Source organism: Camellia sinensis, chromosome 7 (assembly GCF_055761805.1).
Source record: "Camellia sinensis isolate YWXY chromosome 7, ASM5576180v1, whole genome shotgun sequence".
NCBI lineage: Eukaryota > Viridiplantae > Streptophyta > Magnoliopsida > Ericales > Theaceae > Camellia > Camellia sinensis.
This window is the reverse complement of record NC_138967.1, coordinates 200014450-200086538: the sequence shown is the minus strand read 5'-3', so window position 1 is coordinate 200086538 and position 72089 is coordinate 200014450. Positions and strand designations below refer to the sequence as shown.

At 37.3% G+C, this 72089-nt stretch overlaps 2 protein-coding genes across 6 annotated transcripts; one reads left to right on the top strand and one right to left on the bottom strand.

The window, feature by feature from the left end:
• The first annotated feature begins 41719 nt into the window (after positions 1 to 41719).
• On the top strand, positions 41720 to 47992 carry LOC114286067 (ALA-interacting subunit 1). 2 transcript variants are annotated; one of them, XM_082880378.1, is made up of 9 exons: positions 42073 to 42304; positions 42700 to 42748; positions 44763 to 44821; positions 44929 to 45003; positions 45097 to 45210; positions 45790 to 45860; positions 46712 to 47006; positions 47195 to 47484; positions 47689 to 47992. In XM_082880378.1, the coding sequence occupies exons 4-9, from the start codon at positions 44944 to 44946 to the stop codon at positions 47741 to 47743; spliced, it is 885 nt and encodes a 294-aa protein (XP_082736504.1). In that variant the 5' UTR covers positions 42073 to 42304; positions 42700 to 42748; positions 44763 to 44821; positions 44929 to 44943; the 3' UTR covers positions 47744 to 47992. The 2 variants fall into 2 exon arrangements, with proteins under 2 accessions (XP_082736503.1, XP_082736504.1); XM_082880377.1 differs by lacking the exon at positions 42700 to 42748 and having other exon boundaries at positions 41720 to 42304.
• Positions 47993 to 49787: 1795 nt separating this feature from the next.
• Positions 49788 to 61567, bottom strand: LOC114286087 (S-adenosyl-L-methionine-dependent methyltransferases superfamily protein). Of its 4 annotated transcripts, none has more exons than XM_082880374.1 (8): positions 61348 to 61567; positions 59916 to 60141; positions 56422 to 56556; positions 53127 to 53349; positions 52346 to 52532; positions 51239 to 51423; positions 50301 to 50438; positions 49788 to 50219 (listed from the first exon to the last, which is right to left on the bottom strand). In XM_082880374.1, exons 1-8 carry the CDS (start codon positions 61466 to 61468, stop codon positions 50091 to 50093), a joined length of 1344 nt encoding a protein of 447 aa, XP_082736500.1. In that variant the 5' UTR covers positions 61469 to 61567; the 3' UTR covers positions 49788 to 50090. The 4 variants fall into 4 exon arrangements, with proteins under 4 accessions (XP_082736500.1, XP_082736499.1, XP_082736501.1 ...); XM_082880373.1 differs by having other exon boundaries at positions 61231 to 61507; XM_082880375.1 differs by lacking the exon at positions 56422 to 56556 and having other exon boundaries at positions 61231 to 61510.
• Positions 61568 to 72089: the final 10522 nt, after the last annotated feature.

Sequence of the window (72089 nt, the reverse complement as noted above, 5' to 3'; positions counted from 1 at the left end):
CTGTTTCCGCCTATATATATTTCAATTGGCTTATATTACAAAGGTCCAACAGTTTTGAAATTTTTTTGGCAACGGCTCCTTTTTCCAAGATATGTGAAAAAGTTGTTCCTTGAAAGCAACGGACAGATCCGATTTTTTTTAATTGATCTGAATGTGTTTGAATTTCTAACAACATCTGTTGGCACCTGTTGCACTTGTTCGAGCTAAGGATTTTTGCCTATATATACTGCGTTGATTCCAGCAGTCTAGTATGGGAAAATCAATCAGAAATTCTTCCATTTTGCTGTCCAAATTTTTCTATCTGCATTATTCTTTATATTAGATTTAGAATAAATTAAAGAGAGTATAAGAACACAAGGTTCTAGTTCGCCGTACAAATTTATTTTGGAGTGCTACTATAAATTGTGAAGATTATTGTATCCTGAGAGATAGATGCCACTCATCCGTAAGCACCGTAGCGGGGCGAATCTGTCTTAAGGACAGAGTGTCACACACTTGACTTTGTCTTAATTTTAATTTGGTTCGATTAATAAATCCGGTATGTTATTTATTTATTTTGTTTGAATTTATTTCTAATTATTTTATTTACACAGAAGTTTGTTCCAACAATCTTAAGACAGATTCAAATTATTCTGTTTACAGAATTTTTCGTTTGTTTCCTTTTCTCTTTCTTCTTTCAAGAAAATTATTTTCTGTGGATTTACAAAATAATATTCTGGTTGGAAAAATAAATAGTGATTATATGCTATTTGACAGATAGTAGTAATATACTGTCTATTTTCTTTGACAACTAGTAGTAATATACTGGTGTCATTAACAATTCAGAATATATTTTTGTGGAATTTTTTCAGAAATTAATTTTGATTTTTAGAAATTATTTTTTGAGTGTTCATTAATTAAAATTCTGTTTCAGTATTTTAATTATTGAGGTGTTACAGAAATTAATTTTCGGTGTGGAATTAATTTGGTTGAATAAAATTTTATTTTATTTCCAAATTAATTGAAAAATAATTTTTTTTTCTTATTTCTTTTATTTTACAGAATTTAATTTTTCTGTGTGAAATTAATTTAGTTAAATAAAATTTTATTTTATTTCCAAATTAATTAAAAAATAAAAGTTATTTTCTTATTTCTTTTATTTTACAGAATTTAATTTTCTGTGTGGAATTAATTTGATTGCATAAAATTTTATTTTATTTCCAAATTAATTGAAAAATAAAAGTTACATTATTGTTTCTTTTATTTTTACAGAATTTAATTCTGCGAATTTGGTTTTAATTTTCTGTGTAGTGTAAATTCTAATTATAATTTTGTTTTATAAATTAGAATTGATGGCTACTGAAACAAATGTCCAAACAAGTACTACTGTGGTGGCTGCAATTGCACCAACCCCCTCTCCTGTGGTGACAGTACCAATAAATCATGGAGAGAAGCCAGAGAAGTTCTCAAGAACTGACTTTAAAAGATGGCAACAGAAAATGTTGTTCTATCTTACAACTCTGAATCTGGCTCGTTTCCTCCGTGAAGATACTCCTATCTTGAAAAATGATGAAACCGACCGGCAAATGGTTGCTGCGGGTGATGCTTGGAAACATGCTAATTTTCTTTGTCAGAATTACATCTTGAACGGACTTGACAACACATTATACAACGTCTACAGTCCAATCAAGACAGCAAAAGAATTTTGGGAATCGTTGGAGAAAAAGTACAAAACGGAAGATGCCGGCTCAAAGAAATTTGTGGTTGGCAGATTCCTGGATTTTGTAATGGTTGATTCAAAAACTGTGATCAGCCAAGCTCAAGATTTCCAACTCATTCTGCATGACATTCACGCAGAAGGCATGTCTCTCAGTGAATCCTTCCAAGTTGCAGCCTTAATTGAAAAATTACCAAAAGGCTGGAAGGAATTCAAGAACTACCTCAAACACAAGCATAAAGAAATTTCTATGGACGAATTAATTGTACGTTTAAGGATTGAGGAGGACAACCGCAATTCTGAAAAGTGAGCTGGTAAGCATCTTATGGAGTCTAAGGCAAATGTGGTGGAACATGCTTCAAAAACCAAGAAACGAAAGTCTTCTGAAGAAAGTTCATCACAAGGCTCTAAAGGGGGGGATAATAAAAGTACAAGTTTAATGGCAAATGTTACATCTGTGACAAAGAGGGACATCGGGCCAAAGATTGCCGTAACAAAGGCTAAAGCAAAAGGAGAACAAGCAAGAAGCCTGCTCAAGCCCATATGACCGAAGTGGACAATATTTCCAATGGTGTCAATGACATCAATCTTTCTGCAGTTGTTTCCGAGGCAAATCTTGTCGAAAATCCTAAAGAATGGTGGGTGGACACTGGTGCTACTTGTCATATTTGTGCCGACAAAAAAATGTTCACATCTTATTCTACAGTGGACAATGGTGAACAACTTTTTATGGGCAACTCCTCAACTTTCAAAGTTGAAGGACAAGGAAAGATTGTTCTCAAGATGACGTCAGGAAAGGAACTCACTCTCAACAATGTACTACATGTACCAGACATACGCAAGAATCTTGTTTTCAGATCTTTGTTGAGTAAAAATGAGTTTACGCTAGTATTTGAGAGTGGTAAATTTGTACTTACTAAGAATGAGATGTATGTAGGAAAATGATACATGTCTGATGGCTTTTTCAAGTTAAATGTAATGACCGTTGTACCATCAGTTATTAATAATACTACATCTTCTTCTTACTTGCTTGAGTCTTCAAGTTTATAGCATGGTAGACTAGGACATGTTAATTATGGATCTTTGCGTAGATTAATTAATATGGAATTTTTACCTAAATTTGACATTGATTCAAATCATAAATGTGAAATTTGTGTTGAGGCAAAATTATCTAAAACTCCTTTTCATTCAATTGAAATAAGTACGGAACCACTTGAATTAATTCATAGGGACATTTGTGATTTTAAATCAATTAAAACTAGAGGTGGGAAAAAGTATTTTATCACTTTTATAGATGACTGTACTAGATATAGTTATGTTTATTTAATTCGAATCAAGGATGAAGCTTTGCAAACTTTCATTCAATATAAGAATGAAGTTGAAAATCAACTTGGTAAGAAAATCAAGAAACTTAGAAGCGATAAAGGTGGTGAATATGAATCACCTTTTGGTGAGTTTTGTAAAGAATATGGAATAATTTATCAAACCACCGCTCCTTACTCACCTCAGCAAAATGGAATTGCTAAAAGGAAAAATAGAATTTTAAAATAAATGATGAATGCCATGTTAATAAGTTCTGGATTACCTTAGAACTTGTGGGAGGAAGCAATACTTTCTACAAATTATATACTTAATAAAGTACCCCGAAAGAAAGTGAATCAAACACCTTATGAATTGTGGCATGAAAGAGTACGATCCTACAAATACTTAAAAGTGTAGGGGTGTTTGGCTAAAGTGGCTATTCCTAGTCCTAAAAAGACTAAGATAGGTCCGAAGACCATTGATTGCATTTTCATTGGTTATGCCAAGAATAGTAGTGCATATCGGTTTTTGATTCATAAATCAGAACATTCCGAAATACATGTAAATATTATTATTGAATCTCGGAATGCATCTTTCTTTGAACATGTATTTCCAAATAAGACTGGGCAAGAGACTAGTAACAATAAAAGATCTCATGATGTTATTACTAGTCATGATCAAGAACAAGAGCAAGAGTTGGAGGAAGAGGAACCTAGGCGTAGTAAACGTGCTAGAACCTCAAATTTTTTTGGTCCAGATTTTCTAACATATTTGTTAGAAAATGAGCATTTAGCTTTTAAAGAGGCTATGTCCAGTCTTGAAGCTCCTTTATGGAAAGAAGCTGTCAACAGTGAAGTTGAATCCATTTTGCAAAATCACACTTGGCAATTGGTGGATTTGCCACCAGGTTGTAAACCTCTTGGGTACAAGTGGATTTTCAAAAGAAAATTGAAAGCGGATGAATCAATTGACAAATACAAGGCAAGACTTGTGGTCAAAGGATTTAGACAAAAAGAATGCCTTGATTACTTTGACACATACTCACCGGTTACTAGAATAACATCCATTAGACTGCTAATTGTCATTGCATCTCTATATAATCTATAAATTCATTAAATGAATGTTAAAACCATTTTCTTAAATGGTGAGTTAGAGGAAGAAATTTACATGGAACAACCAGAAGGGTTTTCTGTTATAAGGAAAGAAAAGAATGTGTGTAAATTGGTTAAATCATTATATGGTTTAAAACAAGCGCCAAAGCAATGGCATGAGAAATTTGACAAGACAATGATGTCAAATGGATTTAAAATTAATGAGTGTGACAAATGTGTTTATATTAAAAATACAGACAAAGGTTATGTCATTGTATGTCTTTATGTAGATGATATGCTCATCATAGGTAGTAATAATGATATGATTAAAACTGCCAATAAAATGTTGAATAAACATTTTGACATGAAGGACATGGGCATTGCTGATGTAATTCTTGGTATGAAAATTACCAAAACATCAGAAGGATATGCTTTGTCACAATCTCATTACATTGAGAAAATACTTGACAAATTTAGTAAAGATGATGATCATCTTGCTAGAACACCTGTAGATGTTAATTTGTATCTTTCTAAAAATGTACAGGAAAGTATTTCTCAATTAGAGTATGCCCAAATTATTGGAAGCTTAATATACTTGATGAACTGCACTCGCCAAGATATAGTTTATGCAGTAAGTAAATTAAGTAGATATACGAGTAACCCATGAGTAGAACACTGGAAAGCAATTATAAGGGTTCTAAGGAATCTCCGATTTACTCGTAATATTGGGCTGAATTATACTAGATATCCAGCAGTACTTGAGGATACTGTGATGTAAATTGGATATCGGATACTAGAGACTCAAAGTCCACTAGTGGGTATGTCTTTACTCTTGGTGGGGCGGCTGTATCTTGGAAATCTTCCAAACAAACTTGTATTGCTAGGTCTACTATGGAATCTTAATTCATAGCTTTAGACAAAACAGGGGAAGAGGCAGAATGGCTTCGCCACTTCCTTGAAGATATTCCAATATAGCCAAAATCGGTGCCTGCTATATGCATACATTGCGATAGTCAATCAGCTATAGGTAGAGCACAGAGTCATATGTATAACGGTAAGTCACGACACATTCGTCGTCTATATAGCACCATGAGACAACTACTCTCTAATGGAATTATTTCCATAAAATATGTTAAGTCTAAAGACAACATAGCGGATCCACTAACCAAAGGGTTAGCAAGAGAGTTAGTTGAAAATTCATCTAGGGGAATGGGACTTAAGCCTATTAAATAAGAGTTACCACAACGACAACCCAACCTAGTTGATTGGAGATCCCAAGATCTAGGTTCAAAGGGACAACCGAGTTGTGAATGACTCAGAAGGATCATTGGGGAGTCTAACTCCTACCCATTTCTATGATGAAATAGTGATGTCTGCAGCGTTTTAGGTTAAGTAATACTTTTAATGATTCTTATATCTAGGTATACCTAGTGGAGTATTGCAAGATACTCCTCATAAGAATCACCTATGTGAGTGTGAATTGGGCCGGTTTTATGAGATTTGTAAAGGGCTACAATTCTCTAGAGCACTTATGAAAGACCGGGTTGTTTAGGGCCAAAATGAACACAATAGTAAGAACTAAACTGTGTCTGGGAATATACTGTGTGAGTTCTATTGTCTTGGTTTACACAAACGGCTGAATAGTTCAAGACATCATGTTCACTGGTTAGCTAGTAAATCCGATAGTGTCTCACAAGGGAAGGTTCAAAGCCAAAAGCTACCTATCCTTTGCAGAATATTTTCAATTTCTGTACTCTCTATAATTAGATCTTATTGTTGCATTTTCTCTCCGTCAAATTCCATTCATTTGGGGGATTGTTGGAAAAACGGTTTAATATAGGCATATTTTGGGCTGTCTTTGAGCGCAAAATTTGAGTAAGCCCCAAACGTCTTTTGGGGTGGGTCCGAAGAGGTGAAGTGTTTATTGCCGCGTGGCAAGTCACACGGTGAAGACGGAACGTCAAAACCATTTATGAGTGAATGGGAAGTTGACGTCGTTTTTGGGTCTAACATTAATTTTTTAAATAAAATTCATTTGAATTTTTTCAATAAAAATTACTGTGGGAATTTAATTTAATTCTAAATTCAAATTTTGGGTTCCTAAGTGATTTCCTAAAATTTGTAATTATGAGAATTTAATTTAATTCTAAATTCAAATATTAGGTTCCTATGTGGTTTCTTAAAATTTGTACCTTTTCATTTTTTTTATTAAACTATTCAAATAGTTTAATATATATATATATATATATTCAATTAGTTTAATACATATATATATATATATATATATATTTCAATTGGCTTATATTACAAAGGTCCAACAGTTTTGAAATTTGTTTGGCAATGGCTCCTTTTTCCAAGATATGTGAAAAAGCTGTTTCTTGAAAGCAACAGACAGATTCGTTTTTTTTTAACTAATCTAAATCTGTTTGAATTTCTAACAACATCTGTTGGCACCTGTTGCACCTGTTCGAGCTAAGGGATTTTGCCTGTATATACTGCGTTGATTCCAGCAGTTTAGTATGGGAAAATCAGTCAGAAATTCTTCTATTTTGCTGTCCAAATTTTTTTATCTGCATTATTCTTCATATTAGATTTAGAATAAATTAAAGAGAGTATAAGAACACAAGGTTCTAGTTCGCCGTACAAATTTGTTTTTGAGTGTTACTACAGATTGTGAAGATCATTGTATCCTGGGAGATAGACGCCACTCAACCGTAAGCACCGTAGCGGGGCGAATCCGTCTTAAGGACAGAGTGTCACACACTCGACTTGGTCTTAATTTTAATTTGGTTCGATAAATAAATCTGGTATGTTATTTATTTATTTTGTTTGAATTTATTTCTAATTATTTTATTTACACAAAAGTTTGTTCCAACAGTGTGTGCATACTAGGGCTGAGCAAGGAATCCGTGAAATCCGTAATCCGATCCAGTCCAGTCCAATCTGATAGGTTTGGATTGGTCTTTTGAATCCGCGGTTCGGTTTCGGTTTGAAGAATTAAAAATCCGTAGTCTACGGATTGGTTCCGGATTGAACCCCACGGTTCCGGATTGGAACCGATCCGGACCGTATACAAATAGTCTATATTTTTATTATACATCCTCCCCCATAGTATCTTCTCTTATTTTATATAAAATCTAAACTCAAACCTAAAATCGCATAATATCTTATTTTATTACTTTTGTTTGTATTTTTTTATGGTTGCTTAAATTCAATAACAGTATGTCACTATTATAGAAAAACATATTGTTATTATGGAACTGATATAGCGCTATGTTTATATTTTTATGAAATTAAAGTGTTATATATATACATATTTGTTATTTAATGATGTGAATCCGTTGTCCTAAACCGATCCAATCCGTATTTAAATGGATTGGTTCCATGATTTAAACGGATTGGATTGGTTCCAATTTTTTAGGAACCATAGATAACGGATTGGTTCTAATTTTACCTCAATCCAATCCAATCTGACCCATGCTCACCCCTACTGCATACCTATGGGCGTGATATTACAAATTACAATTTTTTTTATGAATCTAAATTTTAACAGCTGCAAGAGGTTTTGATCTATATAGTAATTATTTGGAAAAATAAATATATGTTGAATTATGTAATTATTGTGGTGTTTCGAAAATTAAAATTATGAGTCATTTTTTTTTTTTGGTCTAACACAGACTCAAGTGTTCACTTACTGTAATAGAATAGATATAGATAGATAAAATACAAATATGAGTTAATTACTTAAAAATTTTATTTACAAATGTTATGATAGTTCAGGTCCTATTTAAGAGTTTTTGAACCAATAAATCCTATTTAGTAAAATTAGAAATATTATTAGTTTTTTTAATTTTAAAACTAAGAACATTATCAATTTTGTATAGTAATATTTCATATAATTATTTCACTTACTGATAAAAAAACAGAGCATGAGATTAAATATTTTTGTCCTTCTATTTTTTGGTTTAATTCAACTATCCAACAAAATCTAGAATATTATCAATTTTTTTTTTTTAGTTTTAAAACTGATAACATTATCAATTTTTTCATTTTTAAAGTTTTTTTCCCCAGCTTTACACATTAATGTTCCAACATCATGCTCTTTTATAGACCCAAAATTTTCAATTTTGCATAAAAAACAAAAATAATTCAATTTTTTCAAAAAAACACATTAATTTTTTTCACATAATTTTTTTTTTTAATTCTTTCAATTTGAAAGTTGATGTTTTAAAGTTTTAAAAATCAAAATAAATATCAAACCATTATGTTCCTTTATAAATAATCATAAATAATAAGCAATTATTATTGAAGGATAATTTCGACTATTAAAAATTTAATGGGACTTGAAAATCTAAAAAATCTTGAGTTTTTTTTTTTAATATTCTATATAAAAAAATTGACCTACTTTTCAAACTATTTGAGAAACTAACCTGTTTTTTGCATCGCATTTTGAAAGTGCAATTTTAAATTGAAAATTACATTTTCAACATACAATTTCAACTTGAAATCACATATTGAAAATACAATATATCTTAGAGAAGTTCATGTCATCATAAAATTGTATTTTTAATATGTGATTTTAAGTTGAATATTTATATTAGAAAAAATCTAAAAATTTCTTAATTAAGACTTAATGAATTATAAATTCATAAATTAAAACTTATATGTAAATACTTCATAAAAATATTGAAAGCGTAGTTTAAGTATTATAGAGCCTCCGTTTGGGAAGTGGGTTGGCTTTTTGGCTTTTTGGCTTTTTTGGCTATTTTAGCCTGGGCTTAAAAGCTTGGTTTGGGAAGGGCTTTTTGGCTTTTTGGCTTTTTTGAGTTTTTTTGTGAGAGAAGAATGTAATGATTATGGGTTGGATGTGATGTTTTGTTTGTTATGGCTAAAATAGCCTATTTTGTCTTTTGTGGCTAAAATAGCCAAAAAAACCCAAGAACCAACTTGCCAAACAGAGGCAGAATAATGTTGAGAGATTCAAGATGACGATTATAAAATAAATGTGCTTTTATAAATTATTCACATTTCATTCCATTTACTTATTCAAACAAATGATAGTCAGAATAAATTCATTTATTTAATATTCTTCCAAAATAATCAAATTAAAACAATATGTAAGAGCAACTCTGATGAGAATATAGGACTTGTCTTATTTTATTTTTTACATTTTAGACATTTAAAAATTAAATATTCAAGCTAATGACGTGAGGAATGTTGAAATCGTGGGCAAGAGTTTAATTGGTAATTATTATATGTTTTGGAAAGTTAGTTAAAATTTATTTATTTATTTTTGGACCTTTTTAAATTTTTTTATGTGAAAAATGGTGTGATCTAAAACGAGTTAAAAACTAACTTTTGACTTTTTAAATGTTTCCAAATGGTCCCTATAATGTTGATTAAAGATAGTCATGGCTGGTTGGTTAGTGTCTAAATAAATGATATTTTTTGTAAATTATTTTTAGTAGTTTATTTTAGGAAAATGGACCAGTAAATCCTATTTTGTGGACTTGTAATCCATAAGGTCCTAAATGTTTTTATTGGTGACTGCGTGATCTCTTAATTTGTTTGTTGACTGTTTTGCCACTGCTAGTATTATTGGTTGACAGTTGCCATGGGTTTGTATGGGGGAAGGTTAATGGGTGTTTGTGTATCACATTGATCGGAAACGCGTACTAATACCTTTTTTAATTTAGTAGGTTTGTAACACACGTAGAATGAGACGTGGGTTACGTCATAAACGTTGTCACGCTGAACTGGTTTCGAATTTGTCACAACTCGACTCATTTTTAAGATTGCCATTGCCATGGGTTTTGAAATTCAAATACCTATCACTGAATCACACAAACGTGATTTGTGGGATTGTATTCGAAATAATTTTCAGATCAATTTGGTGTGGGTGTGTTGAGGTGATTCATGTGGTGTGAGAAACCTATCAACTTGGAAAATGAACCTCTTTCATCTAAAGAACCCAACCCGGTGGAATGTTCTCACGTATTGGCAATCATCTCCATTTTTGAAAGACAAATCAGTGGGTCATGTCACGTGAACCTTATCATTTGTTATGATTATCTCCTTTTCTAATTTGAATTTCAAATATTCATGATTCCAAAACCCACGTTATAGATTAAGGGAATATTTCACGTAGTGTTGGTGTGAATCAAAATCTCTGTGTTATTCAGTTTCGTTGAGTTCGTGGTTGTGAAGAACCCTTTCGAACAGTGGGTTTTGCACTATGAACCCCGCTGATTAGATTTGAGGTGCATTGTCGTCGGCTGCAAAGTCTTAATCAGTGTTTGGAAAATGTAACTTGTTAATTGTTGGGTTTACGTTATAGATGGAATAAGTGGTGTGATTCTGAAACCCACGTTATAGATGGAGTGAGTGGATTCACGTTATAGTTGTTTATTTTTGGGTTTGCGTAAGTTGTTCATTGTTGGATTCACGCAGTGTTGGCACGATTCCAAAACCCACGTTATAAATGGAGTGAGTGGGGTTGACGTCAATTACAACACTGTTGTACTGCCACATAGAAAAATGGACTCAGGATGAAATCCCTACTTGGAAAACTATATAAACGAATTTTCACCACTGCCACCCACACAAATCTTGGGATTACACATACCCAAAATAAAAATAGTGTCACGACCCCATTCCGCCCCTAGTAGAATGGTGCCATGATGGCCAGTAATCCGAGATTACCAAATACCAACTTACAAAGTCACACACAATCAGAGTATACATACGGGGCTCACATGTGCAGAAGCAATTAATTTAAATCTAAATAGTCTACAAGAGCTGTGTATAGATCAAATGAAATGTCATACATAACGTGGTTCTACAACTTGAGTACAAATAAAACAAATACATATTACATCTTGATCAAAAGGTTTCTCAAGCCGACATATACAAACGAACTACAATGACTAAGCCAAGAAGCATAATCTTCAAGATGCTACAAAATATGAATCCAAACAACTTGCAAATAATCATCTAGGCGTCACCGCCTTCTTACTCGTCACCTATATATACATATGGAGAGGGTGAGTTTGGATACTCAGTGAATGATATAATTAATAAAGGTTTGAATGAATAATATCCGAGATCTTTATCAAAATAATACATATAATAATTTGTACAAATCAAGGGATGAGCCAAGTTCATCTATCAAATCTTTCAAAACTTCAAGGGATGCTTACTAACATCAATATAATACAAGGGATGACATTCCTGACAAAACAAGGGAATAATCGACCCGGAATCGATTAGACAAACACACCCGCACAAGGTCGTCGGTGGTTAGGGAGATATCTCAAACAAGGGTGCTAGTTGCATTATAGTCCCCTAGCACTAAGGACTTTCCAAGAATGTCATCAAAACAAGATAATACTTGATACAAAAACTAGGGATAATCATTTATACACGAACAAATACTTTTCCAAAGCAAAACAAGCAAGGCTTTATCAAAACTTTATAACATAGCTTTATTAAAAATACCACTCACTTAGCTTTTCGGGTGTTGGGATTACAAGTAAGGATCCAAGGCCTACAAGTACATAATAAATCCCATTGAATGCATTTCAAGACGACAAGAAGAGATGCTCAAAGATGTATATGAAATGCATTCCTAAAACAAGCTTTACATGAGTGCAAATGATTTCGGCATTCCCTCAAAGCTAAGTCAAGCCAGAGCAAAACAGACTGGGGGTTAAAACACTGTCTTTTCATCTTGGGAAAACATGCTGGGTACCAACCAGGTCTTGGCTGAGGTCCTACACCTCTTGGCCGAGGTGTGGTCCCGATGACCACATTTAGGGAAATGGAGTCTGGAAATTATGGGTTTCTTTTTAAAGAACATGAAGAACATGAACATGAAGGACATGAATGCTAAAATCTTAACTTCTTTATTCAAAATCTGAGATTTCATGAGATGAGTTCGAAAACATGGAGCATCTAACCGGCATGGTGCAGGACTTGGCATAGTCCTCATCTCACCAGACGGCCTGGTTGTAGAGCAAGCAATCAACCTTGGCTTCCCAGCATCAAACAACGAAGCGGAGTATGAAGCGCTTCTCGCAGGACTCAAATCGGCATACTACATGAAGGCCACCGAACTAATGGTATACAGCGACTCACAGCTGGTGGTAAACCAAATTTCTGGCGACTACGAAGCAAAGGATGATAGGATGGCCAAGTACCAAGAATTGGTCAGAACAAAGATCAAAAAGTTTGATGTAGTAAGGATAGAACAAATTGGCAAGGAGGAAAACAGCAGAGCGGACGAACTAGCAGGCTTTGCCTCAATGGCAGATGCATCCATCCCTCATCCACTACTCATCGACTACTTACCTAGACCAAGCATTGAAGACCCCGAAGCAGAAGAAGTATGCTGCGCAGAACTAGACCCCTCTTGGATGGATCCCATCATCCTGTTCTTAAAAGACGGCATCTTACTAGAAGAGAAAAAAGAAGCCAACAGAATAAGAGCGAAGTCGCAGCGATTTTGGTTGTCCCTATCCTTGGCATTATACAAGAAGTCATTCTCAGGATCTTACCTGAAGTGTGTTCATCCCAGCAAAGTGGAAGCATTCTTGTTCGAAATACACGAAGGGGTGTGCGGAAGCCATCAAAGCGGAAGATCACTGGCTTACAGGGCCATTTCGCAAGGATATTTGTGGCTATACATGCAGGCAGACTCAGAGAAGTATGTGAAGAAATGTGAGAAATGCCAAAAATTCGCACACCAAATACATCAACCAGCAAGAGAACTCCTACCATTAACTAGCCCATGGCCTTTCGCAATGTGGGGCTTGGACATAGTGGGACCACTTCCAACAGCACCCGGCAACAGGAAGTTCTTTCTCGCAGCAACAGACTACTTCACAAAATGGGTGGAAGCAGAAGCATTGGCATCAATCAAGGAAAGAGATGTAAAGAAATTCGTCTGGCAGAACATCATCACTCGGTTTGGCATACCAAAAGCCCTAATTTTAGACAATGGCACTCAGTTCGACGGCAGAATCTTCAGAAGCTTTTGTGAAGAGTACAAGATAGAGTTCTACAATTCTACACCGGCATATCCTCACGCAAATAGTCAAGCAGAAGCGTCAAATAAAATTGTCTTGGATGGATTGAAGAAAAGGTTAGAGAAGGCAAAAGACAAGTGGGCGGACGAACTTCCTTATGTTTTATGGGCTTACCGCACCACACCTCAACGATCAACAGGAGAGACACCATTCTCCTTAGCCTATGGAATGGAAGCAGTAATCCCACTGGAAGTTGGCCTCCCCACAATTCGAAGCGAAAATTTTGATCCAGACTTGAATGGAGAAGCCATAGCATTGGAACTCGACCTTGCGGAAGAAAGAAGAGACAAAGCACTGGTTCATATTGCCTCATACCAACAAGAGTTATCCAAAAAATACAACAAGACAGTATATCCAAGACAATTCAAGATCGGCGATTGGGTACTGCGCAAAGTGATGGAAAACACCTTGATACAATGAGATGGCAAGTTAGGGCCAAACTGGGAAGGTCCTTACAAAGTGGTTGGGTTAGCAGGCAAAGGGGCATACCACCTAGAAGACAAGGACGACAAAGCAATCCCTAGGCCATGGAACACGGCCAATCTCAAGTTATTTTACTTTTAGCTTTTCTCTTTTCAACATATGTAATTTTTTATTTCCTCAATAAAACAAGCGATTCTTTTCAGCATGAGTTGTTCTCTGTAAAAGTTAGCTTTAGTGAAGTTTAGGTACATTGCAAACATTATTCTAAGTTAGCTGGAAAAACTAACTTAGAGGTTGGCTGGATTAAACCAACACCCTTTCTGAGCCCAGGATAAGGATCCAGGCTGCAGGCCGTTTGGTCGGAATAACCAAACATTATTCTAAGTTAGCTGGAAAAACTAACTTAGAGGTTGGCTGGATTAAGCCAACACCCTTCGTAAGCCCAGGATAAGGATCCAGGCTGCAGGACGTTTGGTTGGAATAACCAAACATTATTCTAAGTTGGCTGGAAAAACTAACTTAGAGTTTGGCTGGAATAAACCAGCTCTTGTTACTCTTCAGCCAAAGTAAGGGTATGGCTGAAGAGTGGTTGGTTGGAATAAACCAACTCTTTGAACTCTTCAGCCGAAGTAAGGGTAACGCTGAAGAGTGGTTGGCTGGAACAAACCAACTCTTTGTACTCTTCAGCTGAAGTAAGGGTAAGGCTGAAGAGTGGTTGGCTGGAATAAACCAACTATTTGAACTCTTCAGCCGAAGTAAGGGTATGGCTGAAGAGTGGTTGGCTGGAACAAACCAACTCTTTGAACTCTTCAGCCGAAGTAAGGGTATGGCTGAAGAGTGGCTGGCTGGAACAAACCAACTCTTTGAACTCTTCAGCCGAAGTAAGGGTATGGCTAAAGAGTGGTTGGCTGGAACAAACCAACTCTTTGTACTCTTCAGCCGAAGTAAGGGTATGGCTGAAGAGTGGATTGGCTGGATTAAACCAACTCTTTGTACTCTTCAGCCGAAGTAAGGGTATGGCTGAAGAATGGATTGGCTGGATTAAACCAACTCTTTGTACTCTTCAGCCGAAGTAAGGGCATGGCTGAATAGTGGATTGGCTGGATTAAAACAAACTCTGTGTACTCCTCAGCCGAAGTAATTATGTCAGCTAAGGAGTGGTTGGCTGGTAAGCATGGTTAGTTTGACTAGCAAAAACCAAGATAAAAGTTGGAATGAAAAGATTATGGAAAAATCATTACAAGTACAAACATACACACCAACCGAAATAAGAGTTCAAGCAAATTTTCATTCATTGAAAGGCAATTACAAAGGAGGGGCGTAGCCCGGTTACAAAAGCAAAAAGTAAGAAAAAAGAAAAGCAAAAAGAATCAGTTGAAAAGATCATCAATTTCGGCATCAAACGCAGCATTAACATCAACACGAAGACCGGTTTCAGGCGGGAGCTCGCTCTCAAGGGCAGTTTCGGTCGGAACCACGGTTTCACCTGGTAGTTCAATAGTCAGGTCTTCCACCGTGGGCTCCAACCGAACTGACTGGTCCGCACTGACAACCGGAGTATCCTCAGAGGCTGAGTCTTCGTCAGAGTCTGAGCCTTCAAGAAATTGTTACTTCATGGCATTAGCATACTCCATTAGGGAGTTCGGTATGAAGTAGGCTGGAGGGTTGAAAACCTCGGTCTGTGGATCGTGACCGAGCTTCTCAGCAGCTGCCCTCCAGCCGCACTTGAAGAAGAGTTCCTTGGCAGCTTCGCACTGCTTGATATAAGCATCCTCTGCCTTCTTGAAGCCTTGCTTTTCGGCTCCTTTTGCGCTCTCCTTCAGTTGGGTTATTTTGGTATCTTTCTTCTTTTCAAGCTTCACCAACTCGCGCAGATACTTGTCCTTTAGAGCAATGGCAGCCTTCTACTTTTCGGCTTCGGCCGAACTAACCAGTCCGGCCAGTCGGCCGTTCTCAGCTTGTAGCTCGGCCATTTGCTTTCTGGCCTCTTCTAGCTCGGTCGCCTTCACTTCGGCTTCTGCCACGGCTTGCCTTGTTGTTTTCCTGAGCTCTAGCACTTTCCTATGCATGATGTGGTTTTTCTGAATGGCCTGACAAAACAAAGACTTCCCTTGAACCGAAGTAAAAGTTGAAAAAACTAGACACAAAAACGGACGGAGCTACCTACCAGGATCATGGATTTTGTTGAAGACCGGATGGCCTTCAGTTCGGTGTTTAGTTGCTTTTGGTGGTGCTCCATATCTTTAGGAAGGCACACACTCTTGGCCAGGTTGAAGGCCAATTGGTGATCCTTATCAGTAACAACCGAATCAGAGTCGTGGATATCTCGGTTGTTGAAGGTAAGCTTTGGTGCCCAGCTAGTGGTAGTTCAGTCAGTGGGCTCCGGTTGGGGGCTCGGTGGAAGAGCAGTTTTGTCTTCATCAACCAAGCTTTGTTCAGTTTCGGTAGTCCGGACGCGCTTGGTTCGGCGGGATGAGGACGGTTGTTGAGTAGGAAGGGCCACCACCGCTTCTTGGGTTTGACTTGGTGGTGGTACTTCGGCCCTGTTGGTTTTGGTTAGAAGCGCCCTTACTCTGTTCTTTTTGGCCATCTCCTCTTCAGCAGTTAGTGGAATTAGTCTGATTTGTGGTAAGGTTGGGTCCGGCTCTGGTGCGTCTTCAAGAAGAAAATCAGTCACTTTGGCTTTTCGGTGACCACTGTATCTGTAGGTCGGCTCGAACTTTAGCAATTTGGCCCAACTACGTTCTGGATACCGTAGTGCGGCGCACAAAGTAGCTAGGTTTGGGTAGCTGTATAAAGAGTGAAGGTGGGCAGAATCTGCGAAAGAAGACAACTGTTAGTCCGGCTGAAAGATTAAAAACTGAAATATAAAAAAGCAATGAAGAAAACCGAAGTAAATTTACCGAGCTCTCCTTTTTTCCAATTTATACGTCGGCCAGGAATCTGGGCTTGAAGATCCTCAAAATTCCCAGATACCCAGAAAAAGTCGTCATCGTTCAAGTCTTTATCCGGTGTATGTTTTATTATCTTCTCTCGGCGACGACGTATTCTTAAATAATAGACCCATCCATCTTCTTTTGAACCAATGGAGTATTGGTGGAAGATTTCGGCCAAGCCAAGGTTGAGTCCGGCTTGGCGGTTCAGTTCGGCTATTCCCATTATGATGCGGTAGGAGTTGGTGGATAGTTGGGTTGGGCATAGTCTAGTTTGCCTAAGAAACTCACAAATTAAAGGCTGGACTGGAAATCGTAGTCCGGTTTCTATTATGGATAAAAGGGTGAAGGGGACAAAGCCTTCATTACCCCAGGGAATGACGTCTTTTTCGGCCAAAATCAGGTGGACGTCATCAGGTATATGGTAGTCTTTTCTAAATTCGGCTAGGCCGCCCGGAGTATTTACTAGATACCTATACTTCCCCATCTATTGTATAAATTATGAATAAATTAGATCGGTGCAAAAGTTGTGCTCAGTAGCTCGGTTGAGCGCACGAAGGAGTACCTGGGCAACCTAAGTCTGCAAAGTAGAAAACAAAAGGGTTAAGCACAGATCATTTGTAACAACCCTCGTACTGTTTACTGATTTATGACCGATTGATTACCGTTAATCACCGATTACTGTTAAACGAAGCTGATAATGACTGATAACTAACTGATAATCGAACTGAATGAAATACTGAACCGACTGACTGAAGTTGAAACTGAATTGACTGAGTATATGTTAGTTAATTGCATTCTATCTGTTTGATTGTCTGATTATCTGTTCATGTTTATATGTTTAAACTGCTATTTGAAGGCCTTATCGGCGGCCGAACTAGAAACCGATTGATGTTACGTGACCCTCATATTTAATGTGATTTTATGGTATAAGTATCTGAAAATTGATTAGGTATGATTAAATTAGATTAAAATAAGCCAATTGAAGAGTTGGACTTAATTACCGTTTTGCCATTGAGTGGGCCACTATCTCACACACATACTTGAGCCAAGAACAACATTTCCTCAGCCATTTTCCTTCTCATTGCCGACCAAGAGGGAAGAGAGGAGAGAGAGTGAGAGGAATTGAATTCTACCTTGGGTTTTGCTTGGAGAATTGAAGGAATTGAAGTATAGATTGCATATTTGAGCTCCTAGTCTTCTAATTCAAGCTCTAGGTAAGGATCTTATCTTCTTATTGATGCTATTGAACTAGTTCTTGCATGGTTCATGCTTCATTGTAGAACTAAGTCATGATTTGGGTCATTAATGGTGAATTGAAGCTCATTTCTTGCATGCATGGTTGAATTAATGAGTTTTGAGTTGAATTCATGGTAAATGGTTACATGCATGTCCATGTTGTAAGAGTAGACCATGTTTTCATCTTGTTTTGAAAAGAATGAGCTCATTTGAACAAGCTTTGAAGCTTTGATTTGGTTTAAATCCTTGCATGTTTGCATGTTCTTCATATTCTTGAAAATGGGTTTGAATATGGTTCTAATTGACTCACCTTTGGGGCTTGAATTCATAAATTGAGCTTTGAAACTTGTTATACATTGAATTTAATGATGTTTTCCAGAATTTGGGCCCAAGAGGTCGAGTTTGGAGTGGTTGAATGCTTGGTTTGAGCTTGGGAGGCAAATCTGGAAATTCCAGATTTGGCTTCCTCGCTCGAGCGAAGGATTCCCCGCTCGAGCGAGCACCTTTGTCCAGGGCTCCGCTCGAGCGACCATCGAGCGACCATCGCGCGTAAAATTTCAGCATCCAGTACTTTTACTGTTTTGCAGACCGCTCGAGCGAAGGATTCCTCGCTCGAGCGAAGCCTTTGATTTTGGACTTACGCTCGAGCGTAGAAAGTCTCGCTCGAGCGAGGCTCCTATTTTCAGCAAACTTTGCGAAATGTTTTCTAAGTGTATTTTTGCATCCTCATCCCATCCTAGGCATTCTTAGGCCTAGTTTAAGGCACCTTGATGAAGATATTATTGTAGAACACACCAAGGCAAATTAGGGATTAAGTTATGAGATTTCCCAACTGTGTAGCTTAGTGTGTTCAACCTGTGAACTGTGTAGGGTTGGCAACTGGGGAGACACGCTCTAGCATACTGTAGCCCAGAACTCTGTGAGTAACAATTGTGTAAAGATATGTTCAACTGATTATCTTCTGAATACTGAACTGAACTGTTTACTGAACTGGTATTATTTACTGAATGAATGTATGTCCTTTATTTCTGAACTGTACTGTGGCATCCTTAGTATCTACGGTTTACTGTTACTGTTACTGTCACAGAGATCTCTGTCGGTTTCCTTGTGGAACCACTACTGTTTACTGACTGATGGCCATCATTACTGTTCGGTCTTTTAAGACCTACTGCTACTGTTATGCTAATGGATGTACCACATATGACTGTTTACTGTACTGAGCAACTGAATTACTGATTGAAATGAACTGTTTTCATTACTGTAAGGACATTCATTCTAAACCCCTTTACGCTTTATGTTATTCACTGGGCTTTAGCTCACTGCTCATATATATATGTAGGTGTACAGGCACCAGACCGCAGCTAGAGGCGTCAGGGTTACTCCAGTTTTGTCAAGCCAGCCTTTGTGCCTCACTGCGAGGTTCCGAGCCTACTGTTAAGGCTTAGGGGTGTTTTAGAATTTCCCCCTTTTTGTACTGTTTCACTGTTTTGTATAGACTGACTGTTTACTGTACTGTTATACAGGGATTAGGTCCCTGTACTGTGTGACTGTTAATTTTGTATACTGTGTTGTACAGACGGAATGTTTTCTGTACTGTTATGTGGGGTTGAGTCCCTAGTTAAGTGGATGTGAATATTGTGTATACTGTTCTGTACTGTTTTTTGTATAATGTATGAAAAGCCTTTTTGCATACAGACTGTCACAGCTCAATGGACACTATTTATTTACTGTATTGGCTTCCGCCAGGCCCTGTACTCTGTTTCACTGTATTACTGTTCAGCAGGCCTTCGGTAATCTCGGATTACTGGCCGGTTACGGTGCTAAACCCATAGGGCCGGGTTTGGGTCGTGACAGAGTGGTATCAGAGCGATACTTACCACGAGTTATACCGCACACACGTGTCCAAATGAGCTATAGGGGGTCCTAGAAAAAGTAATTAGGACATCTCATGAACTTGAAAAGTGTGTGGCTATGTTATGACTGAATATCTGTTAATGTGTTAAACTATGAAACAAATGATTGCTTATGTTTAAAACTGTTATAACTGCTTATAGTGAAATGGACAATGCAAATGAACCTGAGTCCTCATCTACTGAGGCAAGAATGGAAAGAATGGAAAGAATGATAGAACTGATAACTGCTAGACTGGAACAACAACAGAACCAAGAGCCCCCTCCTCCACCTCCTCCTCCTCCGGTACAGCCGGAACCTAATGCGAATGCGGATGATGGGGATATTATTGCTCTCACCCATAAATTCAGTAAGATGAAACCGCCATCCTTCCAAGGAGGCCTTGAACCGTTAAAAGCTGAAGCGTGGGTGCTTGAGACAGAGAAATTATTTGAGGTGTTCCCGTGCTCTGAAGCGAATAAAGTACTGTTAGCTACCTTCACCTTACAAGAAGAAGCTAGAAGGTGGTGGATGTTAATCCGTGAAACAAACACTGTTATGACTTGGGCTCAGTTCAAGGAGTCCTTCTTTGAAAAGTACTTCCCTCAGTGTGTCAGGGATAGAAAAGTGACCGAATTTGAACAGCTGAAGCAGGGCACAATGTTCGTTGCAGAATATGAAACCAAATTTACTGAACTTGCCCGTTATGCACCGCACATGGTGGATACTGAATATAAGAAGGCCAGAAAATTTGAAGGTGGCCTTAATGTGGCAATACTTGACCGGATAAATGTTTTGAAATTACCGACTTTTGTGGGTGTTCTCGACCGGGCATTGATGGCCGAGTCGAACATTGCAGCAGTGAAACAATCTGAAACACCAACGACTGAATGGCATGGAAAAAGGCAGAGTTTCAAATTTAAGAAAGGCAAGCACAACCCAGCCAACAAGAAACAGAATACGGGGTTGACAACTAGCCCCAGCCAAGGGAGTGGTTTCATACCACCCTGTTCTGAATGTGGCAAGAAGCACAAAGGGGTTTGCTACAGAATATCTGGAGCCTGTTACAGGTGTGGCAAGGTGGGCCACATGGTTAAAGACTGCCCCTCTGCTCCACAAGCCAGTGGTAAAGCTGCACCAAGCGCAGCAGTATCAAATGCTCCACCAAAGCCTAACCCTAAAGCTACCGGGAAAGAGCCTATGAGGCAAGGCCGAGTGTTCGCACTAGTACCGGGAGATGTGCAGAATACCGAGACCGTTGTGTCAGGTATTCTCTCTATCTGTACTCAAAATGCATATGTACTGATTGATTCGGGGTCTACGCATTCTTATGTATCATATGCTTTTTCACGGAAATTGGATAGACCCTTAGAACCCATGAACTATCTGCTAGCCGTATCATCACCCGTAGGGGGATCCATGACATGTGCTTATATGTACCCCGCATGTGAAATTATTGTTGGGGATATGCATCTGTTTATTGATTTACTGCCATTGAACATTGATCATTTTGACGTAATATTGGGGATGGATTGGTTACAAAAATATCATGCCACTATTGACTGTGTGACCAAGCAAGTTGTTTTCCGTCCACCTGATTTGCCTGAATTTGTGTTTAATGGGAGTGGAGTAGTACCTCCTCCGTATTTGATTTCGTCAGTGAAAGCTGTTAAATTAATTAGAAAGGGGTGTAAAGGATATCTGTGTTCTGTACTGACTGTGTCTACTGATGATAGTGTTAAAACTGATGTGAATTGTATTCCTATAGTCAGGGAATTTCCAGATGTTTTTCCAGATAATCTTCCAGGAGATTTGACTGATAGGGAGATTGAATTTACCGTTGATGTGATTCCCGGAACACAACCAGTTTCTAAAGCTCCTTACAGAATGGCTCCAACTGAACTGAAGGAACTGAAAGTGCAATTGCAAGAACTGTTAGATAAAAAGTTCATCAGACCTAGCACTTCGCCATGGGGTGCTCCTGTTTTGTTTGTCAAGAAGAAAGATGGCTCACTGAGACTGTGCATTGACTACCGTGAACTGAATAAGGTAACTGTAAAGAACAAATACCCTTTGCCACGCATTGATGATTTATTTGATCAGTTACAGGGTGCACAAGTGTTTTCTAAGATTGATCTCAGATCGGGGTATCATCAACTGAAGGTTAAACCGGAAGACATTGATAAAACTGCTTTTAGAACAAGGTATGGACATTATGAATTTCTAGTTATGCCTTTTGGAGTCACGAACGCACCAGCTGCTTTTATGGACCTCATGAACAGAGTTTTTAAACCGTACCTTGATGACTTTATTGTTGTATTTATCGATGACATATTGATTTACTCCAAAAGTATAGAACAGCATGAACATCATCTGAGACTTGCCCTACAAACCTTAAGGGAACAGAAACTGTATGCTAAACTGTCTAAATGTGAATTTTGGCTTGACCATGTTATGTTTTTGGGGCATGTTGTTAGCAAAGATGGAATTTCTGTTGATCCGCAGAAAATTGAAGCTGTGGTGAACTGGCCTAGACCAACAAATGTGACTGAAGTCCGAAGCTTTTTGGGATTGGCTGGATATTACAGAAGATTTGTCAAAGATTTCTCCAAAATTGCCCTACCATTGACTCAGTTAACTCAAAAGGGGACATCATTTGACTGGACCGACCAAAGAGAATCTGCTTTCCAGGAGTTGAAAACTCGACTTGTGACTGCACCAGTTTTGACTTTACCCTCAGGTACGGATGGTTATACTGTATTTAGTGATGCTTCTCATAAGGGTTTGGGATGTGTTTTAATGCAGAATGGGAAGGTTATAGCTTATGCTTCCCGACAACTGAGACCACATGAAAAGAATTACCCGACCCATGATCTGGAACTTGCTGCAGTAGTATTTGCACTGAAAATTTGGCGTCACTACCTGTACGGGGTAACATGTGAAGTATATACCGACCACAAGAGCTTGAAGTATTTCTTCACACAGAAAGAACTGAATATGAGACAGCGGAGATGGCTAGAACTGATAAAGGATTACGACCTACAGATCTTGTACCACCCAGGAAAAGCCAATACCGTTGCCGATGCATTGAGCCGGAAATCGATTGGAAACTTAGCATGTTTGCTTACAGGACAGAAAGAGTTGCTTTGTGACCTTGAAAAATCTGAAATTGAAATTGTTTTACGGGAACAAGGTGGAACCTTAGCTGCTATTTCTGCTCAACCGGCACTGATTGAGGAAATTAAAGAGAAACAGCAACTGGACGATTTCTTGAAGAAGATCATCGAGGAAAGAGAATCTAAACCGAGACCGGGATTCAAATTTGAGAATAATGTACTGAAATTTCAAGAAAGACTGTGTGTACCGAATGATACTGAACTGAAAAGAAGAGTTCTGCAAGAAGGCCACAATTCGAAATTGTCTATCCATCCGGGGAATACGAAAATGTACCAAGATCTGAAACAGAATTTCTGGTGGCCGGGAATGAAGAAAGAAATTGCTGATTTTGTATCCAAATGTCTTCATTGCCAACAGGTCAAAGCTGAACATCAACGACCTGTCGGATTACTGCAACCCTTACCCATACCGGAATGGAAATGGGAGCACATCACGATGGATTTTATCGTTGGGTTACCTCGCTCCAGAAAAGGTATGGATTCAATTTGGGTTATTGTTGATAGACTAACCAAATCTGCTCACTTCTTACCTGTCAAGACGATTTATAATGCGGACAAATTGGCTGTTATCTATATTGATGAAATCGTTAGACTGCATGGAGTACCTGTGTCTATTGTTTCTGACAGGGATTCGAAGTTTACATCGAGGTTTTGGCAAAGCCTACAGACTGCATTGGGTACTGAATTGAGGCTGAGTAGTGCCTATCATCCTCAGACAGATGGCCAATCTGAAAGGACCACCCAAACTCTGGAGGATCTACTGAGAATGTGTGTCCTTGATTTTCAGGGAGACTGGGAAAGCCATTTGCCCTTAGCTGAATTCGCCTACAACAACAGCTACCATTCGAGTATTGGTATGGCGCCTTTTGAGGCATTGTATGGCAGAAAATGTAGATCTCCAATTTGCTGGGCAGAAGTTGGAGATGGGCCTTTGCTTGGGCCCGAGATTGTATATGAAACAACTGAAAAAGTGAAACTGATACAGCAAAGATTGAAAACTGCACAGAGTAGACAGAAAAGTTATGCAGATGTCAGAAGACGGGACAGAGAGTATGAAGTGGGTGATCACGTTTTTGTGAAAGTGACACCAATGAAAGGCCAGACTCGTTTTGGAGTCAAAGGCAAGTTAGCACCGAGATACGTCGGACCTTATGAGATTATTGAGAAAATTAATCCGGTGGCGTATCAAGTTGCGCTCCCTCCTGAAATGGAACACATGCATAACGTCTTCCACATTTCTATGTTAAGAGACTATCTCCGGGATCCCTTCCATGTAATAGAGCCTACCCACGTAGTGTTGAGTGATGACTACACTTACGAGGAACGGCCTATACAGATTGTAAACCGACGGATCAAGAAACTGAGGAACAAAGAGATCCCGTTAGTGAAAGTTGACTAGCAGAACCATGGTGGCGTGTATGCCACTTGGGAAAGGGAAGATGACATGGCTAAACGATATCCTGAACTGTTTCCACTGAATCCTGTTTTCTTCCAGAATGAAGGTAACTCGAGTTTAGAGGACTAAACTCTTTATAAGGAGGGGAGACTGTAACAACCCTCGTACTGTTTACTGATTTATGACCGATTGATTACCGTTAATCACCGATTACTGTTAAACGAAGCTGATAATGACTGATAACTAACTGATAATCGAACTGAATGAAATACTGAACCGACTGACTGAAGTTGAAACTGAATTGACTGAGTATATGTTAGTTAATTGCATTCTATCTGTTTGATTGTCTGATTATCTGTTCATGTTTATATGTTTAAACTGCTATTTGAAGGCCTTATCGGCGGCCGAACTAGAAACCGATTGATGTTACGTGACCCTCATATTTAATGTGATTTTATGGTATAAGTATCTGAAAATTGATTAGGTATGATTAAATTAGATTAAAATAAGCCAATTGAAGAGTTGGACTTAATTACCGTTTTGCCATTGAGTGGGCCACTATCTCACACACATACTTGAGCCAAGAACAACATTTCCTCAGCCATTTTCCTTCTCATTGCCGACCAAGAGGGAAGAGAGGAGAGAGAGTGAGAGGAATTGAATTCTACCTTGGGTTTTGCTTGGAGAATTGAAGGAATTGAAGTATAGATTGCATATTTGAGCTCCTAGTCTTCTAATTCAAGCTCTAGGTAAGGATCTTATCTTCTTATTGATGCTATTGAACTAGTTCTTGCATGGTTCATGCTTCATTGTAGAACTAAGTCATGATTTGGGTCATTAATGGTGAATTGAAGCTCATTTCTTGCATGCATGGTTGAATTAATGAGTTTTGAGTTGAATTCATGGTAAATGGTTACATGCATGTCCATGTTGTAAGAGTAGACCATGTTTTCATCTTGTTTTGAAAAGAATGAGCTCATTTGAACAAGCTTTGAAGCTTTGATTTGGTTTAAATCCTTGCATGTTTGCATGTTCTTCATATTCTTGAAAATGGGTTTGAATATGGTTCTAATTGACTCACCTTTGGGGCTTGAATTCATAAATTGAGCTTTGAAACTTGTTATACATTGAATTTAATGATGTTTTCCAGAATTTGGGCCCAAGAGGTCGAGTTTGGAGTGGTTGAATGCTTGGTTTGAGCTTGGGAGGCAAATCTGGAAATTCCAGATTTGGCTTCCTCGCTCGAGCGAAGGATTCCCCGCTCGAGCGAGCACCTTTGTCCAGGGCTCCGCTCGAGCGACCATCGAGCGACCATCGCGCGTAAAATTTCAGCATCCAGTACTTTTACTGTTTTGCAGACCGCTCGAGCGAAGGATTCCTCGCTCGAGCGAAGCCTTTGATTTTGGACTTACGCTCGAGCGTAGAAAGTCTCGCTCGAGCGAGGCTCCTATTTTCAGCAAACTTTGCGAAATGTTTTCTAAGTGTATTTTTGCATCCTCATCCCATCCTAGGCATTCTTAGGCCTAGTTTAAGGCACCTTGATGAAGATATTATTGTAGAACACACCAAGGCAAATTAGGGATTAAGTTATGAGATTTCCCAACTGTGTAGCTTAGTGTGTTCAACCTGTGAACTGTGTAGGGTTGGCAACTGGGGAGACACGCTCTAGCATACTGTAGCCCAGAACTCTGTGAGTAACAATTGTGTAAAGATATGTTCAACTGATTATCTTCTGAATACTGAACTGAACTGTTTACTGAACTGGTATTATTTACTGAATGAATGTATGTCCTTTATTTCTGAACTGTACTGTGGCATCCTTAGTATCTACGGTTTACTGTTACTGTTACTGTCACAGAGATCTCTGTCGGTTTCCTTGTGGAACCACTACTGTTTACTGACTGATGGCCATCATTACTGTTCGGTCTTTTAAGACCTACTGCTACTGTTATGCTAATGGATGTACCACATATGACTGTTTACTGTACTGAGCAACTGAATTACTGATTGAAATGAACTGTTTTCATTACTGTAAGGACATTCATTCTAAACCCCTTTACGCTTTATGTTATTCACTGGGCTTTAGCTCACTGCTCATATATATATGTAGGTGTACAGGCACCAGACCGCAGCTAGAGGCGTCAGGGTTACTCCAGTTTTGTCAAGCCAGCCTTTGTGCCTCACTGCGAGGTTCCGAGCCTACTGTTAAGGCTTAGGGGTGTTTTAGAATTTCCCCCTTTTTGTACTGTTTCACTGTTTTGTATAGACTGACTGTTTACTGTACTGTTATACAGGGATTAGGTCCCTGTACTGTGTGACTGTTAATTTTGTATACTGTGTTGTACAGACGGAATGTTTTCTGTACTGTTATGTGGGGTTGAGTCCCTAGTTAAGTGGATGTGAATATTGTGTATACTGTTCTGTACTGTTTTTTGTATAATGTATGAAAAGCCTTTTTGCATACAGACTGTCACAGCTCAATGGACACTATTTATTTACTGTATTGGCTTCCGCCAGGCCCTGTACTCTGTTTCACTGTATTACTGTTCAGCAGGCCTTCGGTAATCTCGGATTACTGGCCGGTTACGGTGCTAAACCCATAGGGCCGGGTTTGGGTCGTGACAGAGTGGTATCAGAGCGATACTTACCACGAGTTATACCGCACACACGTGTCCAAATGAGCTATAGGGGGTCCTAGAAAAAGTAATTAGGACATCTCATGAACTTGAAAAGTGTGTGGCTATGTTATGACTGAATATCTGTTAATGTGTTAAACTATGAAACAAATGATTGCTTATGTTTAAAACTGTTATAACTGCTTATAGTGAAATGGACAATGCAAATGAACCTGAGTCCTCATCTACTGAGGCAAGAATGGAAAGAATGGAAAGAATGATAGAACTGATAACTGCTAGACTGGAACAACAACAGAACCAAGAGCCCCCTCCTCCACCTCCTCCTCCTCCGGTACAGCCGGAACCTAATGCGAATGCGGATGATGGGGATATTATTGCTCTCACCCATAAATTCAGTAAGATGAAACCGCCATCCTTCCAAGGAGGCCTTGAACCGTTAAAAGCTGAAGCGTGGGTGCTTGAGACAGAGAAATTATTTGAGGTGTTCCCGTGCTCTGAAGCGAATAAAGTACTGTTAGCTACCTTCACCTTACAAGAAGAAGCTAGAAGGTGGTGGATGTTAATCCGTGAAACAAACACTGTTATGACTTGGGCTCAGTTCAAGGAGTCCTTCTTTGAAAAGTACTTCCCTCAGTGTGTCAGGGATAGAAAAGTGACCGAATTTGAACAGCTGAAGCAGGGCACAATGTTCGTTGCAGAATATGAAACCAAATTTACTGAACTTGCCCGTTATGCACCGCACATGGTGGATACTGAATATAAGAAGGCCAGAAAATTTGAAGGTGGCCTTAATGTGGCAATACTTGACCGGATAAATGTTTTGAAATTACCGACTTTTGTGGGTGTTCTCGACCGGGCATTGATGGCCGAGTCGAACATTGCAGCAGTGAAACAATCTGAAACACCAACGACTGAATGGCATGGAAAAAGGCAGAGTTTCAAATTTAAGAAAGGCAAGCACAACCCAGCCAACAAGAAACAGAATACGGGGTTGACAACTAGCCCCAGCCAAGGGAGTGGTTTCATACCACCCTGTTCTGAATGTGGCAAGAAGCACAAAGGGGTTTGCTACAGAATATCTGGAGCCTGTTACAGGTGTGGCAAGGTGGGCCACATGGTTAAAGACTGCCCCTCTGCTCCACAAGCCAGTGGTAAAGCTGCACCAAGCGCAGCAGTATCAAATGCTCCACCAAAGCCTAACCCTAAAGCTACCGGGAAAGAGCCTATGAGGCAAGGCCGAGTGTTCGCACTAGTACCGGGAGATGTGCAGAATACCGAGACCGTTGTGTCAGGTATTCTCTCTATCTGTACTCAAAATGCATATGTACTGATTGATTCGGGGTCTACGCATTCTTATGTATCATATGCTTTTTCACGGAAATTGGATAGACCCTTAGAACCCATGAACTATCTGCTAGCCGTATCATCACCCGTAGGGGGATCCATGACATGTGCTTATATGTACCCCGCATGTGAAATTATTGTTGGGGATATGCATCTGTTTATTGATTTACTGCCATTGAACATTGATCATTTTGACGTAATATTGGGGATGGATTGGTTACAAAAATATCATGCCACTATTGACTGTGTGACCAAGCAAGTTGTTTTCCGTCCACCTGATTTGCCTGAATTTGTGTTTAATGGGAGTGGAGTAGTACCTCCTCCGTATTTGATTTCGTCAGTGAAAGCTGTTAAATTAATTAGAAAGGGGTGTAAAGGATATCTGTGTTCTGTACTGACTGTGTCTACTGATGATAGTGTTAAAACTGATGTGAATTGTATTCCTATAGTCAGGGAATTTCCAGATGTTTTTCCAGATAATCTTCCAGGAGATTTGACTGATAGGGAGATTGAATTTACCGTTGATGTGATTCCCGGAACACAACCAGTTTCTAAAGCTCCTTACAGAATGGCTCCAACTGAACTGAAGGAACTGAAAGTGCAATTGCAAGAACTGTTAGATAAAAAGTTCATCAGACCTAGCACTTCGCCATGGGGTGCTCCTGTTTTGTTTGTCAAGAAGAAAGATGGCTCACTGAGACTGTGCATTGACTACCGTGAACTGAATAAGGTAACTGTAAAGAACAAATACCCTTTGCCACGCATTGATGATTTATTTGATCAGTTACAGGGTGCACAAGTGTTTTCTAAGATTGATCTCAGATCGGGGTATCATCAACTGAAGGTTAAACCGGAAGACATTGATAAAACTGCTTTTAGAACAAGGTATGGACATTATGAATTTCTAGTTATGCCTTTTGGAGTCACGAACGCACCAGCTGCTTTTATGGACCTCATGAACAGAGTTTTTAAACCGTACCTTGATGACTTTATTGTTGTATTTATCGATGACATATTGATTTACTCCAAAAGTATAGAACAGCATGAACATCATCTGAGACTTGCCCTACAAACCTTAAGGGAACAGAAACTGTATGCTAAACTGTCTAAATGTGAATTTTGGCTTGACCATGTTATGTTTTTGGGGCATGTTGTTAGCAAAGATGGAATTTCTGTTGATCCGCAGAAAATTGAAGCTGTGGTGAACTGGCCTAGACCAACAAATGTGACTGAAGTCCGAAGCTTTTTGGGATTGGCTGGATATTACAGAAGATTTGTCAAAGATTTCTCCAAAATTGCCCTACCATTGACTCAGTTAACTCAAAAGGGGACATCATTTGACTGGACCGACCAAAGAGAATCTGCTTTCCAGGAGTTGAAAACTCGACTTGTGACTGCACCAGTTTTGACTTTACCCTCAGGTACGGATGGTTATACTGTATTTAGTGATGCTTCTCATAAGGGTTTGGGATGTGTTTTAATGCAGAATGGGAAGGTTATAGCTTATGCTTCCCGACAACTGAGACCACATGAAAAGAATTACCCGACCCATGATCTGGAACTTGCTGCAGTAGTATTTGCACTGAAAATTTGGCGTCACTACCTGTACGGGGTAACATGTGAAGTATATACCGACCACAAGAGCTTGAAGTATTTCTTCACACAGAAAGAACTGAATATGAGACAGCGGAGATGGCTAGAACTGATAAAGGATTACGACCTACAGATCTTGTACCACCCAGGAAAAGCCAATACCGTTGCCGATGCATTGAGCCGGAAATCGATTGGAAACTTAGCATGTTTGCTTACAGGACAGAAAGAGTTGCTTTGTGACCTTGAAAAATCTGAAATTGAAATTGTTTTACGGGAACAAGGTGGAACCTTAGCTGCTATTTCTGCTCAACCGGCACTGATTGAGGAAATTAAAGAGAAACAGCAACTGGACGATTTCTTGAAGAAGATCATCGAGGAAAGAGAATCTAAACCGAGACCGGGATTCAAATTTGAGAATAATGTACTGAAATTTCAAGAAAGACTGTGTGTACCGAATGATACTGAACTGAAAAGAAGAGTTCTGCAAGAAGGCCACAATTCGAAATTGTCTATCCATCCGGGGAATACGAAAATGTACCAAGATCTGAAACAGAATTTCTGGTGGCCGGGAATGAAGAAAGAAATTGCTGATTTTGTATCCAAATGTCTTCATTGCCAACAGGTCAAAGCTGAACATCAACGACCTGTCGGATTACTGCAACCCTTACCCATACCGGAATGGAAATGGGAGCACATCACGATGGATTTTATCGTTGGGTTACCTCGCTCCAGAAAAGGTATGGATTCAATTTGGGTTATTGTTGATAGACTAACCAAATCTGCTCACTTCTTACCTGTCAAGACGATTTATAATGCGGACAAATTGGCTGTTATCTATATTGATGAAATCGTTAGACTGCATGGAGTACCTGTGTCTATTGTTTCTGACAGGGATTCGAAGTTTACATCGAGGTTTTGGCAAAGCCTACAGACTGCATTGGGTACTGAATTGAGGCTGAGTAGTGCCTATCATCCTCAGACAGATGGCCAATCTGAAAGGACCACCCAAACTCTGGAGGATCTACTGAGAATGTGTGTCCTTGATTTTCAGGGAGACTGGGAAAGCCATTTGCCCTTAGCTGAATTCGCCTACAACAACAGCTACCATTCGAGTATTGGTATGGCGCCTTTTGAGGCATTGTATGGCAGAAAATGTAGATCTCCAATTTGCTGGGCAGAAGTTGGAGATGGGCCTTTGCTTGGGCCCGAGATTGTATATGAAACAACTGAAAAAGTGAAACTGATACAGCAAAGATTGAAAACTGCACAGAGTAGACAGAAAAGTTATGCAGATGTCAGAAGACGGGACAGAGAGTATGAAGTGGGTGATCACGTTTTTGTGAAAGTGACACCAATGAAAGGCCAGACTCGTTTTGGAGTCAAAGGCAAGTTAGCACCGAGATACGTCGGACCTTATGAGATTATTGAGAAAATTAATCCGGTGGCGTATCAAGTTGCGCTCCCTCCTGAAATGGAACACATGCATAACGTCTTCCACATTTCTATGTTAAGAGACTATCTCCGGGATCCCTTCCATGTAATAGAGCCTACCCACGTAGTGTTGAGTGATGACTACACTTACGAGGAACGGCCTATACAGATTGTAAACCGACGGATCAAGAAACTGAGGAACAAAGAGATCCCGTTAGTGAAAGTTGACTAGCAGAACCATGGTGGCGTGTATGCCACTTGGGAAAGGGAAGATGACATGGCTAAACGATATCCTGAACTGTTTCCACTGAATCCTGTTTTCTTCCAGAATGAAGGTAACTCGAGTTTAGAGGACTAAACTCTTTATAAGGAGGGGAGACTGTAACAACCCTCGTACTGTTTACTGATTTATGACCGATTGATTACCGTTAATCACCGATTACTGTTAAACGAAGCTGATAATGACTGATAACTAACTGATAATCGAACTGAATGAAATACTGAACCGACTGACTGAAGTTGAAACTGAATTGACTGAGTATATGTTAGTTAATTGCATTCTATCTGTTTGATTGTCTGATTATCTGTTCATGTTTATATGTTTAAACTGCTATTTGAAGGCCTTATCGGCGGCCGAACTAGAAACCGATTGATGTTACGTGACCCTCATATTTAATGTGATTTTATGGTATAAGTATCTGAAAATTGATTAGGTATGATTAAATTAGATTAAAATAAGCCAATTGAAGAGTTGGACTTAATTACCGTTTTGCCATTGAGTGGGCCACTATCTCACACACATACTTGAGCCAAGAACAACATTTCCTCAGCCATTTTCCTTCTCATTGCCGACCAAGAGGGAAGAGAGGAGAGAGAGTGAGAGGAATTGAATTCTACCTTGGGTTTTGCTTGGAGAATTGAAGGAATTGAAGTATAGATTGCATATTTGAGCTCCTAGTCTTCTAATTCAAGCTCTAGGTAAGGATCTTATCTTCTTATTGATGCTATTGAACTAGTTCTTGCATGGTTCATGCTTCATTGTAGAACTAAGTCATGATTTGGGTCATTAATGGTGAATTGAAGCTCATTTCTTGCATGCATGGTTGAATTAATGAGTTTTGAGTTGAATTCATGGTAAATGGTTACATGCATGTCCATGTTGTAAGAGTAGACCATGTTTTCATCTTGTTTTGAAAAGAATGAGCTCATTTGAACAAGCTTTGAAGCTTTGATTTGGTTTAAATCCTTGCATGTTTGCATGTTCTTCATATTCTTGAAAATGGGTTTGAATATGGTTCTAATTGACTCACCTTTGGGGCTTGAATTCATAAATTGAGCTTTGAAACTTGTTATACATTGAATTTAATGATGTTTTCCAGAATTTGGGCCCAAGAGGTCGAGTTTGGAGTGGTTGAATGCTTGGTTTGAGCTTGGGAGGCAAATCTGGAAATTCCAGATTTGGCTTCCTCGCTCGAGCGAAGGATTCCCCGCTCGAGCGAGCACCTTTGTCCAGGGCTCCGCTCGAGCGACCATCGAGCGACCATCGCGCGTAAAATTTCAGCATCCAGTACTTTTACTGTTTTGCAGACCGCTCGAGCGAAGGATTCCTCGCTCGAGCGAAGCCTTTGATTTTGGACTTACGCTCGAGCGTAGAAAGTCTCGCTCGAGCGAGGCTCCTATTTTCAGCAAACTTTGCGAAATGTTTTCTAAGTGTATTTTTGCATCCTCATCCCATCCTAGGCATTCTTAGGCCTAGTTTAAGGCACCTTGATGAAGATATTATTGTAGAACACACCAAGGCAAATTAGGGATTAAGTTATGAGATTTCCCAACTGTGTAGCTTAGTGTGTTCAACCTGTGAACTGTGTAGGGTTGGCAACTGGGGAGACACGCTCTAGCATACTGTAGCCCAGAACTCTGTGAGTAACAATTGTGTAAAGATATGTTCAACTGATTATCTTCTGAATACTGAACTGAACTGTTTACTGAACTGGTATTATTTACTGAATGAATGTATGTCCTTTATTTCTGAACTGTACTGTGGCATCCTTAGTATCTACGGTTTACTGTTACTGTTACTGTCACAGAGATCTCTGTCGGTTTCCTTGTGGAACCACTACTGTTTACTGACTGATGGCCATCATTACTGTTCGGTCTTTTAAGACCTACTGCTACTGTTATGCTAATGGATGTACCACATATGACTGTTTACTGTACTGAGCAACTGAATTACTGATTGAAATGAACTGTTTTCATTACTGTAAGGACATTCATTCTAAACCCCTTTACGCTTTATGTTATTCACTGGGCTTTAGCTCACTGCTCATATATATATGTAGGTGTACAGGCACCAGACCGCAGCTAGAGGCGTCAGGGTTACTCCAGTTTTGTCAAGCCAGCCTTTGTGCCTCACTGCGAGGTTCCGAGCCTACTGTTAAGGCTTAGGGGTGTTTTAGAATTTCCCCCTTTTTGTACTGTTTCACTGTTTTGTATAGACTGACTGTTTACTGTACTGTTATACAGGGATTAGGTCCCTGTACTGTGTGACTGTTAATTTTGTATACTGTGTTGTACAGACGGAATGTTTTCTGTACTGTTATGTGGGGTTGAGTCCCTAGTTAAGTGGATGTGAATATTGTGTATACTGTTCTGTACTGTTTTTTGTATAATGTATGAAAAGCCTTTTTGCATACAGACTGTCACAGCTCAATGGACACTATTTATTTACTGTATTGGCTTCCGCCAGGCCCTGTACTCTGTTTCACTGTATTACTGTTCAGCAGGCCTTCGGTAATCTCGGATTACTGGCCGGTTACGGTGCTAAACCCATAGGGCCGGGTTTGGGTCGTGACATCATTGGACCGTGCTACAAATTAAAAGCAAGGTAAAAGAGCCCTACTTCGGCTTTGTGGACAGGTTCTATCTCGGTTCAGCAAAATACTTGGTAGCTCGGATTGAGCATGGGGTTCGCAATATCGGTTTTTTTATAAGGTTGGTTATCTCGGTTTGAACTATGGGTTTTGTTACTTCGGTTGAGCCTCTAGGGGCAGCTTTCTGAGTTTGGTTTAGAAACTAAGGAAGCTGGCTTAGCCCCAAAGGCTTAGCTCGGTTGAAGGCCGAGGTTCCTAGTTTACTAAGTTCAAAACTTCGTTCGGTGAATTTATCTCGGCTAAAGTGAATCAGGAGTTGGTTATTTTTTGAAACTGCTGTTATTTCTACGAGTTCTAGTTCAGTTATTGTCTGAATTGATCTACATATATAGCAGAAATAGTATCCTAGTTCAGTTACATCATGATTTTGGATCATAGACTAGTCTTCTACAGGATATATCATATACTCATGCGTTCTACTGTTAAATTTTTTTCCAATAAAAGTACAGAGCAAAGCAATATAGAAAAAGTGTTTGCAAAAAGCACATAAAACAAACTACAATGGATTAAACAAAAGCAGAAAGAAGAAAAACAAAACAGATTTTTTTGAAGCTTACCAGAAGAAGAAGATGAAGCTGGAGATGGGAGCAACAGCACCAACGAAGAACACGAACTTAGGGAACTCAGAGGTTGGAGAAACAGAGGCACGAAGAGAGAAGAAGATGAATAGTGAAGGTGAATGATTCAAAGACAGAGTGTTTGTTTTGTGGAAAGAGAGAGAAAGGGCGGGAACTGTTCAAAAATTGCGAAATACGAAGACGGCGTTGACAGCTGCCTTCCGCGAATGGGAACGTGCCACGTGTATACGGAATAGAAAGCGATTCAGTTTTTGGTGATTGAAAAGACATTATGACCGGATGAGAGCGGCTCGGTTTACGTTTAGCTCGGCAGGATAAGCTAAACGGTTGTAGCTCGGCTGGAAAGTTTAGGGACTATAGCTCGGCTGATGAACAGATAATCCCTATCATGCTATGCAGATTGAATTAAGGGGCAATTGAGAGGGTAATTTATGTATATAAATTGGGCCGAGTTGGGTGTTGGGCCGAGATAGGTCCAAATATGAAAGACAGTGGATACACCGGTCAAAAGGAGTACTACGGTTAGTCCGGTTGTCAGATTTGGCTTGGGGACAGCTCGGTTGCGGCATATTACGGAGTAGTCCGGTCATCTCCTCTAACCAGAGTAAGAGAACTTCAGGGAAGTTTGAGTCAGTTCGGTTTGACACTTCTATGGATAGCTCGGTCTTAGCATTCGCAGCCGGGATAAAAGCAAGGAAGGGAAGAGCCGAACTAGTAGTCAGATCGGCCATACCTGCCTGTATAATATGGTAGTGTTATTTCGGTCGTATGGTAGTTCGGCCATAGTAAAAACCATCCCACTTGGTTTAAGCAGTGGGGGGGGTATTAAAGGATAAGCATTATCCTACAGGAGTATGAATCCTAGGAGGACTCTACATGGAGGAGTAGAAGTCCTACTAGGATTGTGTCACACGAAACCTATAAAAGCTCACAAACATCACCTTTGGGGAGGTAACACACAAGTTTGCTTTATGAGTACATAGAGCTTTGTCTATTTGTCAAGTTTGCTGACTTAGGAATTGGAGAGGTTTCCGGCACACACCCGCCGGCTAACTCACGTTTGTGTTTTCAGGTGATAGAGCGACGTCGTACGGAGGAGCACAGACTTAGTCAACAGGATTATACGAGAAGGTGTATTTCTTTCCCGTACAGTACCCATACTTGAAGATCTTATGAAAACAAACACAAAAACATGGATCTTGATACAAGCTTTCAGATCAAAACATGGTTTTTCCTCAAGAACACAAGAACATCATTTTCTCTTTCTAAAACAAGCTTTAAATCAATGCATGGCTCATGAATTATGCTAGATCATACAATGTGATCAAATAAACATAAAGAACAACAAGAGCAAATCAAGAATCTAACCTCAAAACACGGATCAAACGGTTTAGACTCTAAAGATCAAGCTTGGAAATCTACGTCTCTTTCAAGAACTCCTTCTTCCTCACTTCCTATAGCTTATCTCTTTATAAAGGCAAGGATATGACAAATGATGTGGGTTTCTCTACTGCCAGCAGACTTAACCCTCTACTGGGACACGTGGCACTACCGGATTGAGTTTCCTCAAAAGGTGACTGACTGACTGACAAGACAAGAGCATGACAAAGTGTGTACAACAAGTAAGGTGACATGGGCACTTCGGCAGGTAATGATCTCGGGTTAGGACATAGGCTTCGGCAAGTAAGGTCTCAATGATCTCGGCTAGGAAGGATAACACTTGGCCTAGCTGTGCCACACCTCGGCCTAGATGTGCCACACCTCGGTCTAGGTCATACCAGTCTAGGAACAAGATCACTAGGTGCAGTGATCAAAGATCTAGGATGTCTAGATGAGAACATCTCGGCCTGGATGATACACATCTCGGCCTGGGTGATGCACACCTCGGCCTAGATGATGACATCTCGGCCAATACGCTAGGGCGAAGGTGGAGGTCAACCAAAGTGAATTCCAAAATGGTCCTAGGTATAAGAGGTTCAAGGGTGTGACCTAGGCTTAAGTTGACATCGGCTCCACACACCAAGCAAGAAACAAAACATGCAAGCAACACTTAGACAAAATAAATCAAGGTCTGTAAATGCAACTTAACAAAACAAATTCATGTGTATGCATGTGAGCATGACCAAGATAAAGCGAGGATTGTTACAAATAGAACATTTCCATAAATTATGTGAGGGCATATTCGTCCATCATACAACCATCTACATTCAAAAAATGACTTATCAGCAAGCAGTCCCCCCTCACATGGACTTGGCAATCAAACAAAAACTTAGTGGAATCAAACGGAACACAATTTAGCCATATATGACTTTCTGATAAATTTCCCTTTATTTTATGTTTTATTTTATTTTTTAAAGATGAAATTGTAATTGTTATAATAATAAATAAATAAATATAGTAGTAGTTTGTCCAAATAAGAGTATATTCAGCTTGTTTGGTTTCATAACTAAAGATTAATTTATCAAAAAAATTTATTTTTTTATTTTCCATTTTTTTTATTTTTACTGATTTTTTTTAATATTTTAAGTATTTTTTTAAATTTTTAAATACACCTAACATAAATACAATTAAAAGTATAATATTTGTAAAGAAAATATATTTAAAAAATTCACTAAACATCAAAATACAAAAAAAAAAATATAAAAATTCAATACAATTTTTTGTATTCTTGTATAATTATTGAATTTTTAAAATATTTTTTTACAAATATTTTACTTTTGAAGGTGCATCTAAAAAAAAAAAAAATATATGTAATTTTTTTTAAATATTCACAAAAAAATGAAAAAAATATTTAAAATAAAAAAATCAATTTCTATAAAATTAAACTCAAAAAATTGAAACAAAATACTTTCATTAGTATATTCAAGGTTCTAAAAACCAGGCTGGACTGGCTGGTTCGACTGGTTGAACCATCAACCGGTCGGTGTTTCGGTCCGGATACACTCATTAAACCGTTCAAAGTAAAAAACCAGCTTATTCTGACAAAATCGGCAGTTGAATCGCCGAACCGATGAAGGTTCACCGAGTCAATAAAATCGAAATTTTGTTTTTTTTTTGTTTATTTATTATTTCATTCTTTCTTATTATATATGTGAGACCCCTAACTTTTGTAAACCTTATTAGGTCCCAAAATTTTGAGTTACTATAACAAAGCCTTTAATTCGTTGGTTGCTCGCAAATTAAACTCTAGAGTCGAAAACGCATCACGGACGAAACCATACAAACCCTAATCAACCCTGTAAGCTTAGAAATCATTTATAACACTCTAATATTAATTATTTAACTTTCAAATTTTAGATTAATTGCTCTAAACCCTAACTTCCGATTTTTATAGTCTTCATTCAGTTATTTACCTTTAAATTCAAAGCAAGATAATACAAACCGAATTATTTTTCCTAAACACTAATTTATTAACTCTTCACTTGAAATATATATTTTAATTGAGCCCAAGCCCTCACATTTTTATTAAATCACAAATTGACCTCAAACAAGTACCATTATATATTTATATATACACTTGTACCCTAAAATCTTTTTTTAACATTATGTTTTACAATTTTCAAGATTTGTACACAAAATAAATAGGGAAATCTCCCCAAATCTCGAGGACATGACTAGTCGTCATCATTATACTTTAGTACAAACAAATCACTTAAATCTTGGAGCAATAATGACTTTAGTACCAATAAAGATTTGCTATGAGTTTTTAAATTAGCCCTAAACCTAACTAGATCATAATTAAACACATAAGTAAGGTTTCAATACATGAGTTTAATTCCAAGCCCTCATTTCTTTTATTAATTTCAAGAATTACCCCAAAAATAGTACATGTACCCTAATACTATTAATACCATCAATCAATTGAAATCTATATATATGTATACATTGAGAACTGTGCCCCTAATACCTAAAATCATTAAAATAATAGCCCCTTCACCCTTCCCTATGGCAAGCCTTCCTAGGAGAAAGTGAGGAACCAATTTCCAAGAACCACCATCATGAAATTCTACAAAGAAACATCACCTGGTACCCTAGACTTAGGATACTAATTCCTAAACTAGTTCTATTTTAACTAAATCTTGCCAAATCCTTGAGTAAGCCTCCCAAACCATCCCTTTTCCTTTAACACTTCAAACAAATTCTAACATCTCCATCCATTTCCAACTAAGGGGCTTTTAGGACATTTTACATTATGAATTGTTTATAAATATCAACCTCCCCTAGCTTGGCAAAGCACAAACACCACACCCACATACACACATTAGGTTAGAGAGAGGGAGGAGAGCAAGAAAGAGAAGTCTAGAGGAGAAGAGGGAGGAAGAAGAGAGCCTTCTTGTGCAAGCTTAGTAGGTAAGCCACAACACAACCTTCTCTTTCATTTTCCTTTTTCAAATACATGTTTCTAAGGGTTCTAAATAATGTTTTTAGATCTGTTATTGATGAGTTACTTTTGTTAAAAATGCTAAAAGTTGAGCATTGATTCCATCTCTCTTGTATTTTCTCCATTTTGGTACAAAACCATCTTCTTTTTGTACCAATCTCTCAACTTTTCAAGAGCACTCTTTCAACCAAATTTTCTGAGTCAAACATGTGATAGTCAGCATATTTTCTTCACAAAAGAAATGAAACTTTCCCTGGATGGAACCCCTTTTTCATAAATCTTCTTGTTTTGGGCAAAACACCTTAGAATCTGTTTTTTTTAGCCCACTTCCAGAAATTCTAGAAACATGTACAAAATTATTCTGGACCTCTATTTTATGTCAAAACCTTCCTTAAGATGTTAGCTTTCAACTAAAATTGGTTTCATCGAAAAACATTAAGCGGTTTGCAAGAAAATCAAATTTTCGTACCGATCGACGAATCTGGACAGATTCTGGACAGCGCTGGAATATTTTCTAAATAACTTCAATTCTGGAAAAGCAATCCCATTTCTGAAAAGTGTTCTAGAAACTAGATCAAATTCTCTACGAACCATATGGAGACCGAGTCCGGTGGAAGATCTAAGATAGCCCTTTTATTTCAATCTTCATGTGATGTTAAATCTGGAAACTGTGTTATGCATGGATGTTTTATGCCCTTGAATTCATGAAATTGCCTACTTACATATGAGCATATCTTGACACGTTATTATGTGTATTATGGTTATGTTGTTTATCTTCATCGCTTTATGGATGCATGCCTATGTGGATATTATTGTCTTATCAATTAGACTAACCTTGATGTAAAACATTTAACTTCAACCGGAAACCTAATTGGGACGGTATTGGGTTTTCGAGCACCTGAGTAATGAAAAGATGAGAATATATGATATATGGATTTTTGGGATGCGTTCCCTATTTGGAAGTTAAAGTCTTGCGCAAGCAGTTGTCGCGTAAACCTTGGAATGGAACGGACGTATTTGGACTCCTTGCGACGGTTTGAATGGTGAGATAAGGTTGGGTCCGGATGGGACATTCAGGATGATAAAACTTTTTCTGGAAGGATGAGGTTGGATTCAGGAGATAAAACTTTTTCTTTTCGCTATCTTTTTTGAGGCCCTGCGGTTGGCGCTACGCGGTATATAACCGTTGGTAGGCATCCGAGGTTAGTTCTGCAACAAAGCAGCAAAAGGGGGAGTTCCGAATAGTCTGGTGTCCAATTCTTGTGGTTGGGAGGACGAAATCTCTTTGGGGGATTTCTAGTTTACTAACATCTAACTTGTAACCCTTTGTTTATTTAGTTGAGTATCATGCTTTACTATTTGATGTTATATTTGTGATTGTGTATTGGACTGGGAAAAAGGGACGGGGTGTGTGTGTGTTTACTGGGCATTCAAAGCTCACGGCGTGTCATGCCAGGTGCCGAAGAGGAGCATATAGCTGGAGACGACAAACCTGAAACCTTCGAAGACTTTTGGCCATCTTAGGAAAGTTAGAAATCCCTTTTGATATTTTGTAAGGCTTATGTGAAGATTTAAATTTTCCTTTTGGGATGTAATGTAATGGAACAAGCCTTTGGAATTAAGAATATTCGAGATTGTTATGTACTTATGTTCTATATATTTATATGTATGAACTTTATCGTTGCTTATGAGACCTTGTGTCAATACCTTTTAAGATCTGTCAAAAGGGTAGTGCACTGCCTAAGAAAGCCGGACTTAGAAGGGAGGCTAATTTGACTCCTCCGGTGATCTGAGATCTTACTTGGTTATTGACCATAGAACTCATTAGTGACTCTCCCTTGACTGCAACCAATAGTGTAGATTCGGGGCGTCACAATATATATATATATATATATTATATAAGAAAATTTTAATTAAAAACTCTCTGTCTTTTTTGTTTTGTGTTGTTTTATTGAGGATCCTCCTATGCAAGTCACAACTCTCCTCATTGATGATATGATTGGAGTGTCTGTAGTAAGGGATTAGCCCTCTGCTTGTTATTTTGAACTCTTTTTTCTCTTGTCTATTTTCATTTCCTTTGAATAAAACAAAAAGAAAAAAAAAAAATTGGAAACTCTCATTCAAGGGTCTCCTCTTGTGAAGAATCCTATTGAGAGCTTGAAATTATTGTGAAAGTCTTTACTTGTTTATAAAAAAAAATTCTTTAAAAAAACTTCAAGAAATCTATGTGAGATTCAATCAAATTTATTAGAGGGAAATTTAAAATTTTGATATTCCTCCAAAATTCGTGCTCTTCTTTCAATCAAATTATTTGAATTAAAACCATACGGAGGGAATATTGAATATTTAATTTATTCTTTCAAAATTAAAATTAATAATAATCTAAAATATATTTTTATATTTTTTAGTTAAAAAAGTATTAATTACTTATATTTTTATTTAAATATAATTTAAATATATTTGTAATGTCACGATTATATTATGATTCAGCTCAGATAATTAAATCAATAACTTATTGACCTGATTTTTTTTCCAATTCACTCGCCGATCTAATTTTTGAAACAATGAGTACATTGGAGGTGGGATTTAGAAGGCTCCGCGTCTAAAATAAAATATCTGCTGCCAATGTCATGGATGGATGGAGTAATAAGAAAGCAAACCGGGTCCAAGTCCAACACCAATAAAACCGTGTTTATTGGGTTGGGTTGTTGTTCTAGTTTGACTTTTTTTTTGTTTAATCTCTCTGGTCTTCCTTCCTCTTTCGGTCAGTCATTCCCTTCCTTGTTCTAGAGAGACGAAGAGAGAGAGAGAGAGAGAGAGAGAGGGAGGGTGGCGTGGTGGCGGGCAGTCCTCTACATTTTGTTTACCTTTCAAAGTCAAAAGCAGATTGAGAAGCCAAACACCCTCTCTCTCTATATATATGTGTGGGTGTGCGTGTTTTGAATATTTTGATCGCATATACCCTCATCATCCTCTACATTTTTGATCCATCTTTCTTGGGTGATTTTTGTGTAATAATCATCATCAGTAGTTGGGTTGTGTTGGGTCCGTCAAAGAAAACTCTACGCCAATGAGTTCAAATGCTCCGTCTTCAAGCTCCGGAGGAGGCGCTGCTGCTGCTGCTGCTGCTGGATCCACTGATTCTTCAGCACCCAGACGAAATTCCAAGCGACCCAAATGTTTGTTTCTCTTCCCACTCCCACCTCTACTTTGTTTTTGTTCATCTAGTGTTTCACTCGTCAATTGCCCCCACCCCACCCAGGTGTAGTCATGTAAACATTGGTAATGGGTGGGGGGCACAGCTTAGATCTAATTTATATAATCTTTTCTCTTTTTCTTTTTCTTTTTATAATTTTTTTGAGAGAGAGTCCTAAATCCTTAGGTATCCTGATAATCAATTACTGAACCGTTGGAATGGGTTTTCTTGATTGGTTTGCAATTTTTTTGTTTTGTTTTGTTTTGTTTTGTTTTGATGCACATATGCTTGCAGATAATTGTTGAGATGTTTTTTTTGGCCGTTTCATCTGTGAGCTTTGATCATTGATTTATATTCTGTTGATCATGCTGATTTTAGGTTTTACCATCAAAGGTTGCTTTTCGTGTGTAAACTCCATGCAAAATTGGTAATTTTATTTCTACTTACCCGTATTTAACAAATTTGGGTATTAAAATAAATACAACAACTAAAAATCTATTGTCACAAACAGATTCTGTTAATTATACGGTTACATAAAAGGAGAGCACCGAAACAAGTTCCCCCCTTTCCTTGATGCCGTGTCAATTTTGAATCTTATAAAAAAGCATCTAGTTTGTTAAAATGCTACCATATTTGCCTATTCACGACAAGGTACAATAGAAATTTCACCCTTCTCAATACTGCATATACAATTGGGCTTGTGGCTTGGGTTAAGGTTACGGCTTCCAATTACAGAAAGCAAACAAATAAATAGATGGAAACAAGTTTGTGATTTGTATTAAACAAGCATAGATGGACTAGCAGGCTTCAGAAAGCAAAAAGGTTTTAAATTTGTTGACTTCTATGAATAGGAGAGACTGGTTGTTTGCTGGATGCCACTCCTGTTCATCTGTGTTCTAGTAGAATGCATATGGTATCACCCTCGGAGACAGACAGACAGACAGACAGAGTACTTATTTAAGTAAAGTCTATATGAATAACTTTAAAGGCGATTTTTTGAGACAGGAATTACAGGAATAGATTCTTAAATTATGTTGGTGAGGGATTGCCTCAACATTCGCTTGGTGGATGATCATCCACTATGTCTGAGATTTTAGTTTTTTAATGTCCTTCGCATGACTTTTTTTTTTTGGAATGATTCACTTGTCATATGCAATGACAACAATGACTGCATTAGTCAAGAAGATTGATCTTATTCAAGTTGAATTTGCTACAAGAACAACTAGAAGGGTAACATGGATTGCTGCAATGAGAATTGAGAAAATGGTCATTGATATTCGATAAGCGAATAAAGTGACATTACCCATTGGCAATTGTTGGTCCTTGTTAATTGAGGGTGCTGGGAGGGTTAAGCCTAGTTGCAAACCTTACCATTGATTTGATAGAGAATACGATCATAAAGAGAGATGATAAAGAAAAAAAGATTCATGAAAGCCCATTCCAAGTAATTGGATATGTGGGTTTATTTATGTGAGTTTTACATGTGATTGTATGAAAGTCAAATGAAAGCATAAATTGATTTGAGATAGCAAATAAATACTTACATAGTACGGGTGGTGGTGGAATGTTACCATATAACTTACATAGCATGGGTGTTATAAGGAAAGATAGAATAAGAAGTGAATGTCTTTTGGAAATTAGAAGTTGCATTGACTGAATATGATTTTAGTTGGTTTGGTTTTATGAAAATATAATCCAACTATGTTGGTGTGAATGAGATGACTGGATCCTGCGCTAAAAAAGATTCAAGAGGAAGGCCAAAAAGAATGTTGGTTGATGCTATGAGACATGATATGATGGCCTTGGTCTCAAGGAGGGTATAGCTTTAAATAGAGTTGAGTGGGATGAGTTATTTACTCAAGCAATCAAGTGACTGGGATTAAGCTTGATTAGTTGAACAAAATAAGTACTATTTGGTTATGCTTCGTCTTTTACAACTTCACCTATAGCATCTTTTGATACATGGTTTCCTATTTGTGATGTTTAGATTTTGTAGTGTGAATATTGATTTTCATCAACTCCTCAGTGATCTCTTTTCGCTGGAGTATATTTCATCTTATTTTAGTCATAAGTATGCTTACTTATGGATGCAAGTATACCGGTCCGGCACTAATGCACCAAATCCCATTACAATTCCACGTCAAAGTGTGATTAAGTGAGAGATATACTGGGATGTGTGACCTTGCTATCCACTTTGCTCTTTCAATCATTAGGTGTTTGAAGACACTTTTCCCGATTAATGGATATATGATGGAGTTATGTTTTCTACTCATTAATCTTTTCACCATTTTCTTATAGCACTTGTTTTAATTTAGGGGCTTTCTTTGTTAGTCATGTTTTATGAGGCATCATGAAATAATGATTATTTTTTTATATTTTCTTTTAATACATAATGAAATTTTAATGATTAAGAAAATTTCTGTCTTTATTTTTTGCTTTAGATTCGAAGTTTACTCAACAGGAACTTCCTGCTTGCAAACCAATTCTTACACCAAGATGGGTGAGTATTTTGTTTATTTATTTTGCAAATATTTGATGTTTACTTGGTTGTATTGTTAACATTATAGGCAGCATGCCTGTCTAAGACTTTTTCTTTGTTCTGTTCAGGTGATTTCAGCATTCATGCTTGTTAGCATTGTCTTTATTCCCATTGGCGTAGCCTCCTTGTTTGCTTCTCGGGATGTATGCTCAAGACTGATTTTGCTCTAAGAATTTTTTTTTCTTCCAATTTTCTTTCTTATATCATTGATTATGAGGTCTTTTTCTTTGCATTAGGTGGTTGAAATTATTTATCGTTATGAAACTGACTGCATACCAGTAGCCAATAGAAGTGATACGGTCAAATACATTCAAAGCTCTGAGGATAAAACTTGCAACAAAACACTAACGGTATAATTCCTCCGCATCATTCATCATCATTATTATTGTTATTAGGAAAAAATCCATTTTACCCATGTGGTATGGCCCTGGAGTACTTGACCCATTTGTCTTTTAAAAATACTCCAATACTCCCCACATAGCTGGTAGTCGTTGTGGGGGAGGTGGCTGGGAGGTAATTGGGAGTGCTAGGATGGTAGGGGAGGTGGTTGTGTAAGTTTTTGGGAAAGAAGATGGTCATGGTTAGAGGTTATGGTTTTTGGAGAAGAAGATGAAGATAAGGGTATATATATTTATCAAAAAAAAAAAAAAAAATGAAGATAAGGGTATTTATATGTCCCTTTGGCTTTGACTGATTTTTTTTTTCTTTCTAAAACAACTCTCAACTTGGGCTCATGCGGCACAAATTATGTCAATTTGGATGGTTTTATTAAAATGGCAAAATCATGTAGGGGTATTTGGCTATTTTTAAAAAACAACATGATTCAAATATCAGGTTTCTAATACGAGTATAAAGCATGAATTTAAGTGTTGTGGTTTTGGAATTGATAAATTTGTCTTCACCTTTTTTTTTTTTCCCAAATGTGTCAGGTACCGAAGCATATGAAGCAACCTATTTATGTGTATTATCAGCTCGACAACTTCTACCAGAATCATCGCAGGTATCTATAACTCGTCCTTGCTATATCTAACAATTTATTTTATTCTATCTTGGATGACAGTGGTTATATGATCAGATTGTTTTATGTTGCTGAAAGTATACATTTCTAATTTCTCTCCCACCTTCTGGGACAATACTGGACCTCTGTGATCTGAAGCCGTCTGTTTTCTGAACACTCTGCTGATTTTTGTTGTGTGTGTGTGTGTGTGTGCATACTACAAAGTTTGATCCCTGTGAATCTTCTTTTCATAGTAAACTGATGAGGGGATGCAGAGCAATAGGTCGAATTACTCTATGTAGTATTGCTATTTATGGGAAGAAGCTAGGATAGTGGCTGTTTTATTTGGTTGATAGTTTTAGCTATAGCTGGTACTACTGGAAAGCAAATCTGGGAAGTGGTTTTAGGAAAACTATCACAACACTTGTTTTTGTATCACAAAAATATTTACCTTTTCCGTTTGCACTAAATTTTTGCAGGAAAGTAAATTTGGCAATTAGTTTTGATATTTTCCCATTAAACTTGCTTTTGGAACACAAGAAATGCTATTGTTTGTTCGCACAATATTTTGAATTAATATTATGTCGTGAATCACAACTCTTACAAAAACATGATCAATATGCCAAAAGGCCAAGGTCTAATGGAATGTGTGCCACAGTAGCAGTTTTAGTATGTGGTTTATCCATGAGGATTGACCCTTTTTCCTTTATTTTCATTATTTCCAAAACAAGATGAAGCGTTCTTGTTTTATGGCTAAAACAGTAGGGATATTTGGTTTTTGATTTGATGAGAACCTGAAGCAAATTTTATATTTGATTATTTTTTTGGCTTCATGTAATAATCTCATTTTTCAGGTATGTGAAGAGCCGGAGTGATCAACAGTTGAAATCTGCCAAGGATGAGGATGAAACAAGCGCATGTAAACCTGAAGATAAAGTGAATAACATGACGATTGTGCCTTGCGGTCTTATAGCTTGGAGTTTGTTCAATGATACTTACAGCTTTTCTGTCAACAGCAGCCAGCAATTGACAGTAAACAAGACAGATATCTCATGGAAGAGTGATAGGGAACACAAGTTTGGAAAAGATGTCTTCCCTAAAAATTTTCAAAGTGGAGTTAGAGGGGGTGCAAATCTTAGTTCCAAACCAGTAAGGCTTTTTTACCAGAAAACATCTATTATAAAGGATAGGATGATACAAAACTGGCCCTGATAATAATGCCATTCTTGTTTGCTTTCCTCTTTTGTTTTGTTTTGTTTTTTTTCTTGTTATATTATCAATTAAGGTTGTTTTCCATTCTACTTATTTTTCTAATTATTATGATGTTGTGGTGACAGTTGAGTGAGCAGGAGGACCTCATTGTATGGATGAGAACTGCAGCGCTTCCAACATTTAGAAAGTTGTACGGGAGGATAGAGGTGGATCTACAGGCAAATGATGTGATTCAGGTGACATTGCAGAACAATTACAACACCTATAGTTTTGATGGAAAGAAGAAGCTTGTTCTTTCTACAACTACCTGGCTTGGTGGAAAGAATGACTTTCTTGGCATTGCATACCTCACTGTTGGCGGCTTGTGCTTCTTTCTCGCTATGGCTTTCACCATTGTATATCTAGTTAAGCCAAGGTATATATATTCTTTTCACCCACCACGCCCACCCAAAATTCTCTCTTGTCACACTACTACTACTGCTAGTAAATTTATGTTGCAATGTATGTTTATTTAATGTTTCAAAAAAACTCAGGAAGAAGCGTCATATTGTGCTTCACATCCTTCTCACAGGTGAAATGACAATATTGAAACTAATTTTGCTCACTCTCTCTCTCTCAGGCGACTTGGAGATCCATCATATTTGTCATGGAACCGAAACCCAGGAGGTCACTGAGCAAGCTTGTGACACATTTTGAAGGGGTACACTCATCACTAGTGGATGATGTTTTATGTGACGATGTGAAAATGAAACTGTGAAGTGATGATATTACTATATATATATATATATGTATGAGACATCTGTTTGAAGCATTGTTGTGTGTAGTTGTATGGAATTTTGAAGCTTGTGGCATTGGTTACATATTGTAAAAATTTATGTATAATTTTACAAATATAATATAATACGAGTTCTTGTTTTTATTTTTTTGTTTTGTTTTTATTTATTTATTTTTGATAATCAAATGTCTGAACCAGCTTATACGCATCTCAATTAATCTCACCACCACTTACGAATCCTGTATGGGCTGGTCCCATGAGACCTAAAGGGATTCCCAAAATTGCCCCAATTTGTTTATGTATGTTCGGTGGTTAATGTTCCCCAAAGTCCCTACACCATAGGCTTAGCCTCCTCCCCTCGCATCCCTTGGAAAATGCGGGGGACCCCCAGTGAGGGGCGACCCCCAGCCCACGTGGCTGTGGGTGATTGGCCAGAAAGGAAAAAAAAAAAAAAAAAAAAAAAAACTGGCGAATGGCTGTTCGCCACGTCACTGGGGGTCGACCCCCAGTGGGGGTCTGTAGCAGGACTCCGCATCCCTTCCCTGCCCTGGCCCAAAAGTCCTCAATGGGAGCTTCTATTTACACATCCACCTTCCCCTCTTTGCACACACTTCATAAAAATTATTTTTATTATAATTTTTTTTTTCAGGTGAAATTACTATTATAGACATCAAATAAACCCATTCGGAAGTTGATTGTCGAAAAAATAATAAAAATTCGGAAGTCTACTTCCGAACTAATTGTTTATTTTCGGAAAGCTATTTCCGAATCAATTGCTTATTTTTGGAAATCTACTTCCGAACCAATTATTTATTGAAAAAAATGTGTAAAGAGGGGAATGGGTGTGTGTAAATAGAAGCTCCCGTCCTCAAAGGGCAGGCAATTTGGTGGTTTGACATTTGTACCCTTGCGTTCCATGCCATCATCTCCCTGGGAAGAAGTAAAAGAAATATATCATTACGGCTCGTCATGACGTATTATAGTGGGAACCAGTAACAGTTAGGGTAAGAGTTTTCTAAAAACTCTTTTGATATTTTTATTATTTTTTTAAAAAAATTTTTTAGACATACTTAACATAAATATACCTAAAAAGTAAAAAATTTGTGAAAGAAATCTTTTAAAAATTCACTAAATACTAAAAATATAAAAAAATACTAGAATTCAGTACATTTTTTATATTTTTATGTATTTATTAATTTTTTAAAATATTTTTTCACAAATTTTTTACTTATTAGATACATCTAAATAAGGTGCATCTAAAAAAGTAAAAAAAATGTTTAAAATTTTAAAAATATTCACTAAAAACAAAAAAATTAATTTTCAAAAAACTTAATCCAAAAAATTCAAACCAAACACACTGAATACTTTGTTTTTTGATACTATATTTTTATATGATTTTTTTAAAAAATAAATAAATTATAGATTCGCTTCTTAAAATTTGTATAAAATAAAAATTACCTCATATAATTATGAAAATTACATCTCCTCTCTTAAAATTTTTAATTTTATAACAAATGATCCATTTTATTAATAAATTATCAAATCAATTAACAATTTTTAATGACATCAAAATTTTATTTTAATTAATAATAATTCAAGTAATTTTATTATTATATAGGAGAAATTAAAATTTTCATTTTTCAAATAATTCTGTTAAATAAATTTTTTTGACAACAGAATATTTATAATTTTTCAAATTACAGGGACAATTTATATTTTAAATAAATCTCAAAAATATATTTATAATCTATCATTTTTTCTTAGTTGTGATTTGTATTCTAAATTTGAAGTTTCGTTATCCATTGCATTACACAATTTCGTTATCCCCTTTACGCTGTGATTTGGGTAGGGATTTGTATTGCGCCTACTTTTTTTTCTTTCCTTTTTTTAAATGCCTACTCAATTCCTTGGTCCAAAACATAACCCTAATGGAAAATGACATCTTGTGTTAAAAATAATATATATATTAAGTTTTTCTCATCTATTTTTTTTTCTTTTTCTTTTCTTCGTAATGTGGGAGAAGGTATTCACAATTTTTCAATGCCTACAAAAATGGGGAAATGGCCACAAGTCCACAATTGGGTGCCCAATTCGACTAGGTCTAGCACTAACTGTTTTGCCGAAAGCAGCCTCTGTCTGGTCCTTTGCTCATCTTCATCTGAACAGAGTTCATGCTCAAGGAACAAGATTGGTACCAACTGGTTCCATGGTTAGCCAGATGACTGGCCAAGAGGTGAATTGAGTTTTCACAGCACTCTAAGCAAGATATTAGAAAGGTAAGCTCCCTCTGGATACGACGGATCAATAGGATGATCATAAGCCGCACCAGCCTGACGTATAACTGTGATTTTCCTCCCCGCAATGGATGCAGCAGCCTGGAAAATGTATATATAACAAATAAAAGATATACTTAAAGAGTTCAGTTCATATATGATTGCCTGTAGCAAACTACTTGCCTGAAGTGTTTGCAAGAACGTCCCGCTTTGGGTCATAGCTCCAGAACATGAGCATGTCATAAGAAGACCACCCCTTTTTGTTAATTGCATTGCCAATGAGTTTAAATTTCTGTACATGCCAGATGCACTTTGTAGAACCTGGATTAGATGCTAACCAATTAAGCAACAGCCAGCAATAATAATAATTAATTAATTAAAAAAAAAGAAAAAAAGGAGAGAGACCCATTTCCATCCTACCAAGCACTAATTTTCTTGACAATTGGGAATGTTAAAAAAGTTATCTTAGAAGTTGTGAAACATAATATGAACTCATTTGAAACCTTATGCAAAATTAAACATATCCAAATAAGCTCCCAGGTTGTGTTTGAATTATGGATTTGGGTAGGAATTTAAAAAGGAAAATGAAAATGCAAATGAAATATGAATGAAATATAATTACATTTCACCAACCTCTTCGCTTTCACTTTTCAAATCCCTACCCAAATCCATGATCCAAACACAACACTAGTGAATTTATTTTTCTTGAAAAGTGTTCACATTATAAAGTAGTTAGTTCTTCATACATTCCAAACACAAAAGCCTCTAGAAAATACAAGCATCTGCACCAAGGTTGGCTCAGTGGCAACTGGATTTAAATGTGACTGAAAATACATAAAAATATGAACGAACCCAATACACTCGCAATGTGAACACTTTATCATTCATATAGACAAACAATACAATTGCTACCGATCAGCCAAAAAGCCAAGCTGGCACATGTCAGATCCATGAAACCAACATAGAAAACCCAGCCCAAATGATCTAAAATCAGGTTGGATAGGTCAGTCTTAGCTTAAATGTACACAGGCTCCATTACTTCTTTGTATTAAATACCTTTTTTATTTTTCCTTTTTTTGGTACGTAGGTTTTTTTTGAACAGCACTTCATATACATATTACCTTTCTTCGAGGTGCTAGTTTAGGGGGATCCATGATAATGATGTCCCATGTTTCATTCCTAGAAAGAGCGTCCTTCATAAAATCAGTAGCATCACGTCTCAAAACTGATATTTTCCCTGGATCCAAGTTGTTAAGTGCAATATTTTCATTGGCAAGCTCCAAAGCAGGCAATGATGAATCAACACCTGTCAAAAATGAAGAGATAAAGATCAAAACTATTTAGACTTGAATATACCCCCAATGTTGCAAGAACAGGTTAACATGAAAGAAGAATAAGTTCTAATCCGCATGCAGTATCAAGTTTCAATGCCGTTGAGCCAAAACGGAGATGGAGGTGAAAATGATATGAAGCCTCGGGTGAAAAAAGAAAAAAAAGAAAAAGAAACGTGAACCTGCACCTCCCCTTGGGAGGGTGACAAGAGATACCACTCAAGCTGACAACTGGTGGTATCTAATGTAAAGACTTCTCTGTGGACCGCCAGTGGCTTTTAACATTTCTCATAAGGTATATGTAAAGACTTTTCGGTGGACCTCCAGTGGCTCTACGAAGGATTGAATCAGGGTGAAATGCTTAGAGACTCTAAGCTGTAACATCATCCACAGACTTGCACAGATGCTGTAACTTGTAGGGATTTCACACAAAACTCAAAATTTATATTTAAGTTGCGAAGAGAAGTTACAATAAAAGCTATGAGGTACCAGTCTTCCTGCTTTCTACTACATATCTCTGATACTTGGATGCCACTTGCAATATGAAGAGCAGAGGACGAAAAGGGCATATATTAGAATTATTCCATTAACAAAATTTTCCCATTCAATATCTTTAATTTGAAAGATTTTGGGTAGAATTTCATTGGCTTGAATCTTAATTAGTATAAGTTGCAAACTTATATTATAGTTTCAACTCAGTTGATCTCATAGCTTTTACTATTTGGTCCCACATCCACTGAACTTTTTCTGGATATAATTTCAACTAGATTCTGTAAAATAGTATATTCACACACACAAAAAAAAAAAAAAATTGTTGTTTACTGAGTTTTTGGTAAAAATGTAAACATCAAAGAATCACTGATGAGAAAGATGGCCAATGAAGTGAGGAATTTATACCAGTGACATTCGTAGCACCACCACGTGATGCATTCAGAGCAAAACCACCACTATAGCAGTACATATCAAGAACTTTCTGGCCATCTGAAATTGTAGAAATGAACTGACGATTTTCACGCTGATCAGCATAAAATCCTGTCTTCTGGCCCTCCAATGAGATTAAATAAGAAATACCATTTTCCATAACCTGTCACAAAGAAATTACAAGGTGTAGCAAAATGCAATATATAGAGCCTTCAGTGGAATTTTCATAATCAATTTGAGGGAAGAAAAATAAAATATATATAGCGAGTGACTGAATTATTAACTCCTGAATAAGCACTTACAATTTTAGAATATTTCCAATCAAACATTTTCAATGCATGAATTATGGATGTAAATCACAAAACAAAAGGGAAAGAACCTCCATGAAGAATTTAGTCCCTCAAAGGTTAGTAGGCTTCAATCTCCATACAGGGCTAATTGACTTCAATAAATTATTTAGTTAGGATATTTCATTACAAGAATGCATGAAAGAAGAAAATTTTAGTTCAATTAGCGTTCTTCAAAATAACAAGAACGGAGAGAAAGCAAAGCTCTTTCAATTATAAATTTCAGCAACAGCGAGAAAGCAATCTCCTCTTACTTAACGGGCTTCTCATCACTGAATATAGTTAAATGATACAGTCGTATATTTCACTAACGACCATGCAAAGAAACCAGTTTTAAGAAGTCAACATGGGCGTGAGCTTGCATCACCAGATTTTTGGACATAAGCAAAATTGTGTCAAGATCTATTTACCTTTACCCTTTTGAGAGGAATAGGTGGATATATTTCCTTGGAATCTGATATATACAATCCTTCTTCTTTTAAGATCTCAATAGATGGTCTCCAGCTTATATAATTGATTCCATCTAATCCACTAATGCAAGCTTTTATCTGTGGCTTGTACTTCTCCACCCAAGCTGCAGATGATGCTATTACAGCTAAATCTCCAAAGATATCAATAATAAGGCCTGACAACCTGTAACACAAGAACCGGTTACAGAAATTAAACAACTAGATTGTGCAAGGTAAGTAAAAAAAAAAAGATAAAGGTATCAAGTATGAAAAAACATAAGTGCACCAACAAATGTTCTCTTCCTTTCCTCTAACAAAACTTGAAATAATGTATGTACAGGATTTGAATATCAAGTTTGCTATATTGGTACTTTCTTTCTCCATATGTGGCTGTGACAAAGTGTAATACCAAAACATAGTTTGTGTACCCAGTGCTATCTAGTTGGCAAAGGTTTTCTTTTGCTAGAAATTCAATATGATAAATGGAGCATCTATTGAACCTATTATACAACTACTAATTAGCAGGGGCACATGCCATACGATTAGATATACAATAATACAACACAAAAATCAGTAAGCTGCAAGTTTAACTTACTCAACATTACTATTTAAATAACTCCACCCTTATCAAGTTCAAGATGGATAAAAATAAGAGGTAAGATAGAGTTACCTAATTTTAGTATCCCTAGCATTGTTGTAAACATAATATTGACAAACTTGTTAAGTTGAGAGAAAGATAAACAAAAGACTTTGATCAAGTTAAGTGTATAGAAAGTGAAGATTTAACAGTGTTAGTGAAGGATAAGGAGATTAAGGAAAGGCGAAAAAGTTAATTTGAGAAAGTATAAAAAAAAATTATAAACAATTAGAAAGTTTAATTGGAGAGAAATATGGGAGCACTAAAGAACTAAAGAAATATGGGAGCCTTGATGGAATGGAACTAAAGAACACAAATTTTATCGTAGAATAAGGAAATTTGATGAAGAAACTGCAGAGTTTGCACTAAAGATGATGAAATCAAATAAGACTTTAGGACTAGATGGTATCCCTATTGAGGCTTTGAAAAACATAGGTGAAGAGGGGGTGTTACCAATATTAATTAATAAGATTATAATAACAAGGAAAATGTCTGATGATTGACAAAACAAAAAGTATTTTAGTACCTCTATATAAAAATAAAGGAGATAAAAGGTAGTTTAGTATTTTAGTACCTCTATTATATAGGAGATATTCAAATTTCAACAACTACAGAGGTATTAAATTAATGAGTTATACAATGAAATTGTACGAGAGAGTAGTTGTGTATTGCTTGAGAGTTGCAACAACATTGACAAATAATCAATTTGAATTTAGGGTAAATTCCCAATAAATCATACTTTTCCCGTGAAATTTTCATTAATTCTTATTAACACAAAATTAACCCTCTTAACCATGTTAATAGAACTCAATGGAAATGTCATGAGATTAAGCGAGTCACAGATAGTTGTTGCATTTGGATTATTATTTATTTATTCATTTATTGTTGTAGTGGTTGACGAAAAAAATAAAGTGGGTGGAATTTGTTTATAAAAATATTGTATTCTAGCAATACAATGGCTCAAAAGAAATATTTAATGCTACTATAACAGATACTATGGTTATTATGCCATTTAGGAATTGGCATGATGGTTGATAACAAGTTGCATGTTATTTAATTTTTTGATCATTATGTACTTGATCCCAATACTACTACAACTTTAGATTTGTTTGGAGTAGAATTTGTGACCTCAAAGCATGGACGGATATGTAATGTGCTATGTGAGTCATGGGTCAACCATATCTATTTGAACAAGGTTACTTCAGCAATTCCATTTGATTTCCATTGATAAATAAAATATACTTAATTGGTATTGTGTTAAAGCAGAGATATCATAAAGAGATTTTTTTGAGTTTTTACTTTTTTTTAGTCTAACAATGAAAAATTCCTATTGGGTTGATTTGTGCAACTTGGACTTCTTATAATTTCTTAACATTTCTACTATAATATTTTGATATTCTCTATTGTTTCACCACACCACCAAACTACAATATGTAGATTTTTTACTTTTTCTTTAATTCCTATGGCCTGAAATTTGTATTTACAATTATTTCTCCTTATAGAGTATACAAATCCTGTGAATAACACGGGTTACTACTAGTACCAACATAATTGAAAGGAAAATTTTATAAAACAATTATAAGGCTAGTGATGCTTTACGAAACAAAATGTTGAGCAACTAAAACACAACACATTACTAAAATAGTTAATGAGATGAGAATGCTAAGATGGATACGTGGTAAGACCAAGAAAGATTGGATTAAAAACAAATATATTCATGAACTGGTAGAAGTAGCACTCATTGAAGATGAGTTGAGATGTAACAGACTAATATAGATTGGTCAAGTATAAGAAAGACCGGTAGAGGAAATGATAAGGCCTCTATGATACTGTTAATGGAAATGTTAAGGAGAGGAAAATACCTAAATTGACATTGGATGTTGTAGTAAAAAATGATACTAATTTATTTTCTACGCATATAGCCCTTCACAAAAGTAAATAGTGAAAAGGATTCATATAGTAGACCCAAATTGACTGGGACACAAGGCTTTGGTTCAATTTGGTTTGGTTTGATTTGTTTGGTATTAAGTTCAAGATCTAATCTTTTCGGCTAAAAATTCCAAGCTAATTTGAAAGGAAGAGCATTAGCTAGATCTCCAGTTTTAATAACATGAATTCTAGGACGTCGCATCCCATTTTGAGTTATAGATGCAACCAAAACAAAGCTGAATGACAGACAAATAATTTGTACAGTCCTCCCTAACAATCAGGATACATACAGCCTTTTTAGTTCATAGTAGAATTTATAAAAGCTTTGAACTCCTTAAAACAAACACAAATTATTAGTAGTCCTGTACATTCAACTTCCTAGTGATGACCAGATAATTTGAGGGGAACAAATGAAATAAATTCTTCAAACTGAAAAAACCAGAGAAAAAAAATACATGAATAGGAAGCTGGATATCCAACTAGTCACTTATGTAATTTTCAAGCAAGAAAACTAACAGAAAGGTAAATAAATATGTATAGTTACTTGTATGTATGTTACACTAATAAAGAAGCTACTAAAAAAACTTCGAAAGATTCCTTAATCTCACAATGTCTCAAAGACAATGGAGATTTTTCGAGTCAGAAGTATATATTCAGCAAGGAGTATTGATAAATGAACAAGAAATGTACCTATCTCCTTCACTGTTAACAAGACGATATGCATTTGTATTGGCAGAGGGGAGACCCAAACTCCTACGCAACTGAATTGCTGTGTGAATTCTTGTTTCAAGCAGTTTCTCGATGTTCAATGCACAAGAAGGATCTCTGTATCAACAATTTTAAAGTAATAACTATTAGCCTTAACACCACACATGCCTCTAGTTGAGAGCTTCTCTCTATAGAGCTTCCCATGGTAACCAACCATGGTGACGAAGGCATGATTCTTACATATCTATTGGCTTTAAATTATCCCATCCCACCCCAACTCATGTTCTTCATTGATAAATTTGTTTGTGTTTTCATCCCCTGTTGTTCGTTGCGTTATTATTTTGGCATGATTTGCTTTGTGCCGTCCCTTGTTTTTACTGATTATCTTGGAAAGGTGGTCCTTCTGGCTTGCTTTTCCTGATCCTTTGTGAGGGCTTGTGCCATGTTGGCACCACCACAGTTATGGTTATGGATGGGATGGTAACTTAGGCTTTGCCTTGCTGCTTGTATCTTTGGTTTTGTCTCCTTATCTATTATTCTGGTGGTGTGTTTCATGATGAACCTGTCGTACTTTGAGCTTGTGAGATTTGTCCCATCTGAAGCTACTAAGGTCACTGCTAGTAACCAGTGTGTCTATGCCTCTTGAGCAGCCAGAGGTGGGGGGGTGGACATACAAGTGGAAGTTTTGGCATTTAGAGGCTTTGGTAAAGTTTCCTGCTGGTTTTAGCATTTGTGAGTCTTCATGGTGAGAGGGGAGCTGTACACCAAGGATCCTCTAGAGTATTTTTTTCCTAAAGTTTCTTAAAATGGTGTGTTGTATGGGTGAGATTTAATGCTAAAAAATTGATGTGACTTGTCATTAAATCTCAACCATACAACACACCACTCTAGGAAACTTTAGGGAAAAAAAACTCTAGAGGATCCTTGCTCGGAGCTGTAATGGTCTGGGGTATGACGTCTGCTATGCTACTGAACTCACGTGGCAGAAAATGGGGTTGATGATGTTAGCTAAAAAAACGGGGAGAGAGAATCGCCTTGGGGCAACTCACTTCTACATTTTTGTTTAGGTTCTCAAGATTCTCAATTGCTCTTTTTAGTGGGTAGGAATAGTGTGTAAATGGCAGTTCTCATGATGGCAGCTGCCACAACAGTAAGGTTCGCGGTGAGTGGCATTGCATGCAAATTTTATTTATTTATTTATTTATTTTTTCAGATAAATAAAATTTTATAAAGAAATCAAAGCATCGAGGAGATGAAAAAGATTACACGGTGACACCCCCATGATAGGAGCAACACTGGCAAAAGCAAATAAAACATAACCAAAACCACTCAACCAATCACATCATCTAAAAAATCTAAAAAGGCAAACAAATCTGGGTCCACCCGCCTAGACACCAACCCATACAGAACATGGAGAAACGAAGTTTCCAACCACAGCACTGAACGAGCAACCTCCTGGAAAATACGCCGATTCCGTTCCAGCCAAATAACCCACATCAAACACAATGAAGCCAACACCCAAGCCTTTCGACACTTTTCCCCACTCGACCCCCTGCCCAACTCCACAAGACACCCAACACCCCTTTCGGTTGCACCCATTGCTCCCCAAAAGTAGAAAAAATAAGATCCCACAAACAAGAAGCCACTGGCCATAGGACATTTTTTGCACATGGCCATAGGAATGTTTAGTGTGTTGACTGACCTGAACACCCTACCTACCTCTTTGTACCGAGATTAATAGGCATACTTGTGTATAAGGATTCAAATAAAGCTGCAGTTGGTTTTTTGTGGGCATGGGTTTCAGATTCCTCGTTTGGATGCTGGTTCAAATTTGACCAGCTAATTTTCCTGCTGGAACTAAGTGACTTTACAGCTAAACATTAGTTTAGTTTGGTTCAGATGGTGCTGTGGGCAGGCGCGTAGTGTTTGTATTCCAACTGCATGTTATAGTAATTGACAACATCGGCATAATGTTTGTATTGCAGCCGGACGCTGTAGTGATGGATAGCATTGTATATGTGTTGCTGGCACAGTTCATAATGTTTTTTTCTATTCTCTTTATTTCCTCACCGAGCCTAGCCCCTTGGGATGCGAGAAGATATTATTCAGGCTAGGTTTCTTTTCAGGATTCGCCTCCCGTCCAGCAGTCCTCCCGTCCAGCACTGTCCAGCAGTTTCAACAGGATTGCGACATGTTGCAGAGAAGCGATCCAAAGGGTTCGAAGCTGCCACATTGTGGAGGAAGAAATGAATTTAGTAAACGGCGTCGTTTGAGAAATACCACGTCATTTGGTCATAACATATAGCAGTAATGGTGTGTTTTGTATCTATTGCTTCTCTCACACACTCTCAGACAAATCTCTCAAATCTACCCAAAAGGAAGTAAAGTTACCTCTCTCTCTCTCTCTCTCTCTCTTCTGGTTTTTTTTTGGGGGGGTTAAGCTCTCTTCTTGTTCTTACTTAAGGTAGAGATGAAAGAGGTCCTTGGAAAAAAAGCTTTACATTAAAGTGGGTCTTGGGAGTTGAAGATTTTTGACAAATGTTAAGAGTCGGAATGGGGTAAATCCACAATCATCTTCTCCGGCAATTAACCCACCCAAAATTCTGACCAATTCCACCAAATTTTCAATCAATAGGCCCAATCCTTCAACCAAACCTTCCTTAATTAAACTGGGTTTCTACACCTACCACCACTTCCATCAAAACCCAAACCGAAACCCACTTTCACTGCAACATCAGCATGAAAACTTCTTCTCCTTCTTACTTCACCAAACTTCCAAATCCTAACCATATTTCAAGACTCCAATTTCACATTTTTCAAATCCTTTGACTGCATTCAAATCCAATTTCACATTTTTCATTCAAATTCTCCTCTGAAACCGACCTCTCGGATTCGTTTTCTTGTTTGGTGATGACTTCATCTACTCCATTTTCGGTCGGCCCCTTTGTTACTCCATTCTTCCCTTTCTTTTCTTCGGTCATTGATGTAGATTTGAGTGCTGGATTTGAGATTTGAGTTTAGAACAAGAGGAGTTATTTGAGTTTGGAGATTGTGAGCATGTAAGCCTCTGTTACGTTCACATTATATGATAAAACGACCTCATTTTTTGGTACAACACTAGACTCATTTCTTTCTCCGCAACGTGGGAGCTTCGAACCCTTGGATCGCTTCTCCGCGACGTGTTGTAATCCTGTTGAAACTGCTGGACAGTGCTAGACAGGAGGACTGCTGGAGAAGAGGCGAATCCTTCTTTTCATCTGTTTCTCTCCTTGAGACGTGTGCCCTTTAGGGTTGCGTGTACCTCCAAGTACGTGTTTAAGGTATATATACATATATATATATATTTTTCGTAATAATATGTTTACTTAACCACCCCCCCCCCCCCAAAAAAAAAATAATAATAATAAAAATAATTAATTAGCCTATAAAATTTAAGAAATAATAGCATATTATAAAGGACTTATTTGCATAAATACCTTGCCGCTTCCTCTTCTAGTTGCATGAGCCGAACACAGAACATAGAAATAGAATTATACAAGCCCCAACCAATTGGTTTCTCTGTCCCATCAGCTACCAGCACAATATCCCCAGTCTTGGGCGGTGGTCTGCCAGTTATCCGATCAACCGCCCCGCTGTATACTATCGGACTACCATTTTTGAAGAGTTGGGTCTTCCCCTTTTTCAGGACAACCTTTGCAATACCTACCAAACCAACTCAAGTCATTAACCAACAATAAGAGGCCCAAAGACCTGCGCATATCTCACAGACATTAAATATGGTTTATCCAGTTTAACAGTCTGCTCATTGAAAATTATATTTATGTTAGCCAGGAGAGGGAGAGAAAGCAATGCAAACACTTATGTTGTGTTTGGTTGGGGGATTTGGGGAGGGATTTGGAAAGAGAAATGGAAAAGGTAGGTGAAATGTGAATAAAATATGTATATATTTCACATAGTTTCACACACCTTTTCCCTTTCCCTTTCCAAATCCCTCCCCAAATCCCTCAACCAAACACACCATTAAGCAACAGTTACGAGAAACATTTATAAGTTAGACATCGAAGCTTGAACTCTAACTATCAATAGCTGCTTGAGAGTGCATTCAATTTGGTGTTCGTGGAATTTTAACATTTGTACACACTTAAAAAATAAAAAATAAAATAATGTTTCCACCAAATTAAGAAATAGGTCAGCTTGTTGGTGCAATTTAGTAGAGCCCATGAAGGAGTGAGAAAAAGCATACACTTAAAAAATAATAAGCAATAAAATGCGTCTACAACCTTCTAGTGACAGGTTTGATTGTAAACCAACATGTTTGAGCTTCACTTATGCCAAGAAAGCATCCTTAGAAAGGATAAACGAGATAACTGATATAATTTAACGACATTCTTAAATTTTTCCTTCAAGTAAAAAATTAAAACAATTATATAAACTGTATATTTAACTGGAAACAACACTAATGATCGTAAGGAGATTAATTAGTGTTGGAATAATATAGACAAGAGAAAATGTGTGCTTACTACCCTAAATCTAACGCATCATTAAAAATTAGTTTTGGATTTGGTCAATTATGTTGTTTTCCAATGTGTTAAGAGCCACAAAACAAAATTCATTCCAGTTCTTTTCCCTTTCCAACCAAACACAAACACAAACAGACACAGACACAGCCTAAGAACCATGCATTTTAAATGAGCAATAAAATTGATTTCATATTGGTGCAAGTGCAAGTGCAAGTGATGTGGCCATAGCAACTAATTTCCTAGTTGAGATTGCAAGAGCAATATCCGTTACCAGATAGATTGATGTGGAAGTGAATTGGGAATTTCGTCACTGCTTCAGTTTGTTTTGTAGTTGAGAACTGGAATATATGAGAGAGAGAGAGAGAGAGAGAGAGAGAGAGAGAGAGACCTTTGTGGGTTCGGTGGTCTGAAGCAATTTCGTGAAGAATGGGGGAGGTTGTGGAGGGTGAGGATGATGGAATGAGAGATAGACACTTCATCAGCCGCGATGCAGGGATCACCATGCTCATTACTTTCTTTGCCTATTTTTAGCCTAATTTTTTTGAGCAATTGGCTCAAATAGAGGGGCGTACACGTTCCGAATTAGTTCGGTCAAACCAATAATGATCGTATGATTTTGAGAATCAAATCAAATTATTATATTTGTAAAATTGGATTAGAATCAAATCAAAATAACGGTTCACTTCTAAAAATTCTTATTTATGAGAATAAATTATTAATATTAGTAAAATAATTACTTAAACGGATCATATTTAACTCATGATAAAAATTAAAAATATTAAAGTATTACTCAATATTACATATCTATACCATCTTAATATTATTAAAATTACAAAAAATCAATTAATAAAAATAAAACTTGATATGATAATATTAAATGTTATATATATCTATATATTTTATTAAATAACACTTACGCATGGTTCAAGGACTGCTGCTGTATATTAAATATTATATATATATATATATATTTATATATTTATATACATATCTTTTAAAATTTGGTTCAATTCGGTTCGGTTTGTTTCGAATCATAACTTTTTTCATAAAATTTATTAATCGAATCATTTTTACGGTTGTCAATATTTCTTGAACCGAAATTGAGAATCAAATCAAGTCGTATGATTCAATTCGGTTCGATTCAAATTACTGATTTAAACGAATTTTGGAACTACCCAACTCAAATAGGACACGAATTCTATTTACCTATTTATAAAATACCTATCAATCTATCTATCTATACTATTATAAAGTGAACACAATTTATGGTGTCATGAAGCCATTTTCTTAGAAATTTTTCTCAATTTTCTCTAAAATGACCTTAACCTTTTACACTTCCAACAGTTTTAATTAGGGGTAAAATGATAAAACAAAACAATCAATTTCACTTTCCCACTTCCCACTCTCCACGTCTCCTTATTGCAGTTACAATATACATCGAAATCCCCTCTGCATCTACATAACTCCCACACAGAGAAAACCCCAAACGAAACAACGATACAGACCAATCTTCCACAGAGATCTCCATGGGACACGGTACTTCATCCTTCACCTCTCCTAAAGACCCACTGCCTGTGCGAGGGCATTTATCTTACATCACTCAGCACAGCAAGGCATTCCCACGGGGGGACCCCATCTGAGACACAGAGATGAATAACGGGTTTGCAGTCACTTACAAACTCCACTGCGACAAGATTGAGAGCAATCGCCATAAGACACGCTTGGCAAACTGCCAAATCAATTTCTGGTGAGATGAATTAATTGATTCACTCTCTAATTGCAGGTGAAAAAGGTCGCCATAGCAAAAAGCACAAATCTTCTTCCAAGGTTCTTCCATTTCCCCTATTTGTCTATGTTTTGATTTTTCTTTTCCTGTTTTTGTAAAACAAAATAGCGTTTTTTGTTTGCAGGAGGATCATAGGTCCACAGTTGTAGAAGACGATGAGTCCTATTATGTTGAGGATTTAGATGATGAAAGAGAGGGGGCTTTATCTTGGTGAGTATATTTTTATTTTATTTGAGATAATATAGAAGTATATATATCATATCAAATTTAGAAAAAAAAAATATGCAATTGAATAAATATTTTTATAAGTAGTGTTCCTTAATTTAATTTTTATTGACTTAATCGCATAATTTTTTTTAAAAAAATTTGCACACACATCGCGTGTGCCCGGCCGCTAGTGCTACTATATATGAACATTGAATTTGGTGTCCAAATTTCCAAACATTCTGCTCATGCTCATGTCAGGTAAAAGATTTTTATTTGTTAAAATAAACGTCATAAATTTTCTTCTATCCTTCTGTCACGTAGTACTCTCTTTTTAAGCCAAATGTCAATTTTTTAGGGAATTTGGTAATACACCCTCGGGGCATGTTTGATTAGGTAGATTAGAATATAGGATTGGAATTATTAAGTTGTAGATCTAATTATCCTATGTTTGTTTTAACACTTTGGTTTAGGATTATTAATCTAATGGATAATTAATCCAACAAATTTGTAAGATTATTAGTAATGGGGGGTGAGATTATTAATCTAATGGATATTAATCCAATTGGATAGTGAATACCACACTAATTTAATATGATTATTAATACTTCACTATTAATTTTGTGAATCAAACATGACCTCAGAGTTTAACTTGTCTTTCAAAATGACAAGAATTATATAGATCTTTTCAAAATCCCTTATTATTTTAAAACTTATTTATTTTAATATAATACCCTCATATATATAAATGTGTGTGTGTATATCAACTTGTAATCACTCTCTCATCTCAATCTCTCTTGTCTTTGTCTCGCATTTATCACTATTCTCTTTATCGGTGCCATCGTTGCTCTCCATCGGCACTACCGCCACTTACTATAGAACTCTTTCTCTACTGTCTTCATCACCACCATCATTTGTTGCATCCACAACTTCAGATATGAGATCATTCACGATTGTCGTCGCTGGGAAATGACGATTTGCGACGGTTCGCAAACATCAAATATGAGATCCTTCACTCTCTCTCTCTCTCTCTCTCTCTCTTTGGTTTTGATGGTTTGTGCACTCTCTCTCTGTCTCTCTCTTCTTCTTTTTCTCTTGATCATCTGTTTTCGAACTCTGTCTCTCTATCTCTCTTTCTTCTTCTCATGATGCTCTGTTCTTTCAACAATAAAATTTTACTCTAGTTCATGACACAAAACTCTTCTGTAAAGCCATCATCCTAGTTTGTTCCAGAGTAAAATTTTACTTTGAAATATAATAAACTTTACTCTGTAATTTTATTTTATTTTTAAAAAAAGAGAGTAAAATTTTACTCTGAATCCTATGATTTAAAGTAAAATTTTACTGTCATTAAGCAGATTAGTATGTTGTTAACTAGAGTAAAATTTTATTGTTATGAAAACAGAGTACATCTTAAATGAACGAACCAGAGTCAATTTTTTTCTTTTAGATCTATGAACAAACAAACAAAAAACTCTAATTTTTCATTACAATATCTTGATTTCTCATTTTTCTATCAAATCTAAGTTTTTTTTTTTTAATTTTTTAATTTTTTATCTCTAATCTGAAGTTATTGATCTCAAATATGAGTTCGTAGGTATTAAATCTGAGATGGTGGTGGTTTAACGGTAAAAATGGTGGTTGTCGGCTGACGGTGAAGATGAGCGACGCCGATAGACGATGAACAACCATTGGGTTGGTAAAGAGAGAGAGAGAGAGAAAGAGAGAGAGAGAGCTGTAAAAGAAATGAAAGAAAAAGAGGGTATAATGGTCAAATAAAATATTAAAATAATAAATTTTGTCCTTTATACAGAATTTTATAATTATAATGAGGTTTTGAAAGTTTTAATTTTTTTTCCCTTTTAACAAGAAAAGGAAACTAAGAGGGGTTTATGGCCAAATTTTCTTTCTTTTTATCTAAAAAAAAACAAAAAAAAAAAACAAATAGTAGTTAAAAGAGAGGCATAAGGTTTTAACCTAAGACTATCTCACAAATGACTAAAGAATACTTTCATTACTTAAACAATATAAAAAATATATTATGAATTCAAAATTAAAATTTATATTTTAAGTACATCCACACTCCTAATATTAATAAATATGTTTATGTTTATTGTTTTTAAAAGGATAAAGAATGTAAAATATGTTTGGTAAATATATTTTAAAAAACAAGGGGTGACTAAATGTGATTGTGGACAAATTATGGAAATTAAAAATAATGATTATATTGGTTCACGACCAAGAAATTAGTGGGCAAAAGTGATTTCTAATTAAAATAAGGTGGTGTGTGTGAGATGGTTAGGAAGTGATTGTCACCAATGATAGTCTGATTTGCAACAGGGGATGACCATAGAAGGCCATTGGCAATGCTAAGGGAGTGACTATAGAAATTCTTAAAAGGGTAATTAATGCATGACGGTGCCTATTATTTTTATTTGATGCTTTTAGTTATGACATTTTGTTTTTGGAATTTTTATTGATAAATCTATGTTAGAGTTGTTATAACCCATTAGGTCCATAAAGGGTTATTATAACCTGATTAGCCCCATATACTTTTCTTTTTATTCCATGAGGTCCATTTTACTAATTTTATATTTTTAATTGGACTATTATGCCCTTATGTATATATATTGTGTTGATACACATACCACGTTGCCTATTTTTTCGTTTATTCTATTTTGGTAGTTTCTATCTTCATGGTTTTGATCATCATTCTAATTCAGATGAATATGTTTCTATTTTTCATGCTCGTTTCAAGGCTTTGATGTGCTAGGGTTTGATTGTTGCTGTTGTAGTATGTGTAGACACCCCATTTTTGACTGTCCTCAAGACTTGGATATGTTTGCAGGTACATCCAAGGACAAGTTCAATTGCTCGTCGAGTATCCTAATTTCGCGGCGGAACGTCACAAGTTTGAGCTTTCCAAACCCTGTATTCTTTCTGTTACATTTTTGGACCATGTGCTGGTCCTTTCAGCATGCTTCTTGTGAGGCACTGTCGACCACCTTTTGGCCTTGCTGGCCATGGAATTGTCCCTGCCGGCCATCAATGAGGCACTGCCGGCCACCACTGATGGCCGGCAGAACACCTTGTCTCAGCAGATTTTGTGCTAGATATTTTGAGCCAGCTGGTTTTCACTAATCCTTCCTCCATGTATGGAGAGATGAAGCCCTTTCCAAGCTTGTTCAACAAGCTTTACATTGCATGCCTCTATATAAGGGGAGGCTCCTCCCCCTTTACAGAGGTTCAGCCACTTTAGAGCCGAGATATCTCTCTCCCTTTATATTGTGTGAGTTTGTGCCTTAAAATGTAATTTCTCTTCATTTTTGTACTACAACACCTAGTAACATACCACTATCTTTGAGCTGAGGTTCTTGGGAGTGTTATTTGAGCTCTGAAAGTTGGTTTTTGCCTCAGAAGCTGCTGGTTTAGAAGTTGTGCTTCAAGGGTGAGTGTATTCCCCTTTTAAGCCTTTGTTTGTATACCATATTGGCCATCTTTGCATATTCTTTTAGGCCTTGCTTTCAATTGAAAAAAGTTCTGTATTTTAATGCTTTGATGGTTGTTTAAGGCCTCTTTGGTGTTGAGGGTGTTCTACCCTTTTGTGTATCTTATTTGGCCTTGTTTTGAGCCATCTCTTAAGGCCCTTTAGGCAATCTTTGTTTGGCCTTCTAACCACTGAAATCCAGTGGATTTTCAGTGGTAAAGATTTGGTTTTGAGGCATCAAATGAGAGGGGGTGATCCCTTCTCCTCTTGTCATGTTTGTTTGTGTTATTGGCCTATCAAATGAGTATGTATTTCTATCCTCTTGAGGGTTAGTGTGAGCATGTTTTTGTGAGTTTTTAGGTTTGATATAACTCTGTTCATGGCTGGTTTGGTCATCTCATGCATTCTTTTTACACTTGTAGTGTAAATTTGCCATTTAGCCTTGTGTGTTCAATGCCATGATCCATCATGCTAGCCTTTTTTGGTTCTATCTCTGCATGTTTTCGGTGTTATTTTGGCATGATACAACTCTATTTTTGGTGGGTTAGAGCATCCCTCATTTGCTTCTTACACTTGTAGTGTAAACCTTGCTCACTAGCCTAATTTACTTGGTGTTTTGGCTCATTATTTTAGCATGTTTTGGCTTAATTCCAGCAAGTTTTCACTCATGTTTTAACATGTTTTAGCTCTGATTTGAGACCTCTTGGTTGAATGATGCTTGTTATGCATGCTTGTAGTGCAATAACTTTGCTTAGCTTTGAGTTTTGAGGTATCTTGCATGCTTGACTTAAGGTATTTGCATGTTTTGGCATCATTTGGAATGATATTTCAGAGCATATAGTGTTGTTACACTTCCATATTTTTCACTCTTTAAGTGCTCTTGAGAGTTGAGTTGTACCCTTATGCCTTATTTGTGAGCCATTGCATGAGCCTCATTTTCTTACCTTTCAAGCCATCATCTCAGTCCATTTTGGCTACTGCTTTGGCCTGCATAAGGTCTGTTTGGGGCTAGTTTGGCCATTTGAGCATTGTCTTGCATACCTCTAGTGTAATACACTTCACTAGCTTTAATGCTTAAGCCTTGCAACGTGCATTACATGGGTTGTTTGCATGATTTTAAGTCATTTAGCATGACATTTCAGTGCTGGAACATATGCCATTATACTCCATGTTTCACTTTTTCAATGCCTTTGGAGAGTTGTGTCTTGTGCCTTAATCTTGCACTAACATGTATGCATGCTTGTCTAGTCCTTTAAGTCTCCATTTCAACTTGTTTTGCCATTGTTTTGGGTATGATGTAACTCTGTTTTGGGCTGGTTTGGATGTTTAAGCATTGTGATGCATGCTTGTAGTGTCATTTTCTTCACTAGCCTTGGTGTTCTTGGCCCCTTAACATGTTATGCATGAGTGTTTGCATGATAGAGTCATGTATGCCATCTTAACATGTCAAGATTAGCATGAGAGTTTTGCATGTCATGTTGTTTGTGTGCATTGCATTGTGTTCAACCCGATGTTGTGTTTGAACACAAGGTGGATTAGCTCATTTCATACTTGAAATGATGAAATGAGTCAATCTCCCTTGGTCTCCATTACCTTTGATTTCTCATGATAAGGAGATGGTCTTGGTGTTTTGTTTGTCATGCATTTATTGAATTTGCACATGTTGGATCTTTGGCCATCATGCATTGAGATGTGTGATTGATGGTCTTGGATTCAATGATGCCTATTCCATTGATATTTTGAAGTGATATGGAGTGGCATAATGCGTACATACCCTTGGGAGACCCTCCATTTTCTCTATTTTGTGCTCTGCTGCAGCTTGGTGTCCCAGCACATCAGTGGCCGGCACCCTCTTATTTCTGGCCGGCAGCCCTTCATCCTTGGTCAGCAGTGTGCATATTTGGTTGGCAAAGGGGTCGGCAAAAGCTCCTCATGGCCGGCAGGCCACTGGTGCACTCCTCAGCACTGTTTTGGTAAGATCCAGCAGCTAGTTCTCAAGGACACCCTGCAGACAGAGCCTCTAAAGAGCATTTGGAGAGCTTTTCGGGATGGAAATCAAGAGCATGCATCCTTCCTTGTTTAAGGCAGAGCTGAGGCAGCCTGATTTAGTGCTTTACTTGTTGATTAGCATTCGGTGCTGTAACTTAATTAATTCATTTGATTAGTTAAAGTTTTATAATAATTAGTTGTAGCTAGTTATTCAATTTGGTTGTGTAATAATTAGTCTAATTAGATTATTAGATTAGTTGATTAACTTAGCATAGCTAGCTTAGCGTATTCATTCAGACCCTCCGTTGAGAGGGCAAATATTGTAATAAGGGTGCGTGTGTGTGATGCATGTCTTCCAACCCCCATTTCTTTCTCTTTTTTACTTATCAGTTTTCGATGGTTAGTTTTAGGGCATGTTTCAATTAGCATCCTTATACTAGCATGTTTGCATTCATTCATTCGTCTTGCATGCACCGGGCTCGGCGCATCATTCAATCTGCATTGTGTTTCAATACACTTTCTTGAATACGTGTTTAACAACATGTTATCAAGTGTTTGTAGACACCCCATTTTTGACCGTCCTTAAGACTTGGGCGTTACTGATGGTTTACTTGGTGGTGAAAGATGTGCAGAGCAAAGGTTCGATTTCTTCGGCAGGAGAGAGAGTCATATCAAAACCTCACACCCCATTTTTGGACCAAAACTATTTTGAATGGTTTTTAGACCTTAAAACCCTCTCTTTCAAAATATTTTTGAAATAAAGTTCCTACGATGTTTCGACACTCGCATTTTGTTAAATGTTGCGCTTTTCGGTAAACCGAGCAAGGACAAAGTGAAAATGAATGAAAGAGAGATGAACTCTTTGAAAAATCTTTCAAAACACCTTGTTTAGGGGTTTGGAGTTGAAGAAAAGAGGAGAAGAGGAAAGAAACCTAGTTGAGGAAGAAGATGGGCATGAACCGTTGAGAGAGAGTCGGGCAACCCTCGCTAAATTAGGCCTATCCTTTTGTATACATGGATTTAAGTTATGAGGCACCACTGTCGGAAAGAATACTTCTGGGGCTTCATTTTAGACACAAGAATGACCTGAAAAGGAGTTCATATGAAGGAGTTATGCCCATTTGAAGTTGGACCTACAGAGCAGAATTTACAGTCGGCCACAAATGTGCACGGTCGGCCATGGAGATGCCCGATCGGCCATCACAAGTAGCAGATCGGCACTAAAGATGGCCGGTTGGCCAAGAGTGACACAAATTCAGATTTTTTGAAGATATTTCTTCTCCAACTGTTTCCAGCAAGCTCCAGCTGTCCTAACTCAGATATTTTTGACCAAAAGCTCTTGAATTGCTATATATGAACCTATATCTCATATTTTTGGAGGGGTAGAACATTTTGACAAGTTTGAGAGCTTCTCTCACTAAACTCCCTCTCTCTCTATAAAATTTTCAGAGCAAAATCTTTGCCTCTCTCTCTTGCCCCTTTTGTGCGTAGAAGTGGAGAAACACAACTAGTTTGCCTAGGCATCCTTCATCAAAGTTGCATATCTATGGGCTGAGGTCCCTTGGAACTTGTTTTTGGGCTGTTGGAAGGTCATTTGAGCCAACAAAGTGGCTGTTTTGCTGCTGTGTTTCAAAGCTAATCACTCACCCCCCTTTTAGCTTGTTTTGCATACTAGCTTTGCCATAAGTTTTCAACTACTTTGGGGCTGATTTTGGGGTGGTGTTGAACTAAAAAAACCTTTGCTTTTCCTCTGTTTTTCAGTCCTAAAAGTATTGATTTGAGCCTTGTTTGGCTAGGGGGTGTTTCCCCCCTTTTGTTCCTTGGCTTGTAAGGCTTTTTGAGCTATCTTTTAAGCTTTTCAAACAATTTCTTTTTGGCCTTAAAATCACTGAATTCCAAAGGAATTTTAGTGGTAGAAAACTTGTTTTGAGGCTCAAAATAGGAAGGGGTGGTCCCCCATCCTCTTGTCTTGTTAGCATGTGTTGATGGCCAATCAAATGAGCATGTGTTTTTACTTCTTTGTGGCTTTGTTTAGGCTCATTTTTGTGACTTTTCAGTCCTGCTATAACTCTGTTTTTGGCTGTCTTGGTCACCTCTTCATGCTTCATGCACTTGTAGTGTAAATCCTCTTTGCTAGCCTGGTTAGCCTTACAAAGTAGCATGCTCTTGTGGTTTGAATTAGCTTAGTTCAAGCATGTTTTTGGTGTTATTTGGGCATGTTATAACTCTGATTTTGATTGGTGGACTCATCTCTTGCATGCTTTATACACTTGTAGTGTAATCCTTGCCAGCTAGCCTTGCATGCTTGTCTCTTTAGCCTATTATTCTAGCTCATTTTGGCTATACTCCAGTATGATTTTATTCATATTTTGGGTTATTTTAGGACTGTTTTGGGCTTCCGTGGTGTAGACGCGCCCGCGTGGGGCCTCTCTACGGTTTGGACTCGATTTGGTTTCGGTTCTTAATCTTGAACCAAAAGAGTCTAAATCTGGCAAATCGTTTTGAGAAAAACAGATTTTTTTGAAAAGAAGTGCCAAACATGGATTGCTTTGCCAGATACAGAGTCGCCACCTAAATATTTTAAAATGGGAAAATTTAGGAAACCCTGACTCGGTGCCGAAGGCCACATGTCCGTCATCACCAGAGTTGCCTCGGCTCGGGAGCTAGGGTACGATTGGGGAAGGTCAGCTATGAGCACCCCCTCTCGCCCGATCCAAAGATCAGCCTCTACTAACCGTGATATCCATTTTTGAAAACGTTATGTGTTCTTGTTCCATTTATTAGCCTAGAGTTACTATGTTATGCGCACAGCAAACAAGTATAGACTAGATTGCCTAATTTGGAAAGAAGCATTGCATATCCGTTTGTTTTGAAAAATGTTTTGGAATTTGCTACTCGCAAGTAGGCTAAAATACGGATTTCAACGAGTTTTTCTAACTCAAACAATCCAACCTTCACCCACAGGCATTCAAACAGTTTATCACATAGGCATTTAGCCGCATGGCAAACATACTGTCATGGCAACACTCACACGCATGCGGTATGCTAAAGCATAAATACTTACAACGTACTCCGTGCCAAAACAAAAAAACTAGTTAGCAAACATGCATGATCCTAGTTCATGTCAAGTTGACTAATGCAACACATGCAAGATGCAATTAGAGTAGGCTCGCCTAACATAAACATGGCATGTGAAATGCAACCAATTAATGCACGTATTCAATTTGGAATTGAAATACAAATGCAGTTAGCGTGATGTACCGAGCCCGGTGCATGCAGGACAAATGTATGGATGCATGCATGCATAGCATAAGGTATGCTAATTTTAAATATGCCATAGTCTACCATCATAAGTAGGTAAATAAAAGGGAAGAAAGACGTGGGGTTGGAAGACATACATCCACTCACGCACACTTATTACACAATTGCCCTCACTCGGAGGGTACAAATAAATATTACAGTTCGAATAATAAATACATTAATTATTACAGAATTTCTAATTAATTAATAGAAAGAATGCAAAAAAAAGGAGAAAGGTGGCCACAGCCTCCGCCTCGGGATGCGCGAATGATGCATGTTCGAACCCGCCTTGCCCGGAAAGTCCGTACCATACCAAGGCTGCCTCTGTTTACACTGCCCTGCTTCTTCTGAAAATTGCCAAAGT

Bases quoted from the DNA above. Each gene is read 5' to 3' on its own strand.
- LOC114286067 (XM_082880377.1), top strand. From the start codon at position 42,196: ATGAGTTCAAATGCTCCGTCTTCAAGCTCCGGAGGAGGCGCTGCTGCT. The intron at 42,305-44,762 runs GTTTGTTTCTCT...TTTTTGCTTTAG, and splicing joins AAATTCCAAGCGACCCAAAT to ATTCGAAGTTTACTCAACAG. The intron at 47,007-47,194 runs GTAAGGCTTTTT...TTGTGGTGACAG, and splicing joins CAAATCTTAGTTCCAAACCA to TTGAGTGAGCAGGAGGACCT.
- LOC114286087 (XM_082880373.1), bottom strand. From the start codon at position 61,468: ATGAGCATGGTGATCCCTGCATCGCGGCTGATGAAGTGTCTATCTCTC. The intron at 60,142-61,230 runs GTAACGGATATT...TTGGTTTGGTAG, and splicing joins CTTCCACATCAATCTATCTG to GTATTGCAAAGGTTGTCCTG. The intron at 52,533-53,126 runs GTAAATAGATCT...TCTTTGTGACAG, and splicing joins TTCCTCTCAAAAGGGTAAAG to GTTATGGAAAATGGTATTTC.